General features: G+C 40.6%; 1 pseudogene; it reads left to right on the top strand.

Annotated features, from left to right (window-relative positions):
* Positions 1 to 24,330: 24,330 nt before the first annotated feature.
* Positions 24,331 to 61,742, top strand: LOC123830575 (annotated as a pseudogene).
* The last annotated feature ends 10,347 nt before the right edge of the window (positions 61,743 to 72,089 follow it).

Here is a 72,089-nt window from a genome sequence, read left to right as displayed (position 1 = left end):
CTGGCTGTCAGCTGGGGGCCTCAGTTCCCTTCCATGTGGTCTTGCTACATGGGCTACTTGGGCCCCCCTCACAGCATGGTTAGGTTCTAAGAGTGACTGTCCCCAGAGAGAAAGAGCCAGGCAGATGCCATATTGCCTTTTATGACTTAGCCTCAGGTGTCATGCAATGTCATTCATTCTATTCATCAAAGCAGTCACAAAGTCCAACCCAGCTTCAACAGAGGAGGAATAGATTCTTCCTTTTGATAGGGAGTGGTCAGCTTCTGGGAACATGTAAGCTTGAAAATAAAAAATTTAAAAAAAGAAGAAAATGTTGCAGTAGTCAGTCTGGAAAATACAGTCTGCCACAGGTGTTGAGGCATCCATTTGGGAGGCAGCTGTAAGCTGAAAGTCCCAGATAGGTTATAGGAAAGGGACTACTGGACAGGGCACACAAACCAAGGAATGCAGAAAGAAAATTTGCATTACCGGCTGGGTTCTCTAAAGGAAATACCTAGAGTTTGGGGTGCAAGGTATTTATTAGGGATCAACATCTGTGAAAGGAAGTGGGAAGAAGCAATACTGGGTAGAGGGGGAAGCTGAGCTGTGACAGAGGAGGTCCAATGGAGCTTCAGGCAACACAGTTCATGTTCTGGAGAAAATTTTGTCCATCAAAGTTGTCCCTTGTCAGGTTGAAATGACTAGGCCTTTGTGTACTGCCTTTCCTAATCATGAAATGTGAGCTACCCCAGAAAGGGCATGACCTTGGATGCAGCTGGCCTCCCTGGATAGCTAAGGCAGATCTTGAAGGAGCTGATAGCTAGGAACTGTCTGCCCGCACTCTCAGCTGGGCAACTAGTTTTTCCTTGAAGGGGATATGCGTGCTGCATCTCTGTCTACCACAAGGGGGAGGACTTTCCAGCTCTCGTGTGTTCTGGTGGTACAAATGGGTTCTATAAAATACTCTTCCATATTTACAACACACCACTCTCCATTAAGTTGAACGGATTTCCGTGTTTTGCAACCCAATCTACCAGTCTAAGGCTCTGGCTCTCAGTTTCTCTACCTATAAAGCAAGGCGGTTGGATAGGCCCTCCCGTTCTGAAATCCGGTGATTCTTATCCGCGTGGCTGCTGCCTTAAACACAGCCAGCTCTGCAGAAAGCAGAACACAGCTCACTTGTTGTTGAGAGCTTCTTATCAGATACAGACCCAGACAGACACAGTCTGGTTGAGCTGTTCGTGTGATTTATTGACCCCGTTCAGAAGAAAGCATCAGGTGGTATCTGAGCTGTGGCAGTAGCCAGCTGGCTCCCAACACATTCCAGGTATAAAAATAGTTCATTAGGAGTGCCAATCTTTCATAATTCTGACTTCAGACTCTAGGAACCCTGGATGGCCTGAAAAATGTTGGCAAACTCAGTTCCTACCTCGGAGCCCCTGAGTCTCTCGCTTTGTAATGTACAGCAGTGCGAATGGAAGCAGATGGCTGAGGGCACGAAGGATATGGATGCTGGGAGATTCCAGCAATCAGGTTCTTGGCCATGACATTCTTCTTCCAAAATGCAGAAAAGAATAAATTTGGACAACACATTGTATTGGAATTACATGAACCTAGATTAACTTCTGCATCTATCATGTGCTAATCACATGAACTTTGTCACTCTCAGTATGTTTCCTCACCTTAAAAATGTATCTAAAACCTACCCCACAGGCTTACTTCGAACACTGAAAAAAGAATGTGTTAGAAAGCATTTAGCACTCACTTTCAATGATCAAGCCTCTATTCTGTTTCAGGCACCACGACAAGGGCTAGGAAAACAAAGCTATTGAAATGTGCTTCTGATCTCAGGGAATTTAGGTGTAAAAGGAAAGACAAAATATTAGTCTAATGCAGACTCTGCCACAGCCCAGCAAAGTGACCTTGGACAAATCATTTCACTTTGCCCTGGCTGGTGTAGTTCAGTGGATTGAGTGTGGGCTGTGAACCAAAGTGTTGCAGGTTCAATTCCCAGTCAGGACACATGCCTGGGTTGCAGGCAATGACCCCCAGCAACCGCACATTGATGTTTCTCTCTCTCCCTATCTCCCTCCCTTTCCTCTCTAAAAATAAATAAATAAAATCTTTAAAAAAAATCATTTCACTTTTATGGCTCTCAGTTTCTTATAAAATAGAGTAATTCACTCCGTTCATAGCATTATGCTGATGACATGAGATGGTGTGTGATAAGATGCCTGGCACACAGCTACCATTTGTTGAGTGCCTCTTACTATACCATGAGCTCTGATCTGGCCTATTGGCTTTCAGTTCTCCAGCGGCTACTCAGCAGAGGAGACTCCTAGACACCATGAGACTTTGGGGAATTTGCCCAGCCTCTTTGGCCATTTGACCTGATTCACACTTTATGGGACATGTGAAGGCAGAAGCTTGAAAAAAATAGTTAACCAGGGCTAGGAAATGCCAGGCTCAAACCCACGCTTTGCCACTTTGAGGTTCAGAAAAATTAAAGTGCCATCCAGTGATAGCATCCTCCTGTACAGGGGGAACAATGAACTGGTGTCAGGCAGCCGGGGCTCAAATACTGATTCTGCTCCCACTGGGTGAAATCTGACAGACGGGCTCAGCTGGAAGCCTTAGTTTCCTTGTCTGCGCCGTGGCTCTGGGCGCTGCCTCCTTCACTGGGTGCTGTCCTCGGGGTGGTAGTATTCGTGACAAATGGAGTGCAGCACTGACTCAGGGTGAGTGATTAAAAATGTTCCCTGCAATTATTGAATATTTTATAACTCAAAATAAACTTAGAAAAAGTTTAATAAAAACAAAGCTATGAGATAAAGAAGTTAATGCTGGGACAGTTATTAATTTATGGAGACACTTTGTACTTGGGGGCTCTGTGCTTGGCACATAGGAAGGAAGCACACAATGTATGTTTGTCCTAACCTTTTCCACAGAAATGTCTTCAATTTCCAATTTCAATCCAGGGACTGCTTTGGAAGATCATTTCTTTTGTTACATTTTTTAGTGACTTTTTTTTTCTCCTAAGGATCTTGAATCCTCTCCCCGTGGACGAGAATTATTTTTCCTGAGATGAAACTTCAGGCAAGGTGTCCACAGGGGAAAGTCACAAGGGAAGTGAGAATCATCTTGCTGGCAGTGGTGCTGGCTGGTGTTGCGTCAGGCCTGAGGTCCCAGCCCCGCTCTGGTTTGACCCCATCATCCCTGGCTGCCTGTGGCTTTGTGATCGCCCTTGGCGCTTAGTGGAGAAGGAGCGAGTGAGTCGCTCGTGCTGACACACACGCACACACGCACATGTGCAAGTTCGTAATGACTCACATCCTCTCCTAATGACAGCCGATGACCGTGGAAAGCTGGATGGCTCCAGGGAGGGGCCTCCAGTCAAGTGCATCTCTCAGATCCCAGACTGACCATATGGACACAGTGACTCACTCTGCTTGAAATGCAGCTAGAGAGAACGCCACGGTCAGCTTGGCTACCACAGCCGATCCTGGAAGCTATGGATCCTCAAGACAAATCACATTTTTGGGTTTTTGAAAGAACAATGCAACCCTCTAAATTCAGATTGGGCCCTCGTCTGGGATCGGTCATCTTAGCAAGATGTCATTTCATTTTGAAAACCTGAATTGAAATCATAATAGCCCATCTTTGCTGAGCATTCATAGCCTAAAAGCCCACAGAGATCATCTGGCAGACTCCTCAATGTTCACTTGCAGAACTATTTCCCAGCCCAGGCTCCTTCCAGTTCACAAATGCGGGTTTCATCATCCCAACCTGCTTTAAAAGGTGCTAATAACTTCCAAGTGCTTCGTGGGTCCTCCGTGGGCGTTCTCTACATTTTCTCAGTTAACCCCCTGCACTCCTCCACAGGATAGGCACCTTAGTCCTCTCACTTCTCAGAGTTCATGAGGATTCTCGTTTAAATGATTCATTCAAGACCTCACCATGGCAGAGCCAGGAGCTGTATCCTGGTTTGCCTGATTCCAGAATCTACAATCTTCCTGCTACACTGCAGAGACCAGAGCTCTGGTCCTCCTTCCTCCCCACGATTTCTTCACTTCTAAGAGCCAAACACAGTCAGGCCTGCTGCTAACCTCTCTGTCTTGTAACATAGTCCAGTTCCTGACACATTGTGAACACCCGGACACAACTTAACTGAAAGGAAAGGAAAATGCGGTGAAGGCTATGTGACCCTGGGCAGGATTTAGGTTTCTTTGCTCACAAAATGAGGAGTTTGGTTAGATAATCTCTTGGCTTTGCTCCTACTTGAATGGTTTAAGGCAGTGGTTCTCAACACAGGCTATACAGAATTCCCTGGGGAGCTTTTCAAAGACACCCATGCCCAGTCACCTTTCTAGAATTTTTCATTTAATTGGTCTGGAGAGGAGCCCAGGCATAAGTATTTTCTAAAAGCTTTTCAGGGACTCTACTGGGCAGGCAGGATTGAGGATTACTAGTCTAGTTTCTTCACCTTTCCACTCTTGTGCTTTACTAGTGACAATCATTGACCCGGTGTACAAGCCAGGAGCTTGAGGGTCCACTTTGTTTTCTCTCCCTTTCCACCATCACACCCAATCTCACGAGTCCTTCTGCCTCCACCGTTTGCTCCAGTCTACCCGTTCTTTCTCTTCTGCTCTCCCCTGACCAGGAAGTCACCATTATCCTTTGGCTGCACTAGTGCAACAGCCACTGGGGTGGGCTAGCGGCTTGTCCAGTGACTGTCCGTGTCCCTCTCCTGGTTCCTTCTTGAAACTTGATTTTGTGAAAGCAATCATTCGTCTCTCTCCTACATGGCTCAGATGATGCTGCCACCCTCCCTAATTTAAGGGTGGGTCCTAACAGAGCCAGTATAGGCATGGCACACCCCTGGCAAATAGTGTCAGTCTGAAATTAGGCTTGTGATCTAAGTGGCTTAATTAGACTGAAGGGAAGGAAAGGAAGGACTTACAAATCTTGCTGGGAGGAGTGGATTTTTCCTCTTTCCTGCTGGATATAAACAGGGATGCATACAGACCAGATGGCCCCTGGCAACCGTCCTGTGACTATGAAGGGAAACAGACTTAGGGTGATGTGAATTGGAGAGAGATATATGCATATACACACACATACACATATGCACACATATTATATACTATATCATATGTCATATAATGTATAATATAATATAATCATATTATATTATTAGACATCTGGATATATACATATATTAGATATATGTATGTATATATATCTCCAGATATCTATCTATCTATCTATCTTGGCCAAATAACCATGTTACATTTCACAATATTTATTACTATATTATATATGTATGTTTTATATATATGTAGTGTCTGGAGCATATGAGGCAGGTAATAAATATGGGATGAATTATGAATGAATGAACGGCATTATTATTTGACTGGAATCAGGTCAGTCTGGGTCCCAGTGTATTTTAGAACCGGGTTGCTAAACTTTTTTGTATGGGACCATTTGTGTATGTACATTTTAGGCTTTGCCATCGTCCCTATGGCAACTGGTCAGTTCTATGGTTGTACAGCAAAAGCAACCATTGAAAATAGGCAAATGAATAAGGGAAGCTATGCTCTAATAAAACTTTATAAAAATAAGCAGGTGGCCTCATTTGGCCCAGAGACTATATTTTGCGGACCTGTGATATAAGGAAAAAAAGTTTGACCAGATAAGGAATGACAAAAATTTGGCTTGCCTGCAGAACCTCTGACTTTCATGACAGACGTCACTAACAACCAAGCTCCTCTTTCATGATGAACCTGTATTCACTCTCATACACCTCACCCCAACATGATCAATCAGTTTGAGCTGGTGTGCTGAATGCAATCTATTTGACATCCCTGCCTAGATAATACTCCTAGTTCTTTACAAAGCCTGCGGTTGGGAGCTCACAGGCCTGGGTTTTAGACAGGGGTTTTCCACTTATTTTACATCTGACATTATCCCAGATACTTTTTCTCACTGGGTCTTGGGTATCTCTAATGTTGAGAGTTTTGCTGACAGGAACTTGAGAGATTACCTAGGCAAAGATTCCATAAAAAAAAGGCTTGCCTGGTTTTACTTTCTCTGTGTTTGCTATGTGGTCAATTAAGCAAGGAAAAATAATTTAAGCCAGTTGTGATAATAGAGCATTAGAACCTAGGCTCATATTTTTTCCTTTCCACCTTGCTGAGTTATTAAGCGTAGATCGTGGCTTCAGTGGCAGAGAATGGCTGACATCCTGTTCCAGAATGCCACCTTTTCTCCCATTGTGCCACTTGTCAAGCTTTCCAAATATGCCCCTTTCACCTTCCATTTCAATGTTATTTTCATTCTGAGACTCCTGACATGTTTAATTCCTTAGCTAAGCCCTCTCCCCGTCCAAATGTCGCCACCCTTGTCATACGATTTATTTTCCACACACATATAAAATCAAGCTTGAACATTTTTCTCTACTATGAACTCTTGAGAAATAGCCTTTGGAGCAGTCATCCATCATGGTGGCAATAATACTCCAAGTAAATACTTTTTTATTTGTTTAGTGCTTCCAATTCCAGATCAGATTTAATCGAGGGCAGCCTGTGTCAGCAGAAAAATGCCCTTCATTGGGTATGTATCTATCCAATCAATCAGTCAAAGGGAAGAGAAATAATCTGAAGTAACTACTAGGTGCTGGCCAAAAGGAGGGTGATTAGATTTCATTATCTGGGTGAGACAATGGGCTCAGAGAAGTTAAATGATAGAGGAGGTTGAAGTGGGTTTTGTGAAGTTGTAGCAGTCAAGGTGCTCCAGAGATACAGAACCAATTGTGTGTGTGTGTATGTACATTCTCTCTTATCTATCTATCTATCTATCTATCTATCTCTTGGTGTAGTTATCTACCTATCTGTTCATCATCTACTGAGACATTAATTTTAAGGACTTGGCTCACAGGATTTTAGGGGTTGGCATGTCAGAAGTATTCAGGGCCAGCTGGCAGGCTGTAAATGCAGGCAAGACTTGATGCTGCAAGCTTGAGTGTCCAATCCTTAGGGCAGATCAACAGATTGGAAACTCAGGCAGAGTTTCCATGATATAGTTTTGAGGCAGAATTCCTTCTTTGAGAAACCTCGATTTTCACACTTAAGGCCTTTAACTGATTGGATGAAGCTCACTCACAATGTGGAGGGTAATCTGTTTTACTTAAAGACAACTGTTTGTAAATGTTAATCTACAGGGTGGAGAAAAAGTAGGTATACAGTTGTTCTTATGGAAAATAACAAAGTAATCAATAAATAATACAATAATAGACTCTCTTCTGTGTACTCACAACTGTAAACATACTTTTGTCCCACTTCACACAAAAGACCTTCTTACCAACATCTGGAGTACTGGTTGATGAAACTACTAGGTACCAGAGCCTAGCCCATTAACACACAAAATTAACCATCACAGGAATACACTATTCTTTCTACTTCTCATACTTCCTCAGTCTTAGGTGAGCTCTAAAAGAAAGCTTTAAGTTCTCTTAGATTGAGTTGGTAATTTAGAGGGCACACAGTATGGGATCTGGAACTGGGGACATTCCTGTTGACTGAGTGTGGCAGATACGTTACTTACACAGAGGATTTGGGTTAGGATTTGTGGTTAGGATTTTGTTTCAAAGACTTTATGGCTAGTTTGTGCTCTTAGGAAAAGCCACCTCCCAACATGGCTTCTAGTCACTTCATTACAGGGTCTTTGCCTACTTCCGTGGCCTCCTTACTACCACCTCTCTGCATCTTCAGTGCTCTAGCCACAGAGGCTGGATTTGTCACTTCAATGACCAGTGCTTGTTTGTTTGTTTTACCTTTGTGCTTCCTCACACACCATTTCCTCTGACAGGACCACAGTCCTTTCCCCTCTACCTACTGCTCATTCTCACATGAGTAACTTTGAGATGATCCCTTAGGTCTCAGCATAATTACCATTTTCTTGGGAGCCTTCCCAACTCTGCACTGGGCCTCTGATTTGCATGTGTACTTAGCTGACCATAGTGCTTATCAGGCTGCCTGCCTGATTTGCTCTGAGTTTCACGTGACCAGGGTTGATGTCTCATTTCCTGGGGCCTTCAGTCCACAGGGTAATGTCTGGCACATGGTGGATGTTTAATAAATATTTGTTCAATATCAAGTGAAAGAGAGGAACGCAACCTTTGATATTTTTTGCCTTTTTTTTTCAGTGTTTATGTGGTTGATTTTTTTTCCTGCAAGTAAATAACTATTTGAACATGAGTTCCCCCAAATATTCTTCATATCATAAATGTTCTTGCGAGGAACAATTAACGAAGCCAAGAGATGACCATCATTTCTCAATGCAATTCATGTTAGCCATATGATTTGTTGTCTCTTCTTAGAAGCAGGATCTGGTGAGCTGGCCTGAGCCTAGGTCACAAAGGATGAGTTCAGTGATCAGATGGATCAGATGGGGTCATTGCCCTTGTGGACTGGCTCTGAGGCTGCCCCGGGCAGAGTGACAGAAGGGTGACAGCTATACATGTTCAAAATTACTTCGTGGTGGTCTCAGTCTCATTCACTGTCCTCAGGAGCCCTCCCCAGAGTTTGATGCAAACACAGAAGAAACGCATGTGGAGACAATGATGTATATGTGTTTAGTCTGAATTTGTCCAGCATGGCTGCATCACTCAGAAAGAGAAGAAAGCTTCACCATACCAGGCCAGTGCTTCCTCCCTCAGTCTATCTACCAAGGCTGCAGGGCTGGTCACCAGGAGATTTCATTTTCTTCTTCTGGAAAAATGGCACAGATGCCCTCTACATTGGAAAACCTTAAGGAACTCAAGTCCATCTATGCCAACATTTCTAGACTATTTTTAATTTATTTAAAAACATGTATTGAGGCACTGAACTACGTAGTAGGAAGGCAATCATGAGCAAGGGGTTGTAGACCCTGCCTGCAGGGAACCTACAGTCTGGTGGGGGAGACGCCAATGCTGTGCCAAATCTGTGCTCAGAGAAGAGAATACAGACATGGACTCTGGTCTCTATGTCCGCAGCAGTGGTTACAGGTGGCTGAGCATTGACCATGACCGGCACTGAGCCTGGTGTTTCACATCTGTCACCTCATTTCATTTTCAAACAGTCTTTTGAAGTAGGTATTATTCTCATCATACAGGTAAGGACACAACCTCAGAGTCCTTTGCCAAACAGCTGAAAGTCAGGAAGCAGTAGAACAGATTCACACTAAAGCCGACTGTAAAGCCAAGGCAGTTCCTCGTCGCGGTGCCTTGTTTCTAGTAAAAGAAGCACCACCTTGAGTCGGATTGGTGGTTTATTTATCTAAGGGTTATAACAGAGATGCCTACAACACACAGAGGAGGGGGCGCATGGGCTGGGCTTCAGAGAATATGTAGGAATTCATCACAAGGAAAATATGGGGAGGGAATTCCAGTCATGGGTGGACACAGTGTGGCCCCTGGAGTGTAGAATGGCTGCTGGGGCCCTGAGGTGGAGGGATGGAAGAAGGGGCGGGGCTTCCAAGGGAGAGAGAAGCCTGTTGGGGAATTGAAGCACTAGGTTATGTTGAAGCAATCGAGTGATATGAGAAGTGAGAGTCAGAAAGAACTACGGAAGCAATACACAGAAGTGGCCAGTAGGGGATGACAGAGAGTACAAGTCTGGGAGATTATTAGGAGGCCATTGCAAGCGGTCTTGTAAATCATGACTGTTGTGGACCCATTGGATCAGTCAGCCTGAAGTCCACTGTGAGTTTCCTTTTGAGAAGCCGCAGATCAGTGTTTAGTTACTGGTTGGTTAGGTAGAAATAATTTTTCCACATTTTTCTCTTATAATTACAGACTCTTTGGCCAATGTCAGAATTTTTCAGCCACATGAGGAAACGAAGAAAATCATTATATTGATGTAATAATAATGATGATGTAGGGGATGCTTGGATGCATGGCCCAGACTTCGCCTCTGCACTTGAGGAACGATTTCTCCAGCTTCTGGGAGGGCTGCCAGAAGACAGCCCTGAGTTCTTAGTCCCCTTTGAGGATTGCATCAGCTGAAGAGAGCGACCTCTCCTGAGATCCCACTGCCTTGCTGGGGCAGCCCACAGCTAATGACTAAATCGCGGGGCAGAAATATGCCGGGCCTTCTAGCCCCAGTTCGAGGCAACTCTGAAAGGCACTTCCCATGTCAGCGTTCCGGGTAAAGTAGGTTGAGCCCTCCATGGAGGCTGCGCGGCAGCCCACGTCTCCCTCCGCCTCACCCCGCCACCGTCCCTTCCCTTTCATCTGGGTGGGTCCCGAGAGCAGTCCCTGACACAGTTTCCGCACGCACACCTCCATCTCAGCCCGCTGCTTGGGGGACCCAGCCAGTAGCAAAGGATAATTGTAGCTGATGTTTACATGTGCCTGGCAACACGTTAGGGAGTTTATACAGATAGTCTCGTTTCGTTCTTGTAATAACCATGGGAGTGGGTAGCCCACAATAACATTACTATACCACTTTGTGGGCACCAAAGAATTTTCCTATGGATGATCCTAGGTAAACTTTTGTCCTTCCTGGGAGAAGGTCGGGTAGGGATTCCTATAACTGCTTTAGACATATTAGAAACAAGGTCCACAGAATCAATTTCCCAAGATCACAAATCTAGGAATGTTGCAGAGTTGTCTAACCTTCTGGTCAACTCCACTGCATATAGAGATTCCCACTTCCTTTCATGCTTTTTAATATACTAATACCCCAGGCAGGCTGGGCCCATGATTTCCATGCCCTGGCGTGAAAGCTGGACACTTACCAGTTAGCGCCCACCTTGTGAACTTTCACTCATAACCTGTGGTCTAAGACACAGTGGAAACGAATGGCTGTTACCCACTATTAGTGCCAAGGAGGTGCTTAGCACCTAACTTAGGGGTTTCAAACTGTTTTCTACAGAGCTGCTTGGGGGCTCTCCAGAGGGAAGAACAGGGAAGGACAAAGAGAAGGAGGGAAAACAAAAGAATAGGGAACAGGGCCTGAGATGGAAAGAAAAGGAGAGAAGGAAGAGGCTAGAGAGAGAGAGAGGGAAACGGAAAGAGGGTGAGGGGCAGAGAAGAGGAGCCTGCAGGAGGCTGGCCGGCTGTTCCACGGAATAAACGATGGCAACTTTCCTGCCCGTGAGGCAGCCGCGTTATTGAGGGCTTTGAACTCCTCAGGACAGTATGCTTTATCATCTGGAATAATAAACGCAGACCTGGTGGCCCGAGGAGCAGGCGGGCGGCGGCAGGGGTGCAGCTCCGTGCTGTCAACCGTGCGCAGCCTGCTGTCTGTGTCTGCGCGGAGGGGCCCGGGAAGGCGTCCTCCCAGAGGCACTGGGGCCAAGAGGGCTCTCAGCTGGTGCTGAGTGAGCTCTTCAAAGTAAACAGGGGCTCCGGGCGGTGGGACCCTCCTCTGGTGGTAAATCGGATGCGATGTGGGCCCTGGAAGGAGCTTGGTATTTTTAGCTCTCCAGTTGCTTTGAAAGAAAGAGGGAAAGAAAAAGAGCCAGTGTGCAATTTATTATTTTTTTTTTTAGGACATAATAGCTAACAGCTCCAAAAACATTCTGGATGTGCTCTCCAGCTCATCAATGAGCACATCGCGGCAGAATGAGGAAAGGATAAACACCACGCCTATCAGAGCCCTGGCCGCTCTTCACTTGCCTCACCTGGCACCAGGGACAGTCACTCACCTGCTCAGTACATCAATATCCTTCTTGTTCCAGCAATGGAAAGCATTATGGTTTGATCAGACCCAAACTGAAGTCCTAATTTCCTAGGCTGCTACCAGGTCATGGAAATCCCAGAGAGTTGGGAGTCAGTCCAGGGACCTGACCTGCCAACTTGCTGACTGTAGCTGTGGAAGAATCACGTGGTTACCTTCAGCCTAGGTGAATTCAAAAGTTTCTTTGAGCTTTACCATTAAATAAGCCTTCAGAAATGTAAGTGAGGAGAGGTCCTGAGAGGCCAGGTAGGTGTCAGTGCTCAGCACAAAATATATATTTGTTGAATGAATGAGTGAACAGGAGGTACCTCAGTAGGGGGTGATGGCCCACCTTCACCCTCAAGGGTAGAGGAAATTGTACATTCTCCTATTACTTGCAGCTTTGTAACTTCTAAGCCTCCCTGAGGGGTAAAATGCCTTCAATTCTGTTGGGAACCGCCCTGACTGGTATCAGAAACTGAGACCCCCGCCTAGCTAAGGCTAAGGGAACGCCCTTGGAACCGTGAGCCGGCAAGGAGACAAAAGCTTATCTCCCTGGCAGTAATGCTGTTTCTGCTGCCGAACCCCAAAAAGCTTGGTCGGTTAGCCAAAGACGGGTAAGATTCCCCACGGGGGAACAACCCAAGCCAGGCACGATCACTTTTGGGAGGCCCCCCAAAAGAAGGACTTGGGGGGGGGGCTGCAGCAAAAGGGGGTGATGGACCCTCACTCCTCGGCTTTGACAAAGTCTGAGTTCTCAGCGTCCGGAAGAAAATCTCCTTATCTCTCGGTGGCTTTAGTTCCCGCGCTCCACCTAAGCCTGAAACAATGACGGGGAAGTACAGCTCGGTACTGGGAAGTGCGGATTTCCCGGGGTGATCAGGCCTAAGAAAGAACATGTAAATTACTGTGAAACCTTCTTTGTTCAAGAATGCTCTCAGTTGAATGAGGAGGGTCTTAGGAGGAAGCTAGTTTGTTCCTCAGCCTTACAGCTCTTTGACCCCCAACTCAATAGACCGGCAGAGTTCTTTGTTTTATATATTCCTTACTTCCCCTAATGAGTATTGTACGTTACCTGAGTTATTATGCAAAATGAGCCTAATAAAAGCAGGTATGGACGGTGGATCGGCGCGCTCCCCACTAGGGGGGGTGGCCATTCTGTCCCTACTTCCCCACAGAAACTGGTTTGTCTCTGTGCATGTGTGTTTTTTCTCGCGTATTGTCGAGCCATCCACAGTGTGCTGTGGTCACTGCTAGCCGGTGACCCACGCGCAACACAATTCTGTGGTGGTAAGCAGAGACTGGGAGCCCTTGGGCCAGGAGCAAGTGGATGAGCCCAGAGGGTCAATGGCTGTAGGGGGTTGGGGAATGCAGCACCTCTGCAGGGAGCCGGCCAGGATGCTGAGCATGTGAGGCAGCACTGGCCCTGTCTGGAGGGAAGAATGCTGAGTTAGGTTTGCCATCTGCTTGACGGAGAGACCCTGGGTGAATCTCTGTCCTCCTAGAAGCACAGCCATTATGAGTTGGCTCTGACCAAGTCTCCCTATATTTTCTCCTGCAATGCCACAGGCTGAGTGGTCTTTCTGCAGTCTCTCTTCATCTCTCTCCATGATGGTCCTTCCAGCCTCCTAACTGTTCTTGCTGCCCTTCAGCCTTGCCCTGCTCCACTCTGCCCTTGATGCTCCCTCTTCCAAAGTGATCTTCTAACATGAAGATCAGATGGGGCCACTCTCTGGCACAAAAAGGTCAATAGTCCCTTTGCCTCAGCCTGAAGTCCAAGCAGTGAAGGAATCCCGAGGGTATGATCTCTGCTCACAGCTGTAGGTCCAGCACCTGTGTCTGCTCTTCTGCATGCACCTTAGGTTCCGGCCACATTGTTCCTGAAAGGCACTGCACCCCTCAGGCATGTGTGCCTTTGTATGTGCTGTTTCTTCTGTGTGTGCTCTTCCAAAACTCATCTCCAGCATCTGCTCTGTGTGAGGACAGAGATCAGGAAGGCCTCAAGGAGCACCTCTTCCCCTTTTACACAGACCCACTATAGCAGCACCCCCCACCCCACTCCAGCCATTGCCTGCAATACTCTATGTGGAGAGACAGATGGAAAGGACTTCACGAGAACCAGGTTGTGGTCATTATGGCATCCCAAGGTTAGCATAGTTATTAGCACTTAGTACCTCTCAGAAGACCATCATTTATAAATGGAGCTATAAAATAGTGGTAAAAATCTCTTCTCTTTTTTCTTTCTATTGGGAGGGATTCAAAGAATGTAAAAGCATTTTATAAAAGATAAAGGCTGTGCACATTTGAGTTCATCACCATGATCTGATTTTATAACAGAAAATAGAGGTGCTGAAGGAGAAGCAGAACTCATTCATCCCTCCCTCCCCTCCCTCTCTTCTCATCTATTCCCACCCTTCCTTCCTTCCTGGGTGTTTGGCACTGACCAAGGCATAAAGAAATAAAGAGTAAAGCAGACAAGATCCTGTGCCCCCATGAAGCATATTTTTTCATTAGAAAAGATACTATAAAAAATAAATAAATATGCTGCAGCAAGTGCAGCAGGGTGCAATGGAGAGAGATCTTCAGAAACTAGGCAGCTGTGACTCACATCAGGGTGGGCAGCTGTGAGCTGTGTAACTTGGAGCATCAGGGCCTCAGCACCTTTTCAGTCTCCTTCTCTGCCAGTGTGAGATGACAATGCCCATAACCATAAATGGTTATGAGGACTAAATAAATAGCCCTGGATTACAGCTTCCTAGGGACTGATCTCTGGACAAAGAATTTATTATGTGAAGGGCCAAGTACCTAGGCCATGTGCCAAGGAGTAGAGTCTTCTCTCCAGTGAAGGACCCATGCACACCAGGGAAGATATTTTTCTTTGAAGCTCTCTTCATGGATTTCTAGACCTTTCCCTGGCCTTGCATCATGGTTTGCCATGACCAACTGTGTTCTAACCAGAAATTGGCTATGTGGCTGGCCTGAGGATAGTCACTTTCCCTTTATGGGCCTGCTTTTTCATCTGTAAAAATAGGGTGTTGAACTAAATCACCCCCCAGTATATGTTACAGCACAGACATTCTCTGATTTTAGTTTGGAAATTATTTTACACAAGAGTGCTTTACTCTCCAACTAATGAGCTTCAATTAGTTTCACCCATCTCTATTAATGAAGGTTCTGAGACAAAACATCTTGGCCTTGAGTGTTTTATTCCCTTGCAGAGAAGATAGTGCACTTGATATTTTCAAGGTTATGGAAACAAGGTGTTCTTGTGATAAAGACTTGGTGGAGGTCAGATGGAGGCAAACAGAGAACTGGTTTAGACACTCCCCGAGGTTGGAGTAGGCTGTGTTCTGTTTTGCAGCAATGAGACTAATTGGAGGTCATGTCCAAGTGTGCCTGTGCACACGTGAGGATGTGCATGTGTTTACCCCAGAGTCCAGATGAAAGTTCAAAACCTTTAATGGGCTCTTCACCACATGATGCACATTCCATCATTCTTCTGTATGCCCTTCAGGGCTGGAAGTTTTATTTTTTGCTCATTTTCTTTCACAGCACATTTCACTATTTCTGTGTATCAAAAACTGCATGTAAGCTATTGGTGACCCACACGCCTACCTTAAGATGTGGATAACATTTTCCCAGTTTTATATATTGAAGAAACTGCTGTTCAAAGAGGTTAAGTACCCAGCTTAAGGTTGCACAGCCGGGGAATGACTGAGCTGTGATCCTAATTCAGATGGATTTAATGCCAATGCCCGTAAGCATTTTCTAGCAACTTCCTCATGCAGCATTGGATTGTCAGTTGAGAATAAAGGAGTAAACTCATGACCTCAGAGCTGGTTTGATCAATCTAGAAGGTCCATCTGTCAAATTCTTGGGACATTTTTCAGCAATTGCTAGGACATGGTTTTCAAATTTTAAAGTGTATAGGGGTCCTGGGATGCTTCTTGCCTTTATATTCTTTTACTCTACACTTAGGGATTCTGCATTTTTAGGCTACAGATGGTCTAAAATCATTGCCAAGAAGTAAAACACTTAGTGATTTAGGTACAGTTTGATGCTTCAATCTCGTGATCCCTCCTGCCTCCAGAGGTACCATATATAGAAATCCATAATATAACAGAAAATAAAATACCAGTTTTCTTAATGGCTGGGAAAGCACCAAATACCCCAGTGCAAAGCATTGCTAAGAACTGTGTTGGAGAAAGCAGCCTAGACCTAAACAGGCCTTCTCACACCCTGGTTCTAGATTTGAGTTTACAACCCAAGGTCTTCTAAATGAGATGTTTGGGTTGGTGAAGTCAACCCCAAGTTCACTGATCCAAAAACAACCACACAAATGAGGGTGACTTGCCTACCCCTCTCCTCACAAGATGCTTATTGCTGGAAGACAGAAGTGGGCTAACTGATCTGAAAGAGGGAAAAGAGACTCAGAGGGAGCAGGAGATTAATGTTCTTCAGGCCTCAGAAAGCAGAATAGGACATATACACAGCTACATCGTGCTGTTTCATAGAGTATCCTTGCCCACTCACAGTTCAGGGACCACCCAGCACTGTCAGGGTCTTTCCAACCATATAGACAAGTCTTTCTTCTCTGCAGAGAGACTGGTAAGGGGTGGAGAACTTGAACTTGAGTACAAGGTTGAGTACAAGACCTTCCCTCTTCCATAGGTCAAGGCTGCAGTGTGAGGTGAGGGTTGCAGACATGTTCTTTTTGTCAACACAACCCTTATACTTAGCTCAGCATCAACACTTTTAGTGCCAGATCCTGGACTAAATGAGGAGCCTTCTGTCTCCTGGTATTGTCCAGGCCATCATTATTTGAGAGCTCACCTCATTGAGGCACAGGGCTGGTAAACAAAACAGACTTGGTTCTTTTCCTCATGAAGCTGGCATTCCAGCTGGGGAGAGAACCAGAAACTCTACCAAGGAAGGCGAGCTATAAAGAATATAATGACAAATTGTGATAAGCATTTATGAAGGTAGCCAACAAGGGGCAAAGGCAGAGAATATGATGGGAGAAGCCACTCTACATGGAAGGGTGAGGGAGAGCATCTCTGAGGAGGTGACTGTAGACAAACAATACATATATCATAAAATTCAAATGATAGTATGGTATTAAAAATATTCTGGGAGATGAAGGGAGGAAATGATGAAAGTTCTGTCTGGGAAACTTAAGACAATTGAAGCAATTTGCCCATGACCATGAGATACCACAGGCAAGACCACACTAGAATTAGGGGCCAGAATGTTTCTTTTACTTAAAGCCTTTATCTTATTTTTTTATTCTTCTATCTTGAATCACATCCTCTAGATTAGATCGCCTGGTTGGGGGGAGAGTTATCTTCAAAGAGTCAGTCTTTATGTCTTGGAAGAAGAATCAAAAGTCATCAAAAGGAAAACATGTGTCATGTTGAAAGTCTCTTAAAAAGAGACAATGAAAAACTTAAATTATACTGTGAGTTTAAGCTTCAAGCACTTCTCACTCTTTAATGGGTTCATCTACTCCACACGCTTGTTTAGAGACTTAGAGAACAGATGGAAAACACTTTATAGATTGTAAATAATGTATGTGTGCTAGGAATTATCAGACAAATCAGTGACACACAGAGTAAGTAAAGATTTTTCCTCTTTTACCTTTAGAAAATCACTACTCCCAAGCCCTCTTTTTTTTCCTGAGAATTAGAAACAAAAGTGGTTTGGTTCCAAAGTGGCAAGAGCTCCTACAAAATGCTCTCTTCTCATCCTTCCTTTTATCTTTTCCAGGGACAATCAGCTGCCAGAAACATGTCCCTTCAAGCAGTCCTCCACATCTTATTTGGATAAAACTTAAATTATTACCACACCAGTCTGCACACACTTTTTCCCCTTCTCATTTCCAAGAATAGTCACAACCAAGCTTGACAAACTACTGATATCTACCAAAGTGTTTTCAACACCTTTTAGACATCAGAGACCAAAGGGATGAGAAGAACTAAAGACAAAGAGGAAACTCAGACAGAAGTTTCTCATGATTCTAGACCCACCACTTCCTCCAGGCAGCCTTCCAAGGTTTTCTAGCAGGAAATGAAGATTTACGTAATACCTGCTACCTGAGCATGGGTGTCTTATTGCTCCTCTTTTTTTTTTTTTACATTCTGCTTTTGCAAGGCTCTTTTCTGGACATTGGCATTACAATAATGAGCCACAAGAGTCAACAGTTTTCAAAGCATAGGAGATATAAACAAGTAAACAAATGGTAATGGCACATGGCACGGCGTGGTATGAAATGAAATGTAGGGACCCAGAGGGAGTAAGAGAAAATGACTCCCTGCTGGAGAGATGAGAAAAGAGCAGACAATTCTGGATCCTGAAGGGGGGTGCATTTGAGCTGGTCCTTTAAAGATGGCAGAGGTCTTATAGGTAGAGAGCTAGAGTAGCAGATACAGGTGGAAAAGGAGAAATCGTACAACATCAAAAATGTGGTTAGTGGTACATTCCAGGTGGAGGGAAAGCAGGAACTCAAGAATAAAGAATAATGTAGCAGAGGGTGGGGGGAGGAGAAAGAAAATGTGCTATGCCTGTTGGATACAATGCATGCCAAAGGAATTGAGTAGTCATTTTTAACAGATAGAACATTTGGACTTAGTGAGAACATTAATTCACATTTACCCCATGTTACCCCATTTACTAACTGTATCATGTGGAACACATCTCATTGCCCTGTCTGAGTTTAGTGTTTCTCATTCATTATGAAAATAATAATGCTTGTCATTCAGAGTGACAAAGATTTTATCCATTATTTTATAGGAAGGTGCTTAAAAAGGTGCTTGGACCAAAATAGCTGCTAAATATTTTTGAGAGCCTTGTTTGGCTCTCTCAGCAAAGGAGTAGGGCTATTTAGGATGGGAACCCAAATAAGGCTGTCTTAGTTGACTTGGGTATCACAATTTGGGCTGCATGCTTAATTGGTTTGTCTCTGTGTTCTCTGTCAGGTATTCAAATCTCCCTGAACCTCCATGTCTTTGACCAGATTTAAGGTTTGTTGATCAAGAAGGGACCTTTTTCTCTATTCTTCCTGCATAATCCATAGGGGAGAGAATGTGCATTCCAATTCCCTCTCAGTTAGTGGAACAGACTCTCTTTCCACTCTTTTATACACTTCTCTCTGAAAAGGAGTGTCTTATGTGCTCAGTACCAAGGAAGGTCAAGCTTTAATCCCTTAGCAGTGGGTGAAATCACTGCCCTGGACAACAATCCCCATTTTCTCTTCTGTGTTCCAGTCACTCCACCTATAACTGGGCATATCACAGGGAGACTGTAGGTCATGCCTCTTTCAGAGGGAATCCTAAGCAATGTTCTCTAACCAATTTCACTCACAATTCTGTAACTTTTTTGTTACAAGGTATGGTAGAGTACAAAAATGGCCACAAATTTTTGTATCTTCTCCCTTTGAGAGGTGGAATTTTTATCTCTATCCTTATAATTTGGATTGGCCTTTAGACTTGCTTTTGGCAAAGAAAAATAACAGAAGTGATGTATGAGGCCTGAGCCTGGGCCTTAAGGGGTTTTACCTGTTCCCATTGCTCTCTTGAAATCTGAAATCTCCAAGCACAGCCCAGTCCAGCTTTCTGAGTGAAGGGGGGCCAACTGAGAGAGGTCCTAGTCATCTCAGCCAGCCTAGCCAAGGCTGTTGAAGACTAGCCATCCTCTGATTGACCCATCAGTTGATGCTCATATATCAATGAGCTTAACCAAGATCAGCCAAGCTCAGTCCAGATCAGCAGAAGTGCTCAGATGGCCTGTAAATTTTTGAGCAATAACAGTGGTTATTATTTTAATCCCTTAAATTTCAGGGTAATTTGTTATGTAGCAAAAGCTACCAGATACACATGGTGATTGCACAGATTTAAAGCAGCGATGCTTGTTCCTCATTTGGCTGGTGATCTTTGTGTGATGAGTTATTCATACTTGAGAAGGAAAGAGTTATGCAGTATCCTGACCCACTATAGGGATGACAACTTCCTTCTACAGTTGTCATCAGTCTTAAGAGGGCCACCAGGTATGCCCACACAAGTTATGAATAGTGCTATTCTAGGGGACCCATGACCCTCCTGGCAATGTAGTATGTGCTTTGTGAAACTAATGGCAGCCCCAGATTTGTGCAATGCAGTGGTCCTTAGAATTAATCAAGATAATATGTAAAGTCTCTGGCATATATTGGTGCAAAATAAACATCTATTTTTATAATAATTTATTGATATTGAAACATTTTACTGTGTTGAATTTTATGATTATTCATACTTAATTATCAAATAAGCCTCCATTTTCCCATCAGAAAAGTGTGTGGGGAGTGGTGATAGTGGAGGTGATAGACTAGATCTTTAAGGTTCTTTCCAGCATGGTTACTCTGTGATTCATGGGCTAACACAAATGTCATAAAAAGAAGCCAAAACACATGCCCTGAGTGGGCTTGTTTGGTGAAATTGGGGACATGGCCCTAGCAGCACAGTGTGGCAGGCCATCTGTCAGGCGGCTGTGTCAGCAGCCTGAGAGCAGCCCATAAAGCTGCCAAAGTTGCCCTTTGCTTTGCCCCAATCAAAGAGAAGGCAGAGGCAAGGTCTCTGTACCAGGAAGGCCTTGCTTGCCAGAAAAGAGGCTGCGTTGTGTTCTGACCAAGACAGGCCTGAGGAACCCAAACAGTTAATGCACCGTCGAAGCCACAAATAAATCCTGTGTTTTGAGATAAAAAAGAAAGCAGCATAGGAAAGTGGAAAATTTATGAGATGCCTTTTCCCGCTATCTGTTGACTACCCTGCATCCTACCCAGCTCCTGACTGTTTACACCAGGCTGAAGCTCCCAGGGACAGTTCTGGAGAAGAATTTTACATATTGACAAAGGAGCTTTGGAAAGTCCACTGAGGCTGTGAAAGGCTGAATACCAGCCTTGGGTTTTCTACTCATCAACCATGACACCTTGGATGCTGATGCCTGGGTCTCACCCCAGAAAATGATTGGAGGGGCCTGGACTGGGGCCTGGAGGTGGAAATCACTTAGCTCCCCAAGTGATTCTCCACTGCAGTCAGGATTGAGATTTAACCATTTTGAGCTTTGGGCCCCTCATCTGTCAAATGGGGACAGCAGAACCTACTTTGCAGTGTTGTAAGTTCCAATAGAAGATATACAATAGATGTTAAAGGACAATGATCACCATGTGGCAGTTTCTTGTCTGGAAAGATCCTATGCCTAGGACCTTGAGCCAGATACACACAGATCTTGAGGAACCAGCTGTGTGTATTCTTTAATCAGCCACCTTCAATATCAGGCATCTTGCCTTGGCTCTGTAGGTTATGAATCTGTGTGGACAAAACCAAAGGGGACCTGAGGAATGGTGTGGGATGCATTCATGGTGTCTTGGTCACAAGAAATAGCACATTCCACAAATCACCCAGTGAACTGGTTACATTTGCTCCCACATTCCTGTTTGAGTGGTAACCAAGTGGCACTTAAAAGTCATTAATAATTCTACCAGTGAATGAATAAAGGACCAACTTTGTCCTGTTTACCCATACAGTGTTAGGACCTGGGCTCAAGGGGTAAGAGAAAGGGTCTGGTGGGTGGGGCACCCAGGTGCCTCTATTTCCATTCATTCATTGATTTATTCCTGTATGCCAGCTTGTATTCATTCAACAAACATTATCATGGAGACTGACTCTGCTGGGTGCAAGGCTAGAGATGTTATTCAGATTCTGTCCTTGTCTTCAAGCTCTTCATAGCACAAGGGAGGCAAATCTACAGTAGTATTTTAAAGGTTCAATGACCAAGACTCCTGTTAGTGGTAAGGTATTCAGAGACGGGTGATGTTGGTGTGGATGGGAAAAACTTGGGGAAAAGTTCTTGGTAGAACTGGGTCTAGATCACTAACAAGTCCCTGGTTTGTGTCCTTTCCAGTTTCTTACATGGGCACATATTTATCACTCTATTTTCAGTCTCTCATTTTCCAATCCATTTTCCCCAAAGCATGGCTCTAATGACGTCACTCCTTTGCTCAGATACTTTTAGCCCCACACCCTTGCCCTGGGCTCCCACCACTGCCTCCATTGCACCTGAAAAGTAAAAGCCAAATTCCTTAAAGAAATACTCATGGTCTTCCTTGGCCTGAGTGGTCCCACATTCCAGCCATGCCTCATCATCCCTTTTTACATTCCTCCTGGTACTTGGGCTCAGCCCACATGGAACTATTAGATATTGTCCTGACACTTCAGGCTCTCTCACATCTGAATTCCCTTACACAAGCCTGAAATGCTTTTCTTTCTCCACACCCTCAATTTCCTCACTTCTTGCCACACTGAGCTGTTTGCTGTCCACCCAATAGTCTTTTATATCTGTGCACAAATTATTTCCTGTTGAAGTAATCTTCCTTCTATCTTTTGTCTATCTGGAGAAGTACCATCCACTCTTTTAAAAATAATCAAACGTTTCCTGGTGAGCCTTTTGGTCCCCTTAATAACACTGGCTTCCTCTGCTGGGCTCCATTTACACTTTTGAATGTTTCTCTCTTACTGATAGCACCCGAGTGTAACAAAACAAACAGAAATAAGCAATGGGTCTTTGTAATCTTGGGAGATCCCGATTCTAGAAATTGAGTTTTACTCCTCTGTTTAGGCCCCTGTTAATAGAAAAGGAATGTGTTAGCCAGTGGATGGTGACTTGATTGGGTTTATCTTTAAATTGACCTAGCCTTTCCTGGGATTTAGTGTACAGCTCTTTCCTAGAATCAGGTTCCATTTCTAAGTCAGTAAAACAGAAAATCTCTTATAAGTAGTTGTCTGGTTTTGCAATGGTTTATGCAATTTATAGATCAAAATTATTGCAGACCAAGGGATCAAATACATGTTAGGCCAACCAGTAGAAGGTGGGGAGAAGAGCCAAGGGCAACCCAAGTCCTTGAACTCTGAATTTACATCAGAAAATTGGCTTTGAGTTTTATTTTTCAGCCCCATTCCTTGGACACAATTTTATGATTTTTCCCCATTTATTTTTTATGCCAACAATGTCAAAATTTGAAGAACTATTGTTTTTCTATTAACCTTGCAATCTCAAAGTACAATTGGCTGGAAAAAGCACTGGTTTCCAGTTCCTCACAGACCACTGTGAGTTCCCATTCTCTAGACTTGTCTTCCTAACTGTAAACAGAAAATTACACAAAGTCTCCAAGATTTTTCTAGCTCAAACAATTTCATTCATTTCTTTGCTGTGTGTGTCATCCTATAGCAGTAGTCAGTGTATAATCCATTTTGTTTTTACTAAGCTCCAACCATGGGCCTGGTGTCTTCTCTATCATCCACTAGTTAGCATCACTGACTGTTGACTATCTTCAGACTCATTAGTTTGACCTTCAAAGTCTTCTGTAATCTGCACACAATTAACATGTTTTAAATAATACTTCCCTCAATTCCAGGCTCAATAGACTATTTTCTGTTTCTCCCAAATGCCATGTACGTTCAGTATTTATGTTTTGGCCATATGTCTCTAGTATCTCTTCTGATGTCAGCATTTAGTAAAATCCTATACATCTTGCCCCCAGACACAGGATCATAGCAGTTCTTGTTTGCAGTATCATATGATTCTGCATCAAGTCATTTGTTCTGCTCATTCTCCTGCCTTAGTCTCTGGTTTGGATATTTGGACTCTTCTCATGTTCCTGTAATTAGCTTCAGGTATTGTTCCTGAAACTCTGTTTTTGGTAACTTTTGGGGGACTCTAGTGAGATCTAAGCCTGGAAGTTCTTCCTTGCTTCTTCCTCCAACCTTAGAATAGTAACCCTAACCCTTTCTCTTGGTTTCACTTCTGCCTCAGGATATCATTCTTGCCTCCCTTTACATTGTTCTCATAATGTTTTCCTTCTCTGCAACCCCATGCCATTACTGCTGTTGCTTAGTAAATGCAGAATGCTTAGCTATGGGCCTCCAAGTTAACATGTGACCTGAGCTTCTCATAATAAATGATGTTGTTTAACCTATCAAGCCATGAAGTTGGGCAGGCACATCTATACTCCATCATCAAATGAAAGTGGTATTATACATAGAGGTAGAGATAGAGAGAGATGTCTCACAACTTCTTTATTTATTCTTCTGTAGATGGACTCTTAGGTTGTTTTTGTATCTTAGCTATTATGAATAATGTTTCAATGAAATGGAAATGCAGATATCTTTTCAAGAACCTGATTTCATTTCCTTTGAATCTATACCCAGAAAATGGATTGCTGGATCATATAGTAGTTCTAGTTTTAATTTCTCGAGGGACTGCCATATTGTTTTCCATAGAGACTGCACCAATTTTCATTCCCATCAACAATGTACAAAGGTTCCCTTTTCTCCACATCCTCACCAACACAGATTTTCTGGTTTTGCTTTTTTTTTTTTAATACTAACTATCCTAATGGTTGTGACATGATATCTCTTTGTGATAAACCATGAGAGAAAAAGATCTTGTGCAAGAATGGGGGCAGTGTTGGGGGAGTCCAGTTGTGGGAAACTTAAGGTGAGATACTTTTATCACCCAGGTGAGATGTCAAGTGAAAAAGTAGAAAGGGGAATCTGGAGGTCCTGAAGAAGTCAGATCTAGAAACATAAATTTGAGATATGTCAGCATAATGACATGAGAATGGATGATCTCAGAACTTGAGCAGGCCCTGAAGGCACAGGTAAGTTACATGAAGAAATGGCCCAAGTGCTCATGGTCCCCACTCCTATTACATTAACTTTTCTCCCAAGCCTGTTCCTATAGCCTCATGTGGAGTACCCTACCATCAGTTGACACCTCCATCTCCCCCCTGGACAACTATAAATTCTTATGAACTGGTCCCTCTGACTCCAGTCTGTTTAATCTCTTACTCACTACCAAATGCTGCCACCATGATCTTCAAAAAAATTTAAAAAGTCACTCTGATCATGTTGTTCTTCTTAGAAACCTGTGACTCTCAACTGTTGCCTGCAGAACATCTGCTCACTTTTCAAGGCCTTACTCACACCCTACTATTTTCTCTAATCACTTTCTGGGGTATGCAACCCCAAACGTTACCTCCAAAACTTCCTAAAGAACAGAGGAAAATGATCAGGTACCCCTCAGGGTCTTAAAGGTGGAGCCCAAAGCAGACCTGGGTGAGAGTCCTCTGAGGATTAATGGTTTACCTAAGAGTTACCTAAGAGTTATGAAATAGAAGGTCAAATTATGCCAAATTGACCTTCCAGTTCATAGTATTTCTGGATGTTTACTGTTACTTAAAACCTTACTGACTAATAAATCTGACAGTCCATGAAAATGCAATATCTTTATCCTGTAGCTCTTTATGTACTGTGCTGGCACACCACCATTTATTGCCATGTAAGTATTCTCAAATTTGAGAAACATGACCCTCTAGCACTTTTTTCGTACTTCTGCTGCATGCCAGCCCTGGTCCTGTGCCTGAGAAACTGAGTCTAGTGAAGGAAATTTCACACGATGCTATGATGATATGCACATCATCATAAATTGGAAATAGCCAACAGTAATGACATTTGGAGGGTTAGTGTTCTCAATATCAATTAAAGGTAAATTCTTTAGCCTGAAATTAAAGGTAAGTTATGACTGCATACAATAATAATAATATTAACACAATACAGTAGCTACTACTTACATAGACTACTCTGACCAAATATCATACTTCTCCAAACTCTTCATGTATATTGATATGTTTAAGACCCAGAACCATACCACGAAATGAATACTGTTAATATCTTCATTTTAATTGGACAAGATAACTGAGGTTGGCTTTGAAGTAGTCAGTATGGCTTCAATGACCATGACTTTAACCACTCTGTTATGACACTTTTCAACTATTTGTAATAGTATGGAATAGTAATAGTGCCATTAATAGCAATAATAATAGTAACAGTAGCAGTAGCAGCTACAATCACAATAAGCACACACATGCACTACACACAGACCCTTAGAAATAAGATGAGATAAAGTATACAAAATCACTTTGAAATCCTCCTAGCACAGACTAGTTCACTATGAGACCTTCCTAAGCAAGCCCTCTCTGAGCTCCACCTCCCTTTCCTACCCACAGAGGTTCAGACAGAGGTCTCCCAAGATCCCTGTGGTTAAAAGTTTCAGTGAGAACGTGTTGAAATTGGATGGCTATGCATACTAAGTAAGACAGATCTGTGACTAAGAGCGCCATAAGCAATGAGAAGCTAGAGGTTCAAAGATCTAAACCCCTCTGATTGACACTCAAGGACCCACTTTGGTTTGGCTCCTACTAACCAACAGGCAGTCTTCAAACTTGAGAAGTCCTTCCCCAGAATGCAGTTTGTGTTTTAGTTCCAGGAAAAGACTATTACAGAAAGAATGTAAAGGAAGCAGCATGTGCGGGGCAATGGCTGTGTGCAGCCCTTGGGCTAGACTTTTATATATAATATTGACCTCATGTATTCCCCACAATGTCCAATGAGGGAGATAAGACCACCACGATTTGACAGATGAGGACACAGGTGCTCAGAGAGGTTAAGTACCTTACCCAAGATAATACAGAAATAAACCTGCAGCACTAGTATTTGGAGTCATATATAAGCATCTGACCACAAAACTTTTTTTCTAATTTTATTTTATTTGAATAATTGAATTTATTGAGGCAATGTTGGTTAATAAAATTATATATGTTTCAGGTACACAAGTCTACAGTACATCATCTTTATATTGTATTGTGTGTTTACCACTTCAAATCAAGCCTTCTTCCATCACCATTTACCCCCTTTTTACCTTCTTCTACTCTCCCTACATCCCCCTTCCCTCTATCAATTACCATATTGTCTGTGTCACAAAGCTTATTTTTAAAGAATGTACATGCTAGAAAAGAGCTATGCTTCTGACTAAGGGTGTAATATTCTTGACAAACTTTTAAAAGGAAATGGACCAAGAAACACCAGGAACTTCACACTTCAAGACTCTTGTCCTTTATATAAGACTGCTTTGATAGGACATGGCTTCCTAAAATCTAAAGAACTCAGAATTCCCTTCATTATTGCCTGTCCTTAGGTCCTTATAACTTTGATTAAATTTAGGATTTTAAACACTATCTCTAGAAATCATCTCCCTCTCCCCATCAGAGACCTAGCTTTTTCCCAAGGTAATTGGAACCCTGAAGGCAGCAGAAGACAGTAGCTCACACTGGACTAATTGTTACATGGTCCAGATTTCTGGCAGGATAAAGATAACATCTTGACCTACGTTATGTTTCGGCTTCTGTGCCCTAAGGTGGACTGACTTCCTCGCTACTTTCCCATGAGACTAGATACTGGAACAGACCTCAGATCTGTCCTCAAGACCTGAAGAAATGAGTCATTACCCGTACCTCCCCTCTGACCAATCAGCTCCCAGCATGACTCCAAATCCCTAACCACAGTGTCTTGTGATTTTGCTCTATAGAATCTGTAACCCTCATGTCATTGGCGAGTTCAGGCTCCTGAGAATTAGCTTCTTATTCTCCTGGATAGTGCCATTCATGACAAAAGAGCCAATGTTCCTCCATTGCAATTCTTAGTGTCTAGTGTTTGGCTTTGCTAGTGCCAGCAGACAAACCTTCTGTTCTGTCATGGAAGTAAGCCAATATGCCATTTGTTTAGGACACACAATACCAAAAGGATGGGGCAAAACCAGGGTGTATAATCTTGGGAAGTTACAAGACATAATTTGTGGTTTTCTTTTTGTGTGTTTTATTAAAATATGGTGGGTGTGGAATGGGTATTGGAGATAGTATGTTAGGAGTTCAGAGAAGGGAACAACAGCTATGGGGTGGATGTGGTGGAGAAGTGGGGATCAGAGAAGCTTCTAAAGGAGATGGCACTTGGCCTGAACCTCAAAGACTTGGTAGGACTTCGGGGGAATGAAAGAACATTCCAGACAGGAAAAAGGCATTGAGCCTGAAGTCCTTAAAATAATACAACTTGGCCTGATTTGATTCAAGGGGAGGAATTCATCCAAAGCCATTAGCCAAGTGGAAGAGCTTAAAGGTCAAGGACTGTACATTTTTTTGTAGCATTTCTCATTTGTTTGAGCTTAAATGAAGCTGAACCCTGCAGGGGAATGAGCACATGTTACAGATCTCCAAAGCCAGGAGGATTCATGGCCAGGAAACTATGCTGGTCGGATAATAATGCAAATGACTAACGCACCCTCCTAAGTCTCATGGGGTTTGAGACCCCAGGAATCTGGGGCAGGCAGGAGACAAACAGGCTATGGCTTCAAGTGAGGGTGATTAAGCAAGAGGCAGCCCTGAGCAGTGAAGAGTATTGTACTCTTCAACAAGTCAGGTTACTTTTCTGGGCTCCAGTTTCCTCACTAATGTCTTGATCTGATATTCTAGAAGGCCATGAATTACCAGCAAGTGTATGCCCCACCAGTCAGGGCTGCTTCTTAATGATGCATGCTAAAATCCAACCACGTCAGGCCCAGACTTAAGGACAAGTCATGTCACTCATATTCCTGCTCACCCAAGATCCAATTAGCCGTCTTCTTCACTGGGAAGTCCTGACTCTCACACACAGAATTGGTCACTGCTGTCTTGTATTCCTCTGACACTTAGGAATACATAATTGTCACAATTGGGACCTTGCAAGGAAATGCCAAAAGGGCCATCTTCTCCTTTCCCCCTATGGGCATTTCAAATGTAGGCAAGTCTTTGAATTGGGTTTTTCAGAGCAGAATTCTCAGCCTGAGAAGCAGTGATATTGTCTCTATTTAACACATGGGGAAACTGGAGCCAGCAAGTCTGTAATACTAGAATCATTTTATTTCTTTGAGCTTTGTGTCGCTTTGATACACAGAATGAAGAGAAATCCATATTTCAGTCTTTAGAGGAAGATATTGATAATCACAACACAATAATAAAAATCATAGTAATAGTTAATAGTATTCACGCTAGGCATTGTGTAAAGTAGTGGTTCTCAACAGGGAGTAACTTTGACCCTGAGGGAACATTTGATAATGTTTGGAGGTGGTTTTGGGGTGCTAGGTTATCTAGCTGGTATAGGCCAGGGATGCTGCTAAACATCTTATAATATACAACAAAGAATTATCTGGTTCAAAATATCAGAGTGGAGGTTGAGAAATCCTACTGTAAATCATTTAAATAAATTATATTTTTTAATCCTTATTAAAGCCAAACTAGATAGGTATAATCATTGTCCCTTTAAGATATGAGGAATCTGAAGCACAGATTGGTGAGGTCACTTCTCCCAAGAGGACCCTAGAGAGTAGGAATTTGATTCTAGGGACTGAGTCTGGCACTCCCAATCAGAGCAGGGTCATTAGCTCATTGCAGTTTCTCATTGCCTTAGTCCATTCAGGACCTTATAACAGCATACCTAGACTTGGTGGCTTATAAAATACATAAACTTACTTCTTATGGTTCTGGAAGCTGAAGTCCAAGATCAAGACACTAGGAAATTTTATGTCTGGTGAAATCCTGCCTCCTGGCTCATGGACAGTTGCCTTTTCCCTGTGTCCTTACAGGGCCCAACAGGGTAAGGGAGCTTCTGGGTCTCTTTCATAAGGGCAAATCCCATCTGGGAGGGCTCCACTATTATGAGGTAAGTACCTCCCAAAGGCCCCACTTTCAAATACCTCACATTGGGGGATTAGGATTTGAGATATGAATTTGGGTGTGGACACAAACATTTTGTCTACAGCACTCCTGGCACGTAATAGAGTGCCCAGTGCTCACAGAAGTGGAGGGGCTGTCCTGTGGATATACGCTATGAGTTGCTTGGTCCACAAATGAGCTGGCATTGACTAAGCCATGATTGCAGATTTATCCCCTCTTCACCAAGGGTTGGGAAACTTCTAGAAGCAGCAGATAGTTCTGAAAGTAGAGGAAGTCCTAAAAGTTATAGAGAAGTCCTCCTAGGAGAAGGCTAAAATCAGACTTGTCTGAGGTCCCACACAACAAGTAGATGGCACGGTGTGGGCCCCAACCTACCCTCCACACTCTTTATTCAGGACCCTTCACAGGGTCACGTTATGTTCAAATGAGAAAACCAATGTGCAAGTGCTTAGAAAGAGGACCAGTGAGGAAGGAACATGAGGGATAAATAGGGCACATGGGCTTTGAGAAAGGAGAAAGACTTAAAGCTTTTTAAGTTCATGCATCACAAGTCACCATCTACAGTTTTATTTTTATAGTGGACCATGCACAGATGTGATCCTATTTAGGTGGCTCCAAATCACCTGTTCATTAATTTTCTAGAATGAAGGTTTTTTACTATTTTATTCTTTCATATTTAAGCTTCTTAAGTTTAGAGTTAGCGTTTGATTTGACAACCCCTTTTCAGTTTTCATCTACAACGCAATTGTCTCAGCCAAAGGAGGTCTCCCTGGTGTCTAGCACACTCTAGCCTCTTACTTTCTGTGCTTTGAAGTCTCATGATTTGCTAATAGAGCTTGGAGGGCCATAGAAACTGTTAGATAAAACTCAAACATTTTATGAATGTGGCAACTGGGGCTTTGGGAAAAACAAAATGACTTTGCTATTATAATAAGTCACAATCATAATGAGCAAACACCATGATTATGTCTAATATTTCTGCATATGTGTATAAAGCTTTAAAGTTTACAAATTATTTTTATTTAACTGGTCTTGCTTGAGTACCATAACAGGACAGAAAATATTCTTCTTGTCCTGGCTGGTGTGGCTCCATTCATTGATGCATCATACTGTGGATGGAAAAGTTGCAAGCTCAATTCCCAGTAGGGGCACATACTGAGGTTGTGGGTTCAGTCCCCTACCAGGGTGTGGGCAAGAAGCAGCCAATCAATGTGTCTCTCTCCCATCTATGTTTCTTTCCCTCTCTCTTGGTTCCCCTTTCCCTCTCTCTGAAATCAAGGGGCATGTCCTTGGATGAGGATAAATATATATATATTCTTCTCATGTTTCAGGTGAGAAATAATCTCAAATGAAGTGAATTGATCACTAGCTGTATTTATGCTTTGAAGGGCATAATGAGACCAAGTTCAAGGAGTCAGACAGATCTGAGTTCAAGGCCTGTTTCTACCCCTAGTAGAAGTGTGACTTTGGATAAATTGTTTAACTGGTCTGGACCTCAATATCTCTATCTGAAAAACAGATTTTTGTACAATTATTGATCACCTATTAGTACTTATTATAATAAAGTGGTGGTTATTAAAATGGATTACTCTGACTTTTTGACCTCAAACTTCCTACCAACGGGGCTACCATATGGTTGTCTGCTGCACTAGGAGGCATAAGGTATCATTCTAGTTTAGATTTCTTTCCTTTGCCAAATGAAGACCCATCCCTTTCCCTTAATGGGTGATGACTTCCTAGTCATAGGCAAAGAAAAGTAAAGCGTAAGTTTTGAAAAGTCACTACAGCCAGAGGCATACTTCATGATTAAAGGATAAACAAACAAATCTTTAGAGCAAAGTAGAATGTTTATTGACAACAATAAAAACAACCTTCTACAGTCATATACAGTGGCTGTTTTGAAGCTGTTTTCCTCCTCCACGGTCAAACAGGGTCTAAGACTCCATCATTCTTTCATCTACAGAATTTACTCCATTTGTAGCTCAGTAAGGCCCAGCGCTGCCCTGTAGCCACCAAAAAAGATGGTTGCACACCAGGCTGCCTGACTGGTGTGCAGCTTCCAGTGGTGTGTCTCCCACAGTCCCTCACCTCTGTATGCTCTGCAGTTTCCTTCAATCTTATTGAAAACTGAACTTGCCATCCTCTGCCCCCCAAGCTCCCTCTGTGAGTAAATGGCATCAGCATCTCTTTTGTCAATTAAAACAGAAATCTGACAGCAGTGATCTTTGGATGGCAGAGATAAGAGACAACCATGTTCTTGTGAGTTTACCTTTGAGGTGCCTTCCAAATTCAGGCCCCATTTTTAAATTCTAATCTTACTATCTTCATTATGACCACTTTCATTTTCCACTTTAACTGTTAAAAGACTTTCTCAGCCAGTCTTCAAAGGTCCATATCACTGAAAAGTAACAGTGAGACATTTCACGGGTCCTATCATGAATATCTTCATATGTTATGCTAAGCAGTTAACAATTTACTTGTTAACCAAGGTAAATAATAGGGAACTAAGTAAAGGTGTCAGATTTGCATTTTAGAAAAATCATTCTAGCTGCAATTAAGGATGGCCAATTAAATGGGATAAGCATGGCCTTGGCTGGTGTGGCTCAGCGGATTGAATGCCAGCCTGCGAACTGAAAGGCCACTGGTTTGATTCTCAGTCAGGGCACATGCCTTGGTTGCAGGCCAGGTCCCCAGTAGGGGGTGTGCAAGAGGCAACCAATTGATGTATCATTCACACATCAATGTTTCTCTCCCTCACTTTTTCCCTCCCTTTCCCTCTCTAAAATTAAATAAATAAAATCTTAAAAAAATGGTATAAGCACAGTGTGGGGCTGGCAATTTGGTGGCCAGTGTTCTGGCCCCAGTTCTGTTCTGGGCTAGTAGGCCTGCCTAACTTACAGGGTGACATTAAGTTCCTTTCCACCTGGATTCCAAAATCCATCTACATAAAAGATGAGGATTTAGAGGAGTAAATAATAATGATAATGAAAACTAAAGTAGTAAGCATCCAGTGAATGGTACTGCTGTAATTGTGGCCAAGCATCATGCCCCATGTTTCATATGTGCTATGTTCTTTAACCCTTGCAGCTGGCATTGTATTATTCACTTCTCTGTTTGACACATGAGAAGTCTGAGGTTCACAGAGATGATCTCCTTTATCAGTTTTACACTTTGTGATTCTATGGCCTTAATGCCAATGAGAGCAGGAGCTGAGTCTTGTTAGTGTAGCATTTTAAAAAAAGATCCACAGACTGCTGCTGAGGCCCCTGTTTTTCTATAGTGTGACCATTCTATCTCCCCTGAATTCTGTAGGAGACTCCAAGGCCCCACTTTTTGTTCAAACTAAGCTGTATTTCAACTCAAAGAATCATAATGATATACTTATTATTAAGGGACTTAAGCCGGGGAGAGGATCTGATTATATACACAATGAGCACAAAGAATGTGTCTGTCTCTCCATGGAGGCCAGGTACCAAGTCTGATTCACTTTTGTTTACTCAGGCCTAGCTCAGGGTCAGGCACCTCAGGCACTCTGCTAGTAGTTGTTGAATGAAATACTTTATGGTGGTTATGAAAAAAATGTACTCATAATATTTAGTACAGTATATATACATTCCACATCTATGAGTACAGAACTGAGCTCAGAAAGTAGGAAAAGGGTGGATATGTGGAAGATAAATGTTATGTTTAGAACATATTTTATTTGAGATGCCCACTAGCATCCAACTGGAGCTCTCCAACGGGCATTTGAATATGCCAGATATACAGTGTATGAGAGGAGTGGAGCTGGATTTAGAAATTTGTCTGTTTGGTCTTCAACCCATCCCATTCCTTTTTCTCACTCTGTTCTACATTGCAGGGAATACAGTTTCCACTATCCCTTACCAACTGACTTCAGACCAGGTTGAATTTACAGGAGACCCTGACAGAAGATTGGAGGGCAGAAGAAGAGAGCCAGAGTATTCTGCCCCTCCCCCACTCTCCCTGTGTTGCCTCCATGGACCTGGCTTCCACTAAATAATTCTCTCTCTCTGTGGTCCAAGCTCCCACTGGGCAGGCCCACTGAGGTTCCAGTTTCCATGAATGAAGTCCTGGAAAGAACTCCTGCCTCTGTCCCTCAGGTCCTATAGATGGTAGCAACTTTCTGCTGTGGCTAATATTGGAGTTGCCTTACCTTCCCCATGTCAATCTTTTCTCTCTGTCCTATGCAGAGCCCACTCCCAAACAAGTTTGATTGTATTCATCCATTTTTGGTCAACAGAATCCTGGGCCTACGTTCCACACATTCTGGGCCATCATCCAGGCATCCTGTGGTTTCCAAACACATTTTTGAGAAGGACATGGGGACCCAAGTCCCAAGAACAACAGTTCCTTGGGTGTTTCTGGAATGGCTTGTATGGTGGCTGATAGCTTCTTTCTATTTCGCTGGAGTAGAACCACTCCTCCCAAGGCATAAACCCTTCCTAAGATGTGGTGGGTGGGCTAGTCCACAGAAAAGGTTTAAGGAAATAAACCTGCTGCCAGTTAAGTGTCCCATCTTAGGAAAGCTAAAAAGAAGGCAATGCACATAAATTAACTCAGCATGCTTTGCATACATGAGTGGGAGGCAAATTTAGTGGGAAGGGGAGCTTCAGCTTCACCCAAACATATTTTTTTCCAGGTTAACCATAAGTTTCTGTATTTTAAAATTCGAAGATTTTGAGCTTCTTAGATTTTGAGGGTTTTTGGAGGGTGGGGAGTAATTCTTGTGTCTGTAGGCTTCCCCAGTCTATAAACATAAGTTGTGACCTCTTAGTAATAATTAGCCACATTTGCTGGCTATATTCCCCATTTGCTTCTCATTAGTCCATCCGAATGTCTTACCGCTGGCCTGGCTCTTTTCTCCCCCGACATCCCCTGTCAGATGGGGCCTCTTTCACAGCTCTGGTTGCCACAAAGCCCCATCCTTTGTTGACTCCCTTGGCCCTCCCTGTGTTTCTGTAAAAACCTGCTTTATTAAATTCTTATTCAGTGAAGCCTTGCTGAATTTGTCATCCCTTTCCTTCCAAGGCCATAACAATACACCTAAGTACTTTTTCAAGTCCTGGAAGGAACTTGAGCACATTCAAGCAAACTTTTAGTATTGATTATGTGCCTGCTCTGGGCCAGGCCCAAGCCTTCCTCTCTTATCCTAAAGGCCCTCTCACTAGAGGACCTACACCTCCAGGCTGGATTCCACTTGCCCGTGTCATGTGCTGCCCCTCTCCTGATGTCCCCAAGGCTGCATTCTCTTGCTGTCCAACATGGGGTCACATTTCTAGGGGTCTTTGTTGTGCTGAGGGCTCTCCAGTTCTATTCCCCAGCACCCTTTAGCTCCCCCTGGTGGCCTCCTCCATGGTCTCTGACATGGTATGTGCAGCTGGGCTGGCAGCTGCAAGAGGATCAGGATGAAAAGCGTTCTATGACTAAGTAAGCCTGGATTTAAAACAAGGGTGTCCAATCTTTTGGCATTTCTGGGCCACACTGGAAGAAGAATTGTTGTCTTGGGCCATATGTTAAATACACAAACACTAATGAAAACAAAAAAAATTTCATAATGTTTTAACTAATTTATGATTTGTTTTGGGCCGCATTCATAGTCATCCTGGGCTGCATGTGGCCCGCAGGCCACGGGTGGGACACCATTTAAAAAGATGAAAAGGGTTTTTTTTGTAACCACTTAGAGCCTTTCAGTAGACTGTGCATTTCCAAAGGAGGCCTGTTTGGTACAGTGTCTGCCTGTGTTATTTGGTATTGAAACACTTCTATCAGGGGAACATTGTGTGGGCCACACTGCCCCCCATCCTGCTGCTGCCGCCGCTGCCACATGTCCTCCTCGCTGGACAGTCCCAACACCATGCCACAAGAAGAGTGACTTCTTGTCACATTCTCACAACAGAGGACTTGGGAGAGACTTTCAGCTCTGAGGAGGAAGAAGCTGGCTATTGGAAAGATCTGGCTATGACCTATAAGCCAAGGGCAGAGAATACATAAGAGGAGCTCTGAGAATTCCAGGAGGGAAGCTGAGAATATGAAGCTGAATTGGAGATGTGGCTACAACAACTGAAATCAGCAACAGGGACCTCCTATCAGAAAAGGATCTCCTTTGCCCGGAGCTAGAAACCATCAAGGAGAAGTCTGACAGCGTTCTGAAGCCTACGAGCTGATCTCCACCTTAGAGGATGACCTGCCCAGACAAAGGCAATTAAAGATCAGCTGCAGAAATATACTCTAGAGCTGGAACAAGCAAATAATGACTTGAAAAAAGCAAAGCAGTCCATGATCCTGTGTCTAGAAGAACTGGAACAGCATTTGAATCAAACCATTGAAAGAAATGCCTTCCTGGAGAGTGAGCTTGAGATGAACCTCCTAGAATGTGTTCAGTGACTGAAGGATGAAGGAATTCCTTCATTCAGGCTGTGCAGCCAAAGCAGGAAAAGCCCAGGATGCCCACACCCAGCTCCATGGAAGCTGAGAGGACAGACACAGCTGTGCAGGCCAGTGGCTTGGTGATGTTCACTCCCATGGCTCACTGAGGATCCAGCTCTAGCTTAACCACACTGGGGACATTCAGACGTGTTCCGGGTGACTCCATGAGAGTAGGACCTCCTCTTGCCTGTGGCCTGGATGTCAGCCTTCAACATCATGGCAGACCTGCTGTGGAAGATAGGGGCACTGGAGTCCAAACTTGCATACTGCGGAACTTCGTGTATAAGAAGTGGCCAGACCGAACAAGTGGCCCAACCTCAGGGTGGGGGAGCAAGAACAGAGATGGCCTGACAGACAGCCAAGCAGCACCAGCATGCCACTGGGTGATAAGCTTCAGCAAAATGCCTGGAATTTGGGAAGCTGCCTTCAAAACTGTCTTCATTATTGCTGACGTCAGTCCATGGTGTAGTCAAGATGTTGCTTTCAGAAATCCACAGAAGCAAAGCTTCTGGTGTCTCTGTGGGAGTTGTTACCTTTTTTTCCCTCTTCAAATTAGTTTTTTTAAAAATTTTTAAGTTGGTTTGAGAAATAAGGGTAAGCAGTCACACTAGCCAGTGACTGAGGCCATCACCTGTGGCCCCTACTAGTGTTGGCCCCGTGAAATGTCTTGTAATCCCCAGTCTCTTCGTTGGTGTGCTGTGGACAGAGAGGGACAAACTGGACCCCTTGGAAAGGGCTCTGAGGTGTGGGTACTTGGGCTACCCCATCAATCAGAGTTGACCTGAGTCCTGCTTAGTTTTGGGAGGTGCTTTAATGTCCAGAGATGCCTTACAACTGGGATCTGAGACTACCTCAGGCTCACTCCAGGCTGGCTCAGCTGGAGCTCTCTTCCAAAATAAAGTCTCCTGAAGCTTTCTGTCACATACAGCAAGAATCTGTGCTGAAATCATGTCTAGGATCAAAAAGTAGACTGGGTATGTGTTTTTTCTTTTTCTCTTCTTTTTTAAAATATAGTATACTGTACCTCCCACACTTTTTAATTTGGCTCTCATTGAGGCTTTTAGTGGGGTGCTTGATTTTCAGAGTACATTTTGTGTGAAGGTCAATGGCAAATCTGTGTCCTCTTTAGATCTGTCTTGGCTGTTAGTTGTCCTGAGCCCCACCCCTGGCATGGGGTGACCTCCACTTCAGGACATTGGGGTGGAGTAGCCTTGGAAATACAGCCTGCAAGGACAGGACTTCATTCAGGGCCATGATGACATAATCAATGGACTTTGAATAAGATGAAACCACCAGGATTATTGTGGGAAGCTTCCTTGTCAAAGAAGAAACCAACACAAGATTTTGGAGGAGGACGGTGTATGTGCTTATCTCTGCTTGTTGTGAGCTTCTGTTTTACAAGACTACTTTTGGTCACGAGTAAAAAGAACACATGATTTCAGGAGTATGTGGGCAGTTTAACAACTTTCCTTTTGCTACTAAGTTATTTTCCCCAAAGAACAGCAAACTCATCCTTGATTTGAAAATAGGGCTTTTCAAGTGTTACTGAAATTCAACAGAGAATTAAACTTCAGTGCCTGGTTCATTCCTGAGAAACATTTTAACTTGTATTGGTAAAAGATGTACTTTTATTTAAAAAAACACAACAAAACAATAAAATCAAAAGATAAACTAAAAAAATAAGGGAGCATTGCACGAACTACACTGTTAGGAAGTGTTGACCTATGGTGTTAACTGCTTTTCAGCAAGAATAGTGCATTGCTTAGTATTCCCACTAATTTATGATAATGAGGATGTTTATGTTTTTAAAATTTTTATTTGAGGCAGACAAAACGGACTTGCCAATGAGAGGCCACTTAGAGGAAAGGGGCAACATGTTGTCTCAGAGAATAACTGGGGTTTGGGCTCAGCCATACTTGAGTCTGAATTCTGACTGAGTTGTTGAGTGGCATTTGGCAAATTACTCCACATTCCTGGGCCTCAGCTTTCGCATCAGTAAAAGGGAGCCCATGAAGTCTATGAAATGTGGTAATGATGGTAAAGTTCCTACTCCCTTCCTTAGAAACAAAGCTGTGTCACCTGACCCAGACATTGCTCACCTCTTATCAGAAGCTTCATTCAGTATTTCTTTTTTATTATGGATTTCTCCAGCATTTGAAGCAAAGACAGGATCTGGCCAGGCAGAGACTAGGTCTTAGTGAATCAGAGAAAGTTAAATCAAGAGAGAAACTATCTTTGCAATCCTGACTCATCAATGATGCTGATAGCTGGAATAGCTTCAAATTCTTGGAAATGAATCTTGACAATATCCTTTGAAGCAAAATCCACAAGGATTTCTTCTTTTCTCACTCCAAATCTGGAAGAAAGTTTTCTCCTCTAGTTTCTATTTCTTTTTAATGTTGTTAACTAATCCTTATTATAAAATAATTCACACAAAATCTTGCCAGCCAAACAGATATTTTGATTCTTGTCAATGCCTTTTGGTTTTTGCAATAGTATAAAATATTTTTGTATCCAATCAGAGATTACTAAACAAAATATTAAATTCTGGTTGATGCTTTGTCCTTAAAATTATTTCTAATAACTACATGATACTCTAAGATTTTTATGGGCATTAAATTCAGGTAAACTTGGGGGGGGAAGTCTGCTGTGATGACTGGTTATATGATCCTGTCCTCACAGTTGCATGTCTTTTTGTTTCCAGTTCCTTTTTTCATGGCAATCTTCATGCATGTATGTTAGGATAATTTTTTAAGGTAATTTTTTTCTGTGTCCTTGACTTCCTAGCCAAACACAGATATTCTGTTCTTATTCCAGCCTAGAGGAGGCTTGGGGTTGGGTTAAAAGCACAGCCTTCTATCAAATTCTTCTCTTGACTTTTGCTTTCAAAGGTAGGAGTGTGGGCGTTGGTGGGAGGAAAGGAGAGGGCACCCAGGGGACCTGGGGAGAGGCAGAGTGGCTTGGAAAATATAGTAAGAGCATAATTCCTTTTTTTCTCCTCTGTGTACTTGGGGGTGGGAGACCACTATCTCTCAGGAAGACCCCAATAACTGAGATTAAACTTTCCAGGACCACTGAAGAAATGGGTTTCAGAGTCAGAAATTGAGTTGTTATGCAAAAATTAGGATACTTCTTTCAATTTTGAGTGAGCTAAAATTCATATCTATATTTAGGTTATTTTTCTAAAGATAAATTTCCTAAAGAAGAATTTATGAGTCAAGATATATAAATATTTTTACATCTCTTATTTCATGGTTCCAGATCATTTTCCAAAAGAATTACCATAATTTACCTGATACCAAGAAAAATTGAAGGTACTATTTTCATCATACATTCGCTAGCTTTGGTGACTATAATTTTAAAATAATTATTGCTAGTTAACTAATGAAAATGTTATTTCAATTTAATGAGGATTTCTTAAATTACTAGAGAGTTTGAAAGTATTTCATGAATTTATTTTGAATTTCATCTCTTGTATATTAAGTTTTAGTGTGTAACAATTAACTTAGGAAAATAACTTTTGTCTTTAATAACTTATTTTTCCTTGTGGATTGTCCCTCTCACAGAATATTCTTCATCTAAAGTCTCTTTTCCAAACTAGATCCAAACCCTAACCTCCCACACTGGAAAATATCTTTCATCAGTGAGTTCAGACCTGACCACCTAAAAGGCCAAATTCTCCTTTTCATCTGAGATAGATAGGTTCTAATTAGGCAGCATCAGGATTATAAGGAAATTATTCACTTATGAAATACAGAGGAAATGTGATCAGGAGTAAGACAACCCATTGCATTACACAAATAGTTGTAGGCACTTGGCAGTTAAGACTCACTACCATTGGCTGCATGTTTTCTAAAGGAAATAGCCCAGATGAGAATTATACCTTGGGTGGACATACACAATATGAGCCTTGTGTAAGCAAATGCACATTTTATTTGTAAAAAATAAGTTTAGAAAAATTACAGTTCCATGCAATGTTACTCAAGGGTACTTTCTTCCACTCAATCCAGGCAAGTTTGAAAGGCCCCAGCAGTGAAACTGAAAGGAGCACGGGATGAGAAATGCCGTCTTTTTCTTTATCTGCTTCTCTTGACTCAGGTCTTACCTCTGTCTGTAAGCCTCCCTTAACCATCAGGTGGGAGAGGTGACTCTGATTTGCGTGTTGGTAAACGTGTTCTTTTGTCTTCTTAGAAATCTTATACTTCTTTCCCCTGTGTTTTTAACTTCTCCCTTTAGACCAGACCCCTTCTATCAATAATCAAGTGTGCCTTGGTCTCTTCCAATTTATTAAAGTACTTTCAGGAGCCCTGCCAGGTACTGCTGTCTTACTTTTCTTTTTTTTAACTGCTGAATTTCTTGAAAAAAATTATCTGTGCTTGGTCTCGATTTCATTTATCATTCTCTCTTCAACCCATTCCAAGCTGGTTCTGCCCTATAATGGCACCCAAATGGGTCTCACTAGAGTGATCTTCATGTTGCTAAATCCAGTGGACCACTTTTAATAGTTCTCATTGTACTAGACTTATCTGCAGCATTTATCACTGGCCCTCTGTCTTGACTTACTCGTATCTTGGCTCTGTGATATTACATTCACTTGATTTTCTTATCACATTTCTGACTGTCATCTTGAGTCTTCTTTGCCGGATAGTCATCTTTGACCAGACCCTAAAGGCTGGCACTCCTCCCCTTCATTCATCATCTTACTCCCAGAGTTACAATCCATCTGCATGCCAATAACTGTCATATTTCTATCTGAGCTCTACTCATCACTTTGGCAGTTTAGCTTTGCATTCCCAGCTCCAAAATGGAGTCTCTAAAAGGCACGTTGAAATCAGTTTGTTCCAAAGTGATTTCATCATACTCTCTCCCAACTTACTCCTTCTCCAATGTCCTTCACTTAGGAATGTTCTCCTTAAAGTTGTGGGTTATTTTGTTTTTTCTTTCTAGTTTATGTTTCTTTGCTTATGGATTTATTGATTGATTAATTAACTGGATTTAAGTTATATTTTTCCAACAGTCAAGGAGAAAGCTTTACACTTCATTATCAGCCTAGAAAAACTTCCTGTTTAACCAAAATTGTTTCCTCAATTCTCCTTTCACATGTGATTCATCAGTATTGCCAATGATATATGAATTCTTTGCAAATCCTGATTTTATTTAAATAACAGGATATGTATATTTTATTTTAAACTATTAAGCTTGGAACCATATGTTTACAGTGCTTCTTCAGCACTAATGGAACTAGATTTAATGCAAATAAAATAGAGTTCACTTTTTTAAAAAATCTGATGCTTTGAAATGCTTCCAACTATGTAAAAAACAATCACAAAAGACCTATTCTATCCCCTTTGTGGCTATTGGATGAAGCTACAGTGGAAGAAGCTACTCAGCTGGGACATATCTTAATCATGTTTCTAGCCAAACTCTTGCAAAAACACATCAGCTAGGAAGGTACTGAATACTAATGACAATCCCTTACGTTTGCATAAGCAAACACATTCATGAGGGATTGCTTCACCATTTATGAAGCATTTTTTGACCATCTTGAGTCTTGCAGCTACCATTAGGTAAGCAGGGCTCACTATAAATTTTACAGATGAGGAAACTGAGATCCAGAGAGAGGTAAACTCTTTCAGATTGTGAAATCATGTAGTTTGTAAGCCTCCTTGCTGGAGACTGAATTTGGACTCTATATTTTGAGTCTAGGATTACAACCCTCTGGTTGCTCCTTGATTTCAGACTACAGGAATCCCAGCAAGTATGCTGTATCACCTCTTCCAGGGAAGAGAGGAGGCTGGTTTTAGCAGAACAGTAAAAGCATGGGAGAGAGAGAATTTAGGATACTATCATGGAGAAACATAAAACTAGAGTGGTATAAAAGTTAGGGTTCAAAGGAGGAAAAGGGCAGGAGATAAGGCTGGAAAAGGTGGCTAGAATCAGAGCTAAAGGCACTCAAATGTTAGGCTGAGTATTTTCACAGAGCATCCTCCTGACATTGGGAATGTTGCTATAGGATTAAGTCTGCCCACACTGCAGGATGCATATTTAAAAGTGGCTTTCCAAGGCAGCCTGCTCTGGTCTCCCATGCCTAAGAGAGAATCTTTCTGTGGACCTGTAATTGGGAGAAAATTTCAAAATGGCTCCAAGTTCAGTCTGGAAACCGGAGAGCTCACTTATAATAGGATGTACTTGCATGGAGCACATCAACTTCCCACCACCTCCTTGCATTCCAGCTTTTTCTTCCATTTATAACCTATAATAATTTTTTATGTTTAGAAATATCTACCCTGCTATATTTCAAGCTCATTTGTAGGCAGGGGTTGCACGATATTCATGTGTAATTATCCATCCTCATTAGCGTTTAATGCAGAGCCTTGAGAGAGCATTAAGTGCTCAATATTAGGTGAATAGACAAGCAGACAAAAGAAACCTGGTACCCAAAGAAGTTCAGTGATTAGACAATGGAGGAGAGGGAGACAAGTGAAAAAAACAAAACATGAGTTTTGTAAAAAGATTAGATTTTAACTCCAAATGGAGCCCTCAATAATTCTAACTTAGGCAAGTACCTTTATTAATCTTTCTTTTTGCCAATATTTAGCCTTCGAGACAGGAAAGCGATGAGTTTCATCAAGTTAATTAATGCTCAGGAAATAGCTCTCAGGCAGTGAGGAACTGGGAGTTGGTGCATAAAGGCCCCAGTTTTTTGTCTCTTGGGAGAGGACGGCTGTAGTGTTTTCTGCTGTTTCCAGGAGTTCCTCCTCAGGATTAAGCTCCAGTTGTCCATGGTAGTAACTGATTCCTTAATACAACATTTGCTTGCTTCCTTTTCCTCTCCCCCGCCCCCAACTTTCCTACAAGTATTTCATGACATTACTTCCCACATAAACTACTTGCACTCAAATCCTTGTCTTAAGGTAAGGTCTGCGTCTGGGGAAGGCCAAGACAAATAACTTTCAGAACACAGGGGTGGGCTGACCCTTGCATATTGATGAAATCCTCATCCTGGTATAACAAAATGTTAAAGCAGAATGGGTGCCCTCAGTTTTGTATGAAACTTTCACTAGTGGGTAGAAAACAAGGGGCCAAACTTTGTGCAGGCCTTGCACAGAGGATGCTCTCAGGAGGTTTTGTGACTCCCAGCCTGTTCAACATCAACAGTTTCTGTATCTCTGGGGTGTGCATTGTGCTGAGAAGAACGTTTTTACAATGCTGTGGCATTTTTCCCTGTTCTGCCTCCTCAGTGGATGTTTTTCCACCTCAAGACTAGTCAGGAAGCCTACAGAGAGTCCATTGAGAGACAGGTATGTGTTCCTAGGCCTGTGCCGGACCCATATTTGAGATGCCCCAAGGATAAGAGCTTTTACTATTTCCATAGTGGTGGAGCAGAGAGGTGGCTGCTTTGGGAGCAAGCGGCACTTCCCTGGTGTCATAAACCAGGTTGGCCTTTTGGAGTGACCCCATGGAGGTTTGTTTTAAAAGGGATCCCACCTAAGAGGATTTCATGTGGGGGTTGGAGGAGGGAGCCGTAAGAGACCTGCTCTCATGTCATAACACCAGGGCAGCTCTAAGGGGAAATTCTCATAGTGAGGAACGCAGACCTGACGCCAACAACCGCTTGAATTAAGCCATTTTGGGAACATCGTTCAGCTGTAGTCAAGCATTCAAATGACCTATTCCCTGGTCAACGACTGCAGCCTTCTGAGAGACCCTGAACCAGAACCACCCAGCTGGGCTTATCCTGAGTTCCTGAGCACAGGAACTGTGTGAGATAATAAATGTTTATTGTTTTAAGCTGCTATGTTTTAGGATATTTTATATATCCCTATGTGGCAATAGATAACTAATGCTTCTTGTTAAGAGAGTGGTAGTCAAATGTTCCCCAAAGGTGGTTGCTGAAGGGTCCCCATAAGCAGCTCATTAGAGAAAAGTTGGCTTTGAACATTTATCAGTCCCAGAGGGCACCAATGGAAGATCACAACAGTTTCAAGCTAGGAAGACCTCTCACTCCTCCCTCTGTGATTCTGCCCACCCCTTGTACTTTGGGCTAGCAAGCTGGGCGGGGGTGGGGTGAAGGAATTAGGAGACCAGACATAGAAAAGAATGCTAGCCCCTTAAATCTGTTAAAGAAAACATGTTTTAACTTTCAATGAAATTTGAAAATTTTGGCTATTACATAGAGTTGTGTTTTTTTTTTTTTTATTACTAAAGTAAAAACAGTGAGCTAAGGGTGAAAGGGAACTGCCCTGGATTTCACCCACTGGGCAGAGAAATAGCCAGACAGGATGGTTTGAACAGACTGTGGGGAAAAGGCTGGAGTTCTACGTCTTGTCTTCTTCTAACCCCATCCTTACAATGGCATTCAAAGTTCTCCACAGCTTAGGTTCTACTTTTCTTTTTAGCTGTCAGCTCTTCTTTTGCTTGTGGGAGTTCTAGGCTTTGTAGAATTCTGTAAATATCACCTGTTCTAAGCAAAATCTCTTAGACCCCATGTGAGAATTAACTTCTTATCCCATAATGTTCCGGATATTTGTAACTTGGCTGATCCTTTCACTTTCCCTTTATACACAACCCCTCAGTGGTATTTTTTATGTAGTTCCTTAAGATAAGTTGACTTTCCTTGCTCTCATAGAAGACTATGAGCTCATTGAAGTTGGATCCTATATGGTAAGTGCTGTAGAGGTTTGGTGACTGATAATGCAGATAATACAAACCCACTTTGCATTTGAGTTATTACTGATAAAGTATGGCTGAAAGACAGTCTGTTCCTTCCAAAGGCTATTGATTGAGTGAGGATGAAAGATTCACAAACAAAAGTTGACTGAGCTGCCAGAGCCTGCTCAAAGATGGAAATAAGGTTTGCACTTGAGGTCAAATGCCGGGGTCATACGTAGGTCAGCAGAGAACCCACTGACTGGACGAACTGAGGTCATGAGTGAAGTTGACAGACAGAGGCAGGAAGTTCAAGAAGGGACACAATAGAGAATCAGTGTGTGAGAGGCAAATCCAAAACGAGGACTGACAGAGACTCAGATATATTCACTGGGTCTCCACGAAGCAGCATGCAAACATCCTGTGATGGTTACAAAGGCCCAAATACATTCCCCGCCCCAGTACTCCTTTACTTGACTTAAAGGCATGGTACCCCACTTTGGGTATAATTGTGGTATTATAAGTAGGCAGAATTTGGGAGTGAAGTCTGGATCAAAAGAGGACACTTGAAATATATTTGGAGAGCTTCTTATAAAAGATGAAGGCTCTGTAAATCATTGAAATTAAAAAGTGAGTGTAGGATTATTGCCATTAATGAAGTGCCAAGGACTTACTGCAATAGTCATTGCTTCCCCCCAAAGCTTTGGGTGGGGTGGAAGGGGGGAGAGAGAGAGAGAATCTGAGATAAGCTGAGTGAACTCAATTTAGCCAACAGGCAAACATAGAAGCAATCTCGCAGTCCATCTGGACACTAATATGAAGTGGTCAGTGACCTGTCTTTTATTTAAAACACCCAGTGGAGGAACGCCAAATCTCAGCAAGACCCTTAGAGGGGACTCCTCCCTCAGGTTATCTAAAGAGGAAATCAGTCTCTGCATTAGGCTGATCTCCTCTGAATAGAGCTTTTCACAATAGTAGAAGGGCAAGACCATTACTGTTATGCTGACTTCGCTTTGGTTGATAAGTCTTCCCACTACTTTCACCATGAGGCTATAGTGCCTTGGCCTTAACTGGGCTTCTCAGCTGCCCCCTTCCACCTTCTTCCTTCCCAAAGTGGGGCGGGGCTATTTGCCTTGAAAGCTTCAAAACCTGGCTGGTTAGCAGCCAGCTGCAACCCATCAAGCCTGCTGATTAGGGGTTTGAAAGGGTGAAGCATTTTTAACACAATGATTGACAATGGCTTCTATCTCACACACCTGCTGCTTTAAAATCCCCATAAAACGTCAGCAGGGAGTGTAAGTGATATATAGCAGTAGTGCTGCCCAGGGTAGGAATGTTAAGTGCTAGGAGAGGGGAGTGTCTGAACTTCAGCTACTGGAAAGAAAACAAAACAAGCACCCGTTCTAATCCATGTCTAAAGAGAGGGTGACCAGGGCATATTTCACTAAGTCCAGCTTTGCTAGCCCAGGATAGGGCTTCAGCACTGGAAATAATGGTTAAGCCCTGACTTGTGGTTACTGTGTGGCTACCTCAGACCGTTGCTGCCCAATGCAGGGTCAGCTCCTGGGGATCAGATTAGGCAGCCTCAAAGTCACTTCTGTCTACTGGGCAGTTTCCATGTGGGTCAACTGGCCATTTAGGATTGATGCAGGTTTAAGGGACTCTGAGCACTTTCTCAGTGACCTAAGGGTAGGACCTGTTCAGTTGAGTGGCTCTGTGATAGTTTCCTTATAGGCAGGCTGCCAAGTGAAGGTGGCCCAATACTAAAATTAGCCTAAGCACAAACTTATCCTTGAACTGAATTTACTCTTCCTGGGTGGCCAAAGACAAGTGGAGGATGAAAAAGATTCCTGGTGGCTGTGAGAGCAAGGGCTGAGGTATTGGGTATAGATAGAGCTGGGTCACCAAAGTCAGAGGATACCCTGAGTACAACCATTTTGCAAAGGTGGTCCTCAATCCAGCAGAGTTTAGAGACAGAGAGAGCAGGGGAGGAGCAGGCCTGGAATATTGCCCTAGGAGGCAATTATCATAGGAGGCAAGGGAAACCCACCTTTAGTGAGGTAGAAATATACTAATCTTGGGTAGTTACCAATAGTGGAGAATGAATACCGGAACCTTTATATTATGGGATTATTAATGAAATTAAATTCTTTTAGTCAGTAAGTGTGAGGTACTGTGCGAGCACCTGAGGTACTGTGCGGTCACCTGGCTATTATAGGCCATGGGTGTTCTTCTTGCCTTCACAGAGCTATGTAGATACTACCTGAATACTTCTAGTCCAGTCTAATGAGTGCTGGGTGGAAGGGGAAAGCACAGGGAGCTCTGGGAGCCCTGTCTGAGGGAAAACACAGGAGATCCTGGAAACTGCAGAAATCTATTATTTCAATTCAACAAGCATTTATTGAGCAGTTGCTATATACCAGGTACTACAAAACTATGAGAAACTTTGCCCACTACTGTGAATAACTTCAGGACGGAGTTTCAGTTTCTTTTCATTCCTACGCCCACAGAAGCAGAATGTAACAAGGGAACTTGTCCATGTGCAGGGTAACAAAGAAGGAGAGGTGATTGTTATAGAGTTAGAAGGTTTTTCTTTTAATTATAAAATATTTGAAATACACAAAAATGAGAAAAATCCCAGAATAGATGGCCAGGTATATACATCATTCAGAAGCAATAGTCTTCATGTTGCAAAATTTGCTGTATCTGTCTTTTCATGATGACATGTACATCCCATGCCTCTTTGCTCCAGCCAGCTCTTCTCAGAGGTCAGAGCTCTCCTGAAGTTGCTCTCATTCCAAATATCTTAAGAACTGTTACTTCATTACATGACCAATGTCCTGTCCTTCTCTATCCCTTGTTTTGCCAGTTCAAGAATGCTGGTTTTCACTGAACATGTGTTTTAATTTTTAATCTATTCTATTTTATTAATCTTTCTTTTAGATGTACCTTTTGTCTATTGATTAAGAAAAATCTTTCCTTCTCTTGAAGTCATGAGACATTTTTACCTGTTGCAGTTTCAGAATTATGCTTTTACCTTCATGGCCTCAGGCCTGCTGAAATTTATTTTTTCTTTAATTTTAAAGAAAAGATCTAATTTTTTTTTCTCCACTAGATTATCCAGCATCATTTAGTAATTAGTCCTTTTTTCCCCACTAAATCCTAATCCCTTTCTCATATTCATGGTTGATCATATGTGCTGATCTGTTTCTAAACAGTCTACTTTATGGTTTGTCTAGCCCCATGTCAATACCATGCTGTTTAGTTATTATATCTTTTTGATAAATATTTACATCTGGAAAAGTTACTCTCCTTTCATTCCTCATTAGATTAGTTGTTTTTGATTCTTCACTCTTTCTTGTAAAATTTTTGGATTAACATATTATTTGCATAAAAACCCATTGTAGAGACTTAAATTTTGAATTATACACATTTTTATTTTAATTTAGGGGAAATGCCATTAATTTTGGGAAATGTCTTCCCAAATATGAATGTAATTTAAATCTTTATTTATTTAGATTTTTTTATGTTCTTCAATAAAGTTTTAAGATTTCCTCTATAAAGATCTTAGCAGATGGCTACATATGTTTTAAATAATTTATGCTCAAGTGCCTTGAATTTTTCTTATTATAAATGGTGTTTACAGTTTTTAATTGTTATAGATCTATAGGTTTATAGCAGCAACTGAATTTTGTTTATTGATACAGCAACCTGAAACTGTGATGAGCTCTGAGGCTGCATTTTTTGAGGGTCTTAGGTTTATGTAGTTGTCTTGGTTCCAACTCTTTTTTATCCTTTTTTTTTCCTGTAGTAATTAAACCCAAGCCCTTAATGCCCTAAGCTACATAATCAGTGCTGGTTTTTATAACATATCTTCACTGCTGACATACAACTTTCCCCTTTATTTCTTATGAAACAGTAAAACTAGTTGTCATTTATATCCACAGTTTCTAAAAATTTTAGTGAGTGTTTATATGTGAATGTGTTATTCTAGTTCATAATATTGCCAGAATCATTATAGAACTTCTAAAAGAAGGAATAAATTGAACAATTATTTAAACATCAGTGAATTGTCAAGCACCTCTTCTTTATCAGATTCTGTAGAAGGTTCTATAAACCCATATGTACATGAAATGATTCTTACTCTTTAATTGCTGTTAGCCTAGTGGGGGAAAAAAAAAGAGAAAAAAGCTGATTATAACATAGGATAAATGCCATAATAGAAAAAAGAAGTACAATAAGAGAAAGGAACTGATCTCAAAAAAAGGTAGGTAGAAGCCCAGATCCTAGGTCTTAGAATGTAATAGGGCTTTCCCCCCCCCTTAACTAGTGATATTTGGGGGCACTGATTTTATACAAATAATTTTGTGTTAATTTTGCTTCTGAGAAAATGAGATTCTGAAGAAAGGGAACTAACACACATCTTAGACCCCCAAATGAATGTGAAATTCATAGAAGCAGCCTTTGCTTTCAATGTTTCTGTATTTGAACTTCTTTCTGAAATTCAAGGAAGCTGCCATTGGCTTGATAGTGATGCTAACACTTTGGTCCTGTGATTAAGAAACTGACCAAGCTTGTTGACAAATCCAGAGAGTTTTCATTTTTATTTAATTATACTCTTAACTTTAAAAATGTGAATACTAACTTGATCAGAGTTAATAAATGTTGCCAAAAAACAAACTTTCAATGCTGAACGAGTTAATTCATTTCTTTTACATTTATCAGTGAATCCTTCTAATCATTACCTATCAATTTTACTGTTGTTCAAAATCTAGTATTTTATTTAAAATTTTTACCTAACCATATATCATGGACATTTTATTAAAAACAGGATTTAGAGAAATTTTGTTCTATTTTATTCCATTTTCATTTCTGTTCAATGTGTGTTTATCTAGTAAACAAGTTGAAATTATCTTAAAAACTTTTGCAAAATATAAAATAGATGTAGCTATGTATCATTCACGTTGTTAAACTATCTCTGATGAAGTTTTCTAAAACTTCAGAAGAACATTTTCTTCATATTCCTTTGAAATTTTTTAATATCCATATATTCACTCTGTGATATTAACAAAGATTCTTGCACTCAGTGTTTAGTAAAGTTTGGTATTGGAAATCTTTATCAGCAACTTCTCTTTAGTTTTTTTTCTTTAGCAGAAACCATCTTTGAATAGATTTATTAACTTTTCATCAATAAAACACTCAATTTTTCCATTTAGATCTGAGTATTATGTCTTTATCCTAAGTGTTGAAAGTCAGAGTAATCATGAACTACTGCATCACTGGCATAGGTGATCTCATTTCACACTCAAAAACCTGAGCTAGGTGTTACTATTGTGCATTGAAAGAAGGAAAGAGAGGAGAACTTTCAATAATGATGGCTGAAGAAGATGGTGATTCTTTTCTACAACAAGCAGATATAAAACTGGACAAAATTGTCAAAAGTAACCATTTCGAGGCAAAAGGAACTAAAGTCAGACAAAAAATTCAGAAGCATTGATTTGTGAAAAGCTGCTTTAGTTTGAGGTAAGGACAAAACCCTAGTCCTCTTGCCTGTATCAGTTCCCTTCCTTACTTCTCCAGATTAGTAAGAAGAACAGCAACTTTGTCCAACTGGGACTGATTGTGAAAACCAGCAGCTTTACTGCCCAAAGCAATGAATTCAAATAGTGACAGGAAGCAAAAACTTTTGGCTTTGCCAGCTGAAATGGCAGACTTAATTGGAAATAGATGGGGAAAATTCACAGCTGTGCAAGACCAAGGTTGCCATTCCAATTTAGGATGAGTGACTATTCAGAAACTTTATGAACAGATTGTGGAAAGGAGACAGTTATAGAAAGCCTGAGATAAGCTTTTCTACACTTTTCTGTTGTGTAGAAAACTACACATGTATAGGGGAGACCCAAAAAAGTGTGGCAAAAAATGAAAGCCAAAGTACACCTGAGAATTTCCTCAAGCTTTAAATGCATTCCCCAACCCACACAGAACATGTAAGAGTGGGTGAAAGAGTCCAGATCCTAGATTTCCCAGGAAAAAAATCTCAAAGTAGCCATTATATGTGTGTTTGAAGATTTCAAATAAATCATGTTCAATACAAACAAGAAGTCTAGTAAATATTTTAGAAAGAATCAAATGGAAATTCTAACAAAGTAAAATAAATGAAGTGAAAAAAAATTACCAGATGTGCTCAACAAAATAGTTGAAAGGGCAAATGAATCAATCAAACATAAAAATGATTAGAAATCTGTCAAATGGAATGACAGGGCAAAAACTGAAGAAAAATTAGCATAGTGTAAGACATTTGTAAGACAATGTCAGGTGTTTAATATGTGTATAATGGAGATTCAGTAGGAGGGTAAATATAGGAAAACACGGAAGAAAGTATTTTGAAATATAGTGGTTCAAGCTTCCCAAATTCAACAAAAACCATTAACTTATAGATCCAAGAAGTTTGATGAGCCCCAAATTATAAAAACAAAACAAAACACAAGGATAACCACACATAAATACATCATAGTCAAATTGCTGAAAGCTAAAGCAAAGGCAGACATCTTGAAACAGAAAAAAAACTTGTCACAAGAAAACAACAATACAATTCGTGGTAACAAAGGAGTCCCTATGGCAGTGGAATGACATATACAAAGTGTTGAAAGAAAAAAAAACACCCTGTCAATCAAGAATTCTATATCCAGCAAAATTATCCGTCAAAAATAAAAAAGTGAAATAAAGACATTTCCAAAGTAAAAACTGAGGAAATTTATTGCCAGATACTTTGTCCACAAGAAATACTAAAGAAAGTCCTTCAGGTTGAAAGGAAATGACACTATATGGGAACTTGGAACCACCAGAAGAAATGAAAAGCACCAGAATGTACACACTTTGCTTTTCTCATTCCTTGATTTATATAAAAAACATAAGCAATAAGCATAGTTAGTATTGTTGGGTTGATAGCCTATATAGTTTTAATATATTTGCTAATATTAGCACAAAGAAGGGGAAGGAAATAGAGCTATACTGGTACAAAGAAGCTATCCTTTGTGGGAATGGAGTAAGTCAACCATTAACTTGAGGTAGGCTGTGATGTTATGGGTACATATTAAAAGCTCTAGAGCAGCCCCTAAAAATTCCTTAAAAATACAGCTAAACTATCAGTGTAATTAAAATCATACACTAAAAATATTTGTATAACAAAACAAAAGGCAATAAAAGAGATGAAAAGAAACAGTCACAAGATATACATAAAACAAATAGCAAAGTGGCAGTCATAAATCCATCCATATCAATAAATGAAAAAATGGGAATAAATTAAATACTTAAATCAAAAGGCACACATTGTCAAACTGAATATAAAAGCAAGATCCATCTTTAAATCTTGGATTTAGAAATAAAATTGAAAAAATTTTTCAAAGAGAAGAAGATAAACCATGTGTATGGTAATTATAAGAATTGGAGTGGATTTATTATTATCAGAAAAAAATAGACTTTAAAACAAAAAAAAATCCCTAGAGACAAAGAGGTAATTTCATAATGATGAAAGCATCATTACATCAGGAAGATATAATAGTTATAAATATATATGCACCTAAAACTAGAAACTTAAACTACACTTTAAAGCTGACTGAATAGAAAAGAGAAATAGGCATTTGAAAAAATATAGTTGGAGATTATATTAATTAGGGTTCTCTAGAGAAACAGAATAGGATGTGTGTGTGCATGTGTATGAATTCCTATAATAAAGAGATTTATTACAAGGAATTGGCTCACATAATTATGGAGGCTGAGAAGTCCCAAGATCTATGGTTGGCACGCTGGAGACTCAGGAGAGCTGATGGTATAGTTCCAGTCCAAGTTTGAAGGCCCGTGAACCAGAAGAGCTGATGGTGCAAGTTGCAGTCCAAGGACAGGACTGACATTCTAGTTAAAGCAGTCAGGCAGGCAAAATTTCCTCTTACTCAGTCTTTTTGTTTTATTTAGGCCTTCAGTTGATTAGATGAGCCCACTCACACATGTAATCACAAAAAAAAATTTCATCGTGTTTTAAGTAAATTTATGATTTTGTGTTGGGTAGCATTCATAGCCATCCTGAGCCACACACGACCTGCAGGCCACAGGTTGGACACCCCTGAGACAGAACAATCTGCTTTACTCAGGCTACCAATGAGCAAATGTTAATCTCATCCAGAAACACCCTCACAGACACAACTATAATGTTTTGACCAAATGTCTGAGCCCTCCATGGTTTAGTGAAGATGACTCATAAAAGTAACCATCACAGAGATATTCCAATACTCCTCTCTCAACTGTTATAACAACTAAACAAAATCAGTAAAGAATAGATGAGCTGAACAATTTGTAATCAGTCAAGCTGACATTTCCTTTTATTAGCTGCCACATGTGATACATATGAGAAGGTCAGTCTGGCTTAAATGCACATGGTGGAACCAAACAGGGCTACCAGATATGTTATCCTGCCAGTAACTTAGAGTGCAACCAGACACAGTGATAGAAATGTTTGCAATGAGAACTGGGAACAAAGCCAAGAAAACTGGCTTATACTTATTTTAGTGATCGAGATCACATCTTACATATAAACTCTGAGTGGCATCAGCAGCTAGGCTGACTTGGTACTGAAGACCTCAATCACTTATGGTATATAGTTATTTACTCCTATCCTTGCAAATGATTGTATGTATCTACCTCAAAGGATTATATAGATCTACCTGTTGTCATGGACTCGCAGCCCCTCCCAATGGAAGGAGTATTATCCCCTGCAATACAGACATCAAGCTTGGCCATGTGATTTGATTTAGCTAGTGGAATATAAAAGTACACACACATGTCCTTGAAGACATTTTAAGAACCATTCTGTGGTTCAACTTTTCAAGAATAGCATGTCCCAGATAGGTCCTGCTTCTTCAGCCTGGATCTCAGAAGGAAAAAGACACATGAAGCAAAGCTGCAGCTGATCCCTGGCATAGAATGGAGTCACAGTCTATAGGAAGCCAGCAGGTAATGTGAGTGGAAAATAAGTTTTGTTATGACATCAATATTGCTTGTCATCATAGGATACCCTAGTGAAATGTGACTGATAAACCTTGATAGTGAACGGTCCAATTAAAGCCACTACTCCTGTGTAGAAGACATTTATTTGAATGTCTGCCCGGCCACTTTTCTCTGCTGCCGGAGAGGGTCCTGGACATAGGTTAGAGCCATGGAAGCCATAATGATATTATATTTCTTTTTCACCCTTTGGCTACAGCTGGTCAAAATGAGCCAAATTCTCTCCTTTGAGAATTTTACCCAACACCTGGAACCTAAAAATTGGGAGCCAATTCCTACCCATTTAAATGTTTCCAGAAGAAAAATCTACCAACTGGTGTTGGTCCCTGCAGAAATCCTTGTTCTTACCCCATTCTGCTACTTTATTAATTCTCTTGGATTCTATATGTTATCCTAGTGTTCTTTAAAAAAAAATTCAGCTGCCTTTAAACCTAAGCCAGTGCTAGTTGGTTTTCAACCAAAGGAAACTTAATATCAAGCACCTATAACTATCATAATATTAGTCAAATTCATTCTTTAAATGTTGGCTCATCCAAGGCCAGCCCCTGCCAGGGGCTGCTCCTGCAGTGGCCGGGGATGTGGAAGGAGTCCTGGGCCAAGGCTGGCCACTCCTTCACGTCTGAGTGGGAACAAAGCAGAGCCTGGAGTTTCCCAATCCATCCCTGCTTTCCAATCTCCACATGCTGTATCCTTCTTACCTCCTCACCTCCCTGAATAGGATCCATATTTTTAGCAAGCCTGGTGCATCCCCTCTTTGTATCACTGGGACAATGAATGGGGCAGAACAGGCACAACACGGAGCTCTCTTGCTGTGTAAATGGGTGGTCCCCAGCAGGATTGTTTTTGGCCAAGTAGGTGCTGGGTATTTTCAGTTGCAATTGCATATCCTTGCCTACAAACTTCTTGGCAGTGTTCCAACCTAATGCATTAAAATCTAATTGCCTTTATGAAGAGAAAGAACAGACATGTGCTAACACAGGGTTTTGCAAAGTTAGGGACAACTAACTAGTGCAATAAAATTTTGTTAGAATGAGGATGGATTTTCTAATGGCGTTTTTCACATCTTCTTTTGCTTTGCACATCTGAAGAGAATATCCATTCAGCTACCAACTTTTTTCAAAGATACCTGCCATATTTCTGGACAAAAAAGCTCTTAAGCTTTAGAAGTTGATAGAACAGAGATGTTCCTTCTTTCCACATGGCTGTAGCCAAAGTGTCCTGATCACTCCTATGGGACTTACATCCAGGTGTCTAAATATCTGCTGGATATTTCCCACCTAAAGGTCAATCCACTAGGTCTGAATTCAGTTTGTTGTGAACAAAATTCAGTTCAACATATCTCTCTCCCAGACCTCACATCCCTTTTCCTTCTATATAATCAGTTTATGTTGTTATCACTCTCCAGCTATCCAAGCCAATTATTATTCTCTCTATCACCTGTGACTGGACCTTTTCCAGGACATCCATATCTAGTTAGTCACTGTCTTCTATTTGACTTTCCAAATAGTTTGAATTTGTTATGACACTGACTTTATAGAGGCCAACAATGTTGAATCATTACAATAGCTTTTTAATCAGTTTTCTGATTAAACACTTACTATAATGCCTTGTCTCTCTATAATCAGTTATTCATATGGCTATCAAAGTGATCCTCCTAAAAATAACTTGGGTAAAGCTATTCATGACAAATCTTTGAATTACAGGCAATATGGCAACACCAAACTCTTTAAAAGGTTATTTCAGACCTTCCCTGTGTGAGGCCCTTTCACTCTTCTTTGCCTTTTCTCCCACCCAGTTCGAAGCACCCTCCCTGTCTGCACTGTGGCAACCCCACAGGCCCCAGGTCAATGTCACCACAGCTGATTTCCCAGCCAGAATTAATTGCCCCCTCCTTTTGCTTATCCTGCATTTGACATAGTGCTCTAGTTAGCATTATTGCATTCTCTGAGGTATTATAAATAAAACCCCCATGCCTGGTCTAGTTGGTGTTTTATTTTCCTTGGTTTGTGAGCTCTCTTTTGAAAGGGAATTTAGACATAGATGTCCTGGTCCATTGCCTTAGAGGGATTGAGAGGAAAGGTGTCATTTCTGGTTTCTCAGAATTTTCAGATTTGTCTCCATCAGAAATGCTCTTTTGGGAGAGGATCATTCTTGTAGTATAACATTTTTAACCTTCAGTGACAACAGAACTAATTGGGGAAGGCTGCATTATTTACAGAATGGGCCAGATAATTTCATCCCATATATATAGAGTGACACAGTTTATTATCCAAACTGGGATATGTTTGAATGAACTAAAATAATTAAATTTACATAGTTTTTGAAAATATTTTATTGGCTAACAAATTTATCAACCTAAAATAATTCTATACAAATATTGTTTTCAAAAATATTTCTAAAAACTAAGTGACATCTTTAGTAATTAAAAAATCTCTATTTTGCTTACATGACCATTAGAAAGTGATGCAATAATGATACATGCCCACATTCTTTAATAAATTTCTGCACAATATCCCTTTGTAGTGCCATATCATTGGTATTTTTCTGCAGAATTATTTTTTTCCAGTATAGTATTATTATTATTTTATTTTTTCCCATATAATTGCCTGACATTCTTTAATTTGTATTTTTTTGGTTAATAAATTCAATTTAACTTTTTTTAAGACCATGATGTTTTTGAGAAAACTCTATAGGTATTGTGGTATGTGGTAAGCTCAGAGGAAATTCTGTTAAATGAAGATATTTACAGTTTCTATTTTTTGTGTATTAAAATGTATTTATATTTTGATGGATACTGTCACTTGCCCCATTTAGAAAAATCTTTGACAAAAATTTTCAGAAAATAGAGCTCACCAAATAAGTTCTCTTTTTATGATTATTTTCACCAAATTTGCAAGTTTCAAAAATGTAGGTCTTTTCAGTGTGTTTGGTTTCAGCACAGAATACATATTTATCCAATTAGAACAGGAACTTTATCAAAAGATTCTTTTCTCAAGTGAAGACATTCCAAAGTACAATTATAGAATTTCAAAGTTAAGTGTAGCATAGTGTTTGAGATCTCATTGTCTAATTTGTTCAATTTCTCCCTTGCTTAGAAATATATCTTTTTCTGTTTGCAAGCTTTATTTTCTATCACTACAATTTTCTAAAAGTTTCAAAAGCTGAATTTTTAAATCTTCTTATTTGACTTTGAATACAAGCAATCAAAATTTACAATACTCATTTACAAATGACACTTAAGTTGACTTACATAGTTTTTTTCACAGGCTCAGACATTCCTAAAATTTAATTAATAGGCAGAAAAGAGAGAAGATGTTCACAACTACTTTAAATTTTTTTTAACCCTGCCACAAAATCTCTCTATGAAAACAAATTTTGATAACTACACATTATATTTCAATTGTAGAATGTGACAGTTAATTATTATATAAATACAGAATGTTTGTGTATCACTACCTACTCCAAGTGTATTTGCACCCCACCATAGATCTCTTAATTTAGTAAGATTATTTTCAGCACAATGCTGTGTTCAAAAATTTTTTATTCATGCTACCACCACAAAATACTTTTATGTTTAATATTTAACTTTGAGTGCAAAGTGGCAATTTCCTCTTTGTTAGAATAGACTTGTAAAAATTTTACTTTGATTCTAGAAATTTGGCGAAAACAATGCCCATTGTTGTAAATAACACATTTCTATTTGTTACATCTGATAACACTAATATAAAGCTGGCATTAGCTATTTACTAAGATATTTTCCTCTGAAAATGGGCTAACCTGTTAACATGTATCATTTCATTTTCTTACACAAGCACAGGAAAGTCTTGAATTGAAAAATGAGCAAAATTAGTTTTTAAGAAGAGATATTTGGTCTAAATGAAAAGCCGTGCCTCATAGGATGACATGTGAGAGTACCTTCTCTAGTCGTCAACTTCAGGCCAAGTCTCTTAAATATTTCCTTAAAATAACTAAATTTTGAAATAAATTATGGATTATGATCCTTCATTTTTGTGCCTAGTCTTCATGTAGTTTTTGATATCACTCTGGACCCTATGACAGATGAGAAATGCCACAAAACATTTTATGACAGTTACATGTTCATCATCAACTTTCTTGATACTGGAAATTTGATACTTAGTTTTCATTAAGCATGTATTTTTATGTTTATTGCTGCCCAAATGTTTATTGAAAAATAGTTACAGGACCAGTGTAACAAGTGTGTTTGGACTACTCTCTGTACACTCTGCCATAGGAACTACTCAGCCTCTTTTTCCCCTTGCATGTATTTCACTTAAACTTAATGCACAGTTTTACACACTTCCTGCTGACATCACTGACTGGCAGCCCGACAGCTTTATGCATCTTGAAGTCCAAGGGCCAAAGCATAACTAACTGGCTGTACACCAAATGGGGGGCAGAGGAAGCAGAACAAATTTCTTCTGCCCCCACCTGAGACTCAAAGGAGTTAAATGTTCCTACCCAATGATATTTGAGTGTATTCTGTTTTATCAGTGAACACCCAGCAAACTGTTCTTGGAGAATTTTATATTTACCTTTCATCTGAAAAGTGCGAGGGAAAAAATGTTATCATATAGGTTATTGTGATTACTTGTATATTTCTCTATCTGTAAAAGTGAGAGTTTATCTCACTCATACTTGACAAGACCATGACAAAAACTGGAACAGATTTGTTTTCTACCAGATTATCACAGGAAATTTTAATGCAATTATTTGATGCGGACACCGGCCTGCAGTGTCCTGGCATTATGGATGAGGCAAGACAAATTTGCACAGACCACTGAAGTCCTATGGAGGAAAAAGGACAGCATGGCCACTCTCTCGATGGGAGAGTGCCCTAACCCTTGCCTTGACAAGCTTTTATTGGGTTTAATTTGCATAGGAATACAGGGTGTATACATAAATCTCATCAATCATTGTCAAGCAAAAATGATTAAACAATAGATAACATTCAAAGAACTCTGAGGGCTTATTCTGAGTCAGGGTCAGATAGTTAAAGGGCCATAAAACTTTGGGGAACAAACTCACTTCACACTTGGACCCTTATCATTTAAATTCAGGGTATTAGCAAAGTAGGTTTCATAAGATTTTATGCATTCTTTCTTAGGCCTGATCACTCCAGGGAACCTGCCCTTTCCAGCACAGGGCCTCACCCTCCTCCGGCATTGTTTCAGGCTTAAGTCAGGCTGAAGAAGTAAGGCAGCCAAGAGATTAGGAGACTTCTTGCAGACAGAATGAGGACTCAGGCTATGTCAGAGCTGAGGGGCAAGGGTCCATCATCCCCTTTTTCTGTAGCCCCCAAGTCCTTCCCTGAGGGCCCCTTTGAAACCATGCCTGTCTTAGGTCGTCCTTCCTTTGGAAAATCTTACTCATCACTAACTAACCAGTCATCGCCCAGGGCCATGCAGGATGAAGTAAAAGGGGGCAGAGGTGGTGCTCCTATAAGGAAGATAAGCTTTGTCTCCTAAGTGGCTTATGGTCTCAAGGTCCTTTACTCAGCCTTAGCCATGAGGGGTTAGTTTCTGAAAACAGGCAGGGTGGTTCCCAACAACTATTAATAACAACATCTTTTTAAAAATAAATTTGGGACAAATTCTAAACTGAATGAGTCCCTGAGATGATAAGAATATACCAGAACTTTCTCAGACAAACTAAGATACATGGTCAGACTTTTTGTAGAAATCTAAAAACTTAGATGTCTCATCATCAAATAAGGAATTGTTTTACAAAGAATATTTGCTTTATTAAAATTCTACTGATGATTTTCCAAATATCAGCCATGTAACTTCTACTTTGCCTTTTCCCTTTCCTTTTATTCCCAGTAGAAGTCAAATTCTAAAAAGCCATCAGTTATAGCAAACTAAACAATCTGATAAAAAACATCTATAAGAAATTTAGAGCTAATATTATACTTAATGTTGAAATATTGAACACTTTCTCCATAATCAGAACCTAGGTAAGGATGCCACTCTCACCAGATCTATTGTCAATTTGGAGGTCCTAGCCATAGAGATAGAGCAAGAAAAGAATGAAAAATAAATGTTATCAGAGGAAAAGAAAATAGCCTATTTGTGGTTGACAGAATTGTTTATGTGGAAAATCCAATCCCATGTAACCAGAAAGTTTTGTATTTGTAAGGCATGTGATACTTGGTTTCAGACTTCCTTATTAACTATTATATATAGACACTCTACTGGGAGTTTATTAGGAAATTCTAGAGGCAAGAGTGAGAGTTAAGATCTGGATACTCAGTCCCCATCCTAAAACATTAAAAAACAAATAATGTCTCAGTTTCTTATAATCTTTAAAGCACAGTTACATTCATAAATTTGTAAGAACTTCATAACGCTCTGTATTCCCACATTATAGGTGTGGGAATTTATTGTTCCCACAATATAGGTGAGGTAAGTGAGGTTCAACCAAATGAAATGATTTGCTTATTTGGGCAGAGCTAATAGGTCTGCAGGAGTGATTACTTTGGACTGGGAGAAAGTCATGAGCTAGTGATGGACAGGAGACCGGAGATAGACCTTCTGGTTTATATTCTGACATTCTTTTTAAACCAAACTATTTAATGGGTACTTATACCTAAGATTTGGCCATGGTTCTCAGTTTTAATTAATTTTTTATTAGGAGCATCTAGAGTGGGAATCTAAATCTAAACTAATGTTCTTGGACTGAGGGAAAATCCCAATTTGACATTACTAAGGCAAAACCCTAAACCTGGAAAACAAAATAGCTCAGTGTATTCTGACCTGTTAGGTAGGTCATATTTGCATGTAAACAATAATCAAAATATATTACTTCTCTTGGGAACTGAAATTCAAAGTTTACACACTGATTTTTATCTGAGAGACAAGTCATTCTAACTAAGCAGGTATAGTACTGGTGGATAGAGACCTGGGAATGAGTCCAGGAATTCTGGGCTTCAGTTCTGAATCTGCTACACCACGTAGTGTGAATTCATATGCAGGACCCTTCCATTCCCTGCACCTCCAATTCTTCGACCATCAGGGAGCTGAGTCAGATGGGTGTAGGTACTTCCAGTCATTATAGTATAAGTTTTAACATAGGTTTCCCTTTAGGTATTCTTTGCTTTTCTCAAGAGGCTAACAAATCAACACATTCTGGTGCAGTGAAACTTTCTTTTTCAGAAAATATTCAGAGAAAGAGAATCCATGGTTATATAATCTAACCTATTTTTTTTAAAAAAACTAAGTGTATTATAATGGTGGGAATAGGAGCTTTGCAGCAACTTGGGTTCAAAATCTGCATAGCTGTGTGATTTTGTACAGGTTACTCCTGTTCACTGGGCCTTAGTTTGTTTTGTTTTGTTTTTTTACTGTAAAATAACAAAGTTAGTATCTCCTTTACAGATTGTTTAGAAAATTAGAACCAATATAAATAAAATTTCTGGAATATAGTATATTTTAATAAGGTGACTACAATTGTCTGAATGTGTACCTCCTCAAATTCATATCTTGAAGCTCTAACTCCCAATGTAGTGACGGTGTTTAGAGGGGGTGCCTTTGGGAGGTGGTTATGTTTAGATGAGGATATGAGGGTGGGGATTAGTAACCTTATAAAAAGAAGAAGCGATCAGAAGTACCTCTCCGCTTTTCTCTCCCTTTCTCCAAAGCAGTGAGAAGCTGGGCTCTCTGCAAGCCAAGAAACTGATTCTCACCAGGAACCAAATCTGCCAGCACCTTACTTTTAGACTTCCAGACTTAAGAATGGTGAGAAATAAGTTGTTTAAACCACCAATCTATGGTATTTGTTATAGCAACCTGCACCAACTAAGACAGTGGCTATTATATAGCAGATGAGAAAAGTGAGGGACAGGTAATCCACAAATGGAGTGAGAGCCAAGACTAGAACTTAAGTTACTTAACCTCCAAACTTCAGGTGCAACACACCAGGTACCACCACCTTTTTCCCAGCAGTGTATCTGAAAGGCAATTCTGTTTTATCGCTGGACTATTTCTGGGAGAAGATGAACCATCTCTATGTGCAGCCATTTTCTCTTTCCACGATGTGGAAAATTTAAACCCTTTCAGCAGACAGCCTGCCTGCATGCTCTCAGGAGACAAAGATCCTGGCAAGCTCTGTGCTCCAAATCACCCTTCTCCAATTACGCTCCCCCAGGTTCCTCAGTTAGCAGCCCCCAGCAGCTCCTCTCCATCGAGCCAGTTCTGGGGTTGGAGCCTAATGCATCACAGGTGGGTCCCAGCTCCAAACTCATTCCAGATGGCCTCACGGTCTAAGCCTCCCAGCAACCCATTATATTTTGGCTATCTGGGGATCGTTAATGATGTTGAAGGACCATGAGTCCCGAGGATGGCAGCAACATGCTCTGAAACCAGGACCTTTGAGAGACCTTGTATATTGGAGCACCCACCATAATATATGCATTCACAGGGAGCAAGCATATGCTGACCTGGGCACTCAAAGGTCACTATGAGAGGTCCATGAATTTGACATTGTGAATGGTCTGTCTGCTTGGGTCACAGAACAAGCATAAAGGAATTGTCTGTGCTCTTACAGAAAATAGCTCCATTGCCGCTGGGCTCTAGACAGAGTGAAGATATATCCTTGAACCCTAGTAATTGCTGCACCAGTTATTCCTTGGGGGAGCAGGACATGCTGGGGCAATTGTTAAGGGGCAAAGGGTGAACCTTTTAGTTTTTAACCTTTTAACAGCCAGATCTCTTCGGGAAGAGTATACCATTCTGTTAATTGCATCTTTCTATAACTAAATAGCCTTATTATGCAAAATAATTTCACTCCATTTCCAGTTGGAAAGCTTCCCAAGGCAGATACTGGAAGTTGAGCAAATATAAAACTATTCAAGAGGCTTTTAAATTTTTGGTATACTTCAGGGCAAAAAAAAAAAAGCACATTTGGAGTTATCCATGTTTGGGGGTCTTAAGAGCTCAGTGAAAAAAAATTTAAGAGTAGCCCTGGCTGGTGTGGCTCAGTGGATTGAGTGCTGGCCTACAAACCAAAGGGTCGGTGGTTTGATTCTCAGTCAGGGCACATGCCTGGGTTGTTGGCCAGGTCCCCAGTAGGGGGTGTGCAAGAGGGAACCATACATTGATGTTTCTCTCCCTTTCTCCTTCCCTCCCCTTCTTTAAAAAATAAAATAAAATCTTTAAAAAAAATTTTAAGAGTAAAGAGCATGGCATTTAAAGTCAGTGTTTCTTGGATTTAAATTTCAACCCCATCACTTACAAGCTTGGAGATTTTGTTGGAGAAATCTTTTCACTTCTCTGTTGGCCATTATCTGTGAAATTGGGATAATCTCAAAACTAAAAGAACATTTGTTGATTTTGTTTACTTCCTCTCTCATGTGTTTTTTCCACCTTAATTCATTCATGCATTTATACATTAACTTGTTTATTCCCTGAGTCTCTGCTTTGTCCCAGAGACCATGCAAGATGATACAAAAAACAGTTTGAGACAAAACTGACATTTAATTCAATTTGATAAATATTTGTTGAGCACTCCGTACATGCCAGTTACTGTGCTGAGTAGTGTACAACACAGTATCTACCTCCATGGGGGTTAGGGCTTAATAGATACTGAACCAAGTTTACTACAGCACAATTATTGCTGCAATTGTATGTTCTTGTACACTATCATATGGTTAGGCATAGAAGACTCTGCTTGACTGGCTCACTAAGGCTCTCCAAAGAGAAGATAGTTAAACTGGGTTCTGAAGAGGTGTTTGCAGGAAAGAGCTGGTCAGGAGGAAGTTGATGCTGTGGTCATTTTAGGCGAGGAAATCTGCAGCATATAGGAATACACGTGTTCATTCCATAAACAAATTCCTAAGGTTCTCCAAAAAATGTATTTTTTACTTATGATACCATCCATATGTTCACTACCAGGAATAGCAATTTTTAACACTCCATGCTTTACTCCTGAAAAATTACAACAAAATAATGAGCATTGTTAGTGAAGTTAAGTTCCTTTCATCTACCCTGGTAGAAACTGCTAGTTGCTTATTCCAATTCATTTTCTTTTCTGTGCTGTAAGCAGAGCACCGATTTAGTTCTAGCTAAAAGACTGCATTTGTTGGCTTCCCTTTGGTTGAATGAGATGGTTGGCAATACAATGGTTATTTTATTTTTAAATTGGGAGTTTAACCTGGGTTAAGAAATAGGGGTTGGCTTTTTATTGGATTTATGCAGCAGGAGGTTTAAGAGGCTATAATTCTATAACATTGGACATAGACCTAAATAAATATAATGTGATTCTACCATGGGCCTGGACCTACAATAAGAGTGTATGCATGTATCAACTCTTTACATGCATTACATTTTCACCTTCAAGCAAGCTGCTTCCTGTTTTTACCACTCACTCACCCAGGTCCACACAGTACATTAGTAAAAGGACTAAGAGGCAAACTTTAGGTCATTCCACTACTATTTCAAGAGTAACAGTGGGACTTGAGACAACACAGGCAAAGCACCCAGCACTGGTCTTAGAATATCGCTGATGTTGAATGGATAAGAAGTTACCTTTCTTCCTCTTTCCTACCTTCTTTACTTTTGGTATACTGGGCTCCCGAAAGATCAAAACAAACTTGATAATCAGTTCGAGTCCTCCTTAGAATGTGTGTTTTGTGGTAAGTACTAATGCAGCAGGGGTGAGGGAGAGCAGTTGTTTAGAGAACACTGAGCAGGCATACAAAAGATGCAGTGCAGCCTCTCGTGTTTGTTTGGATTGTGACAGAGCACGTGTCGGCATCTCATCGCCTGGCCTGGAGACTGGACCCCTTGATTGGGACCTGGTTTCAATACCTATTAAGAAATCCACTTTGGCCCATGAGTCAAGCATATCTTTTTCCCATGTCCTCTGCAGTTTCTACGGCATACCTTCCGGGTGTCTGGGCTGCTGTGCAATGTAAAAATCATGATCAAACAGAGGCCAGAGGGTCAGCTACTTAGACAAGACTCAAACAAGCCACACGTGTGTGGTTCCCATACATACATGCACATATTCAACATAAAATTGTTCCCAATAGCAGCTAAAGGAAAATCAACTAGTAGCTGAAGACGCTGGGGTTGAGGGGGGGTTGTCAGTGTTCTGAGAACAAGCCACTTGGCAGCTGCTGGGTGCAGACCCTGCCTGACCACACTTCTGTGCATGTCCACATCTATAGCTCCTGCCACTGCCTGCCTCTGAGTTTCACTTCGGCACTCATACTGCTTTTCACCTTTTTGCTTTTCCTCCTGCTGTTCCCTCCTCCTGGATGTCATCCATCTATTCCCACACCTCACGGAATTTGGTTAAGACTAAATGATCTCTTGCAGATATCTGTTTCTGCTAAGTCTGCTAGCTCATGGGCTCCTGAATAAAAGAAATTATGTGTTTTAGGAATTCCAAGTTCAAATATATATATGGTATATTTGTATATCATGTGTATATTTAAATATGTATATTTAAATGTGAAGGAGTTTATTTTAATGTAATGAAATGCTGGCATTAATAGTGTTTTATAAGAATTTTCACAATATGAAATTTAAAAACAAATTGAATATTTAACACATTTTAAAATACAAATATTTATAAGCCTAGGAAAAATCAAGTTAAAATAAATTGTAAAAGTATGACTGTTAAGCATATATGATTTTAGTGAACTGAATAAAAACAATGAACATCACACAGGAAAATTTATATTTAAAAATTGAAAATAAAATCTGAATTATAAAAAGTACAATCTTAAAAACAACATCAATTTTACATTGGTTGGTAAGAAAGTATTTGAGGATAGATGAGTTTTATCTATTCTTGTAGATACTGATGCAGAAAAAGCTGTATCAAAGTGAACAGTATATGATTTGAAGATGAAGGAGCTAGCTTATAACTACAAGGAACAAAAAAATGCTTCCTCTGGAACATAAAAGTTGAAGGAGGGTGAGGGAATGTAGAAGAGAGGATGGGGGAATAAATGGTGATGCGAGGAGACTTGACTTGGGGTGGTGGACACACAATACAACATGCAGGTGATGTATTATGGAATTGTACACCTCTAACTTATCTAGTTTTATTAACCCCAATAAATTCAATTGAAATTTTAGAAAAAAGAAAAGAAAGTTTTAATACTTGAAAAAAATGGATAAGTTCACAAATTTTCACTTTCACTGCTGTTACCTTTGTATTCCCTGTTTGGCAGTCTTTCACCTGGACTAAGAATCATGCCTGTGCTAGAAGCATCCTTTACTATTTGTCACTTTCTTCTTCCTCACAGCCTTTTGCAGATTATGGAGAAAGTGCACCTGTTCTAAATCAGCATGATTTTGTTTGATTTGGAATTTAAATGTCATCTATGACCATCTGGATATATTGAAGATATAAATAATTGGGATTTCAGAGTTTGCAATAAAGGTATTACACACACACACACACACACACACAAATATCAGTATTTGTTTATATAAAAGCCTGGTGTTACAGATATCCAAAAACCAGAATCACAAGCCCTATTATCTCGATAAGCTCTGTGCAGGACTTAGTGGATTCATTTCTTTGAATATGTACTGGGCACTTTTCAGGGCCCAGCACTATGCTGGACCTGGATTTGTGGTGGAATCAGAGCCAAGTCCCCTTTGTTCTCATGCAGCTGCCACTTTGGCGGGGAAGCAGGCACTGAATAAACACACAAAAGTGCATTTCTGATCATGACAATGGCTTAAACGAGAGGAGCAGTGGCCACAGAAGAGTGTGGCAGGAAACCTAATGTAAATCAAGGAAGTGGTGAAAGCTATAGAAACAGAAATCCTAAAGACAAGTGGAAATTAGATGAAAATTCAGGAGGTGGGGAGGAAATGTGTTCTAAGCAGAAGAAATAGCATGTGTTAGGTCTTGAGGAAGGAAGAACTTAAGGCTATTTTGTTCATTTCAGAAACTGAAATAAGGTATCCAACACCCCTACCTGCTGCCCCAAACAAAGATGTACTGGGAGAGTAGTGCCAAAGGAGGCAAGGAGGCAGAGGAGACTTGAAGGAGAATGCCCTTCTGTTAGGGCTACAGTTAGTCTCTCTGCAACCTCTGGGCAAATTAGAGTCCCTCTCTGTAGATGAAACCCCACCCACAGGACTTGGTAAACAGAGCCTGGGATGGATTTTTACCCCAGCACCCCAGTGGCCTTGTGCAATGCACAATGATAGGTGGTGGGCTCAAGTGATGTTTCTCACTTTGTTCCAAAAATGAGACTTGTTTATCATTTCCCTACTTTTGCATAACAAATTACCTCAATGCTTGGTGGTATAAAACAAGGAAAACTACCATCTCTCAATTTTTGAGAGTCAGAAATTTAGAAATGGCTTCTCAAGGCAGTGCTGGCTCAGGGTTTCTTAAGAGGTTTAGTCAGATGTCCAAAGAGACTGCAGGATCTACTTCCAAAGTGACTCACTGTTAGGGTGAGCAACTGTTTTGCTTTGCAGGAGAGGGAGGGATTTCCATGGATGTAGAATATCCAGTGCTAACTCCAGGAGAGTATCAGGTACATTGGGATGCCCAGTTTCCCTACTTTCTCAACTCATGGCTGGCTAGTTGGTGCTGGCTGTTGATGGGAAGCCTTAGTTCTTTGACATGTGAGAGTCTCCTCCATTCTGCTTCAGTAACCACATGGCATGGCAGATGCTTTGTACCAAGAAAGTACATGATTAAAGAGATCAAGTTACATGGTACAATGCCATTATTGCCTGGCATGGAAGTCACACATTGGCACCTCCATCATAGTCTTCTTGGTGACACAAACCAGCCCTGATTTAATGTAAATGGAAACTATATGACAGAATCAATATCAGGGCACAAAGATCATTAAGGGTCATTTTGGAGACTTGTTTGGAAGAGAGCAAGAGTAGAACAAAGACTTGCAGAAGACTTAAAATGGACTAGTTGAGAAACGTTAGTTTGGACTGCAGCATTGGCAGCAGTGATGAAGAAAAGTAAACAGTTGTGGTATAACAGTTGGATTTGTAATTAATAGAAGCTTTTATCTGCCTAACAATATGTATCTATCCTTTTTTCTTCTTAGATCCAGGAGTTGGAATGGTTGGATCACTGAGTTCTTGAAATAAGCTACCCAATTCATTTCACTTGTAGCAAGCACCTACTATGTGCCATGTACATAGTACAGACTCAGAGCTTTAATGCATTTTAGATATCATTTGAACTTCATTTTGCAGACTGTTTAGCAGTTAGGTAACTTGTCTAAAATCAACAGTTAATGAGTGTTGGAACTGAACCCTAACTCTGGGATTTATGGCAGGCAAGTTTGTGATATTTATATATTTTCCTAAACAACTTAATATCCCCTGTGCTCTTAAAGATATGGGTTTTTATTATTCCTAATGAGGAAATGAGACTATTTTCATTTTAAAATAAAGTAGTATAATTCTTTTCACATGTTAAAAGCTTTTTCTCTAAATGTATTTAATAATTTGATAATACAAATGTATGGCACACTCATAGGTTTGCCATATATGGTATATGGTTTAATGCACAATGTATATCCACTTTACAGATGAAGCAGCTGAGGATCCAAGAGGCTACCCCTATGTCCTCAGAGAATTTGTAGTCACTGATAAAGCTCAGCCAGCCCCAGTGCTCTTTCCATTGTGCTTAAATGCCTCCCTCAGAATCATGAGGTTTCCTAGGTCAGAGGGACAAAGGGCAGGGGTGAAAGGGGACCACTCCATCTCCCTCATAGGTAGGGGACAAAAGTTAAGACCAATGTCTTTAGAACCAGATAGGCCTGAGCTGAATTCCTGTTCTGCTAGTTTCCAGCCCTATGTCCTTGGGAAAATTATTTTAGCTCTTGGAGCCTCAGCTTCTTCTTTAGTAAATAGGGATAATTGCAATCACCTTCAAGGTGTACAGGTTTAGATGAATCAGGTTATATTTAGAAAACCAAAAACAGATGCCATGCCCATTGTAAGAATTACTGTAAGTTTTATCCTCTTCTCCTCTTGACCTCCCAACACTAGGTTCCCTTGGAATGGAGGTGCCTCATTTCAGAGTTTCAGACACTCATTGAGACCAGAGAAAAGACAACTTTTCTCTTGATCTGTGAGCCAGAACTCTGATGAAAAAGCCTAAGGGGTTTTGGAGGAGGACACTGATTCCCTAGAGCACACCACCCAAAGGTCCTAGTGTTGCACTCTCAGGCTTGAAGATGTCAACACATGGCTCTTGGTCAGGAGCCTGGCAGTGTGAGAGGGGTCTTCGCATGCTTTTGGACCACATTTTCCTAATACACTTATTTCAAGATTTGGATGTATTGTGTCTTTCTTTCTTGTAAATTTTTAAAAATCTTGGAATGGATAACTGTATATTCTAAAACTATGGAATCTAATATATACTAAATCACTTTTGTAGCACTTTCCAATTTACAAGGCCTTTTCACACATGTTCTCTTGTTTTGTCTTGAAGTACTGTGGGAAACAGAAAGAACAGAAGCTAGTTCCATCTTACACATGGGCCTGGACCCAGAGGCGAATGAACAGGTCTGGGAGGTGATTTAGAGGTAGGGGTGGGGATTGGGGACAAAATGGAGCTGGTGTCAGGGTTTCAGCCAGGGTTTTAGAAGACAATTTTGGAAAAGTTTAAAGATTGGGGCACAGCTGCTGGCTAGGGGTGTGTGTTGGGGGGGCGGGTTGTGGAAAAGTGTAGATAAGCTGATTAATTCGAGAACACATTTTATTTATGATGATTTCTTGTGTTCTGTGAATGGGATCTTTACTTGGCATTGTTTAGGAGACTGCAGAGAAGATGCAGATTACCCCTTAAATTATTGTTGGATGTTAACCTGATTTCTTCTGATAGTGATGCTGTACTGAGGGGGATTTACAGGTTAGCTCAGCTATGTACATGCTATAGAAATAAAAATTACTAAAGACACACATCCAAAACTAATTGCTACACACTAGCATGTTTCTTCACAATTAAGAGACCCAGGTTTCTTCTAGGTCTAATGTTCCAAGAATCAGTAATCTTTGAAATCCAGTCAGAATGTCTATTTTCTATTCTAAGTGAAATATAGAATAATGTAAGTAAAATCCTAGCAATTTGTGAATACTGAATAGTGATTGTAGTGCATAGTGAATGATATAGATAAAATCTTATCCTATAAGTCCTTATTAAGTGGTAATCTCCTTTTCTATTAAAAATAAGTGTTTGTATTTGAAAACAAATATGTTTCCATGTATGACAGAATTAACTCAGCTTATTATTAGTATTTTCCTTCTAGGTTATCTAATTATTGGTATATAATTGTTCATGCCAGTTTTTTATGATTCTGGGTGTATGTGTTATTACTTGAAATGTGTCCTCTTTCATTTCTGATTGAGTCTTTTCTGTTTTGTCTTAAAGGTTTGTCAATTTTGTTTCTTTTCAAAAGAAAACCAGCTCTTAGTTTCATTTATCTTTTCTATTGTCTTTTTAGTCTCTATTTTTATTTCTGTTCTGGTCTTTATTTCCTTCCTTTTGATTTTGGGCTTAGTTTGTCCTTTTTCTTGTTCTTTGAGGTATAAAGTTAGGTTTTCAAGATCTTTCTTTTATATCACTATAAATGTCCATCTTAGAACTTCTATTGTTCCATTCTGTAAGTTTTGGCATGTCGTGTTTCCATTTCATGTATCTGAAGATATTTTTTGACTTTGCTTTCAATTTTTTTCATTGACCCATTGGTTTTCAAGAGCATGTTGGTTAATCTCTATTTGTGAATGTTCCAGTCTTCCCCTTGAAACTGATTTCTAGTTTCATACTATTGTGGTTAGAAAAGATGCTTGATGTGATTTCAATCTTATTTATTAAGACTTGTGTTGTGGCCTAACACACGATCTATCCTGGAGAATGTTCTATGTGCACTTGAAAAAAAGCTGTGTACTCTGCTATTGTTGGATGGGATACTGTAAATGTCTATTAAGCCCATGTAGTTTAATGTGTAGTTTAGGTCCAATGTTTTCTTATTTATTTTCTGTCTGGGTGATCTATTCTTTATTGAAAGTGGGGCATTTAAGTCCCATACTATTATCATATAGCAGTTAATGTCTCCTTCTAGCTCTGAATTATTTTATATGTTTAGGTGCTCCTATGTTGGGTGTATAAATATTTACAAAGTTATGTCCTTCTTTTGAATTTACCCCCTTATAATTATCTTTTTTTTTGTCACTTAAAATCTATTTTGTGTGAAATGAGTTTAGCTGTTCCTGTTTTTTTCTCATTTGCTTGGAATATCTTTTTCCATTCCATCATTTTCAGTCCGTATGTGTCTTTAAAGCTAAAGTGTGATTCTTACAGAGAGTATATAGTCGGGTCTTTTTGGTAAATATATCCAATCAACTACTTTTTGTCTTTTGATTAAATAATTCAGGTCATTTAGATTTAAAACAATTGTTAATAGGTATGGACTTACTATTGCCATTTTGGTATTTGTTTTCTGGCTGTTTTGTGGTTCCTTATTCCCCTTTTCATCTTTTACTTTTCTGGTTTGATGGTTTTATATAGTGGTATGCTTAGATTTCTTTTTCTTTTGATTACCTACTATAGTTTTTGCTTTGAGGTTATCAAGAGGCTTACATAGAACATCTTATGGTTACAACTATCTATTTTAAGCTTATATCTTTGAATGCATACAAAAGCTCTACATATTTTTAAACCCCTCACATTTTATGTTTTAATGTCACAATTTACATATTTTTATATTATGTATCCATTAAAATGTTACTGTTATAGTTACTTTGAATACTTTTGTCTTTTAACCTTTATACTAGAGCTATAAGTGAGTTTTCCACTGTCATTACAATACTAGAGTATCCTAAACTTAACTATTGTATAACAGGGTCTGGCATAAATAACACCACTTTTTATTATAAAATCTTTTGTTACAAAATCATAAGCATGTAATTCTGTTACAACAATATCATACTGAAGCACACCATATAACATTTTAGGCTAAAATGTTCAAATTAAAACTATAAATTATTACACCCATATTATTACCCTACCAACCACACTCAAGCAAGCCTTACTTCTGTCAGACTCTGTAGACATTTACCAATCAGTTTAATACCTTACATGTTTTCATGTGACTAATTAGCATCCTTGTGTTTCACCTTGAAGAACGTTAACATTTCTTGTATGGTCATTCTAGTGGTGATGAACTTTCAGATTTTGTTTGGAAAACTATTTATCTCTTTTAGTTCTGGAAGACAATTTCTAGGTAAAATGTTCTTAGATGGCAGATTTTTTTTTCTTTCAGTGCTTTTATTATATCATTCCCCTTCCTTTTGTCCTGCAGAGGTTCTGCTGAGAGATTGGCTAATTGTCTTATGGAAATTCCATTTTTCCCTAACAAGTTGCCAGATGCTGGAGGGGGATGGAGGAGAAATGGAGATTTAATAGATACAGAGTTCTGATTTGCAAATAAAAGATTTATGTGGCTGGATGCTGGTGATAGTAGCACAACATTGTGAGTATACTGAATGGCACTGAACTGTACACTTAAAGATGGTTGAGATGGTAAATTTTATGTTATATGTATTTCACAAAAATTAAGTTTCTTTAAGTTACATTAAATTAAGTTCAAGGCACTCTCA

Source organism: Phyllostomus hastatus, unplaced genomic scaffold, assembly GCF_019186645.2.
Source record: "Phyllostomus hastatus isolate PE091 unplaced genomic scaffold, TTU_PhHast_1.1 phas_contig_147, whole genome shotgun sequence".
Lineage (NCBI taxonomy): Eukaryota > Metazoa > Chordata > Mammalia > Chiroptera > Phyllostomidae > Phyllostomus > Phyllostomus hastatus.
The sequence above is the reverse complement of the archived record's forward strand: the minus strand, read 5'-3'. Positions and strand labels throughout refer to the sequence as shown.